This window comes from Talpa europaea (genome assembly GCF_964194135.1).
Source record: "Talpa europaea genome assembly, chromosome: 15".
NCBI lineage: Eukaryota > Metazoa > Chordata > Mammalia > Eulipotyphla > Talpidae > Talpa > Talpa europaea.
Window position 1 is genome coordinate 30,894,023 of NC_140083.1, and position 72,089 is coordinate 30,966,111.

The 72,089-nt window shown below is 39.6% G+C and overlaps 2 protein-coding genes across 2 annotated transcripts; one reads left to right on the top strand and one right to left on the bottom strand.

Moving 5' to 3' along the window:
* Positions 1–525: 525 nt before the first annotated feature.
* LOC311185336 (GLIPR1-like protein 1) lies at positions 526–5,184 on the bottom strand (the record flags this gene model as incomplete). Its single annotated transcript, XM_084255975.1, has 3 exons — positions 526–863; positions 4,868–4,989; positions 5,076–5,184. The coding sequence occupies 3 exons, from the start codon at positions 5,182–5,184 to the stop codon at positions 606–608; spliced, it is 489 nt and encodes a 162-aa protein (XP_084112101.1). The 3' UTR covers positions 526–605.
* A 191-nt stretch (positions 5,185–5,375) lies between these two features.
* Positions 5,376–24,519, top strand: LOC311185337 (calcyphosin-2-like; the record flags this gene model as incomplete). Its single annotated transcript, XM_084255976.1, has 5 exons — positions 5,376–5,479; positions 12,775–12,931; positions 16,400–16,513; positions 21,786–21,882; positions 24,347–24,519. 5 exons carry the CDS (start codon positions 5,376–5,378, stop codon positions 24,517–24,519), a joined length of 645 nt encoding a protein of 214 aa, XP_084112102.1.
* Between the last annotated feature and the right edge of the window lie 47,570 nt (positions 24,520–72,089).

Sequence of the window (72,089 nt, forward strand, 5' to 3'; positions counted from 1 at the left end):
TAATATAAATGCTAGAGTTAGCAGGGAAAACAAAATCATTATTACAACTGTATATCATATGCTTTACCAGATAGATGAAAGATTAAACATACTAGATATAGTTATTGACAATATAAAAAAGACAAAAACCAAAATTTTAGAGATACAAACTTCAACATGGAAAAAAAAATAGTCATTTTCAGTAAATTAAAATTACCGAAGAAAAGGTTAGTGAACTTTAAGATAAAGACACCGAAAAGGGGCCTCCCTGGAGGTGCAGGGGTTAAAGACAGTGCTATCAAGCTGTTGCCATTGCCACTGTCACCACTGCAGCATGAGTTCCATCCCCTGGGAATTCCATCCTTTGCCCTGCCAGGGAGCAACCCACTTGAAGCAGCAGACCTCTCCTGCCTTGCCCGCTGCTCCCCTCAGCAGTGTATTTCCGTAGATCTGTCTGTTCTGCTCCCCACTCTGTCTCTGGTGGATCCTCTCACCTACATCATATCTGCAGCCCGTACCCCAGTTCTTGTATGCATAAATAAATAAATCTTAAAAAAAAAGTTCAAAGGAAATGCTAATAACATTGTAACTGAAATGTGCATAAGTAAGAACTAATTAATAAAATGTCAAATATTCACCTGTGTATAATGGCCACAAACTGAGGAGCATGATAGCATATCAAAATTATAAACTGCATTTTCACTATACCAAGATTCTATAGCAAATTTTGGTGAAAATGTTCTCAATCCACCTAACCAGATATTTTCTCCAATATGTTGAAACATTGCATGGCATCCATATGGTTTTGATAAACAGCTGTTGTGTTCAAATTTGCACCTGTCTGCCCATGCTTTGGCAACCTTCGCTAAGCCGGCTTCCCAAGTCTGAAAGATAAAAATAATTTAAAATTGTGAGTGTTTATTTTGGATTAATGATACTTGTAGTCAATTAAATTTTATTTTAACAAGAATTTTTCTTTGACAGTATATTCATAGTTGGTAATTTCTTTTTGTCTGTGCTTCAGAAATAGTTATTTAGTACTCTACATATGAGAGTTCCTTTTTGTATTTGCAGAACTTAATCTAATAAAATTATCTTAAATATTTATTCTACATACATTAAGAACCATTTATGACAATGTTACAATTTTTGCTTTAGCTGTCAAATGTAACTTGGTATATATAAAAGAAGTATGATTTATTATATTTAGCCATATTTTTACTCTTTTCTCTGTTCCTTCTTCATTCCTGTTGTTGCTGCATTGTCTTACTGACTGAAGAACCTTCCTTAGCTATTCTTTTAGAGAAATTTGGCTCATGATAAGTTGTCTTAGTTCTGATATTGGCTATGTCTTAGTTTCACCTGAGTAGAATTAGTTGTCTTAGTTTCTCTGGATAGAATTCTTAGTTCACACTTTGAAAATGAAGTTGAAATTTTATATGTTGTGCCACTTTGTTCTGGTTTCCATAGAGTTGGATGAGAAATTTGATGACATTGAAATTGTTTCTCTCCTATAGGTAATTATTATTTCTCTCCATCTGTTCTTACAGATTTTTTTTTTGTCTTAAAGTTGTTGAAGTTTGATTATGACGTACTTTGGCATGAATTTCTTTGTTTATGTCTTTACCCAAAATTTGGAAGTTCAGCCAGAATGCCACAATCAAGGTAATAAATATAAAAAGACCTTTCAAGAGTTTCCTTATGTCTCTTTGGTTTTGTTCATTTTTGTGTAAGTATATAAATTTTGAAGTAAACCATTACTAATATAGTAAACTATATTGCACTACGCTATATGGAAGATCTCTAGAAATTATTTATTGAACATAACTGAAACTATATAATTGAATATAACTGAAATTGAATTGAACAACAGTGTCCCAATTCCCCCACCCCTGCCCCCTAACCCCTGGCAATCAGCACTTTATTCTTTGCTTCTGAGTCTGACTATTTTAGATACTTCAGATAGGTGAAATCATGTTGTACTTGTTGTTCTGTGACTGCCTTATTTCACTTACAATGTTCAGCATGCTTTTCCATGCTGTTACAAATGGCAAGATCTTCCTTCTCATGGCTGAATAATATTCCATTGTTTGTATATATGTATATATACATATATACCTGTAGGTGACCTTTCTTTCTATATATGTATACATATGTATACAAATGTATACAATGTAATTATATGTGTGTGTGTATATATAATGTGTGTGTATAACATTTTCTTTATCCATTCATTTGTTGATGGATATTTGGGTTGAGTTGTTTCTCTAGCATGCCTGTAGTGAACAGTGCAATGAATATGAAGGTGTAGATATCGCTTTAAGATTCTCTCTTCAAGATCCTTATTTCAATGATTTTTGGATATATCCCAAAAGTGAGATTCTGGATCACATGATAATTATATTTTTTAATTTCTTGAATCATTGGCAGGCCATTTTCCATAGTTGCAGCACAATTAACATTCTCACAAACAGTGCACTATTGTTCTAATTCCCTACAACCTTGTGAACATTTACCTTAAAATTTATTTGTATTATTTTAAATCACTTCTGGCAAAACAAATATTTGCAATTAAGAACAGCAATTTCTTAATAAAATTTCTAATATAAAAGTAATATTCAATGATATGTGGTGAAGAGATGACAAGAAAAGGACAGAAACTATCTTAGAATAGCAAGAAATTCATTAGATACCCTCTTATGCTTCATATTGGGAGCCCTTGTTATTGCCTATCAATGAACCTGCTAGGGATAGGAAGCCCCCCTTGTCTCAGAAGAATTGATTCCTAATCACCTTCTGTACAGCTGGCACAAATAAGAAATTAAACTTTGTTTTGCTAAGCTACTGACATTTCAAGGTTTATTTCATACTATTGCTTAGACTGACATCTTATAAAACTTAGTGCTGGAAGAGGGGAACAGCATAATAAAAATATGAACTCATGTTCCCCTGAGACCTAGGCAGGAGGGATTCTAGCCTTTATAAGATATCACATCTCTCTTTCTCTCTGTAACAACAACCCACTTGCCCCCACCAAACACCACACACAATTTATTATTAAAAGTTTCTCAGCACAGGTTCAGAGTGACCCACAACGCTGGACATTTACATCTTTTGCCATGTGTTCTTAAACCAAAAGGCATCTTTAACTGAATGGTAAATAGATCTATGAATATTGTTGTTGATATTATATAGGAATACTCTTCGGAGTCAAGAGAAATATGAACTGTGCAAACTTTGAAGAAAATCCCCTCTGCAATCCTCTAGTCTTAAAGTTGACTCTGAAGAACATGAGTTGGTGTGATGGAACCAGGATATAATCAGGGAAGGCATTGCATGGGGAAGAGGTAATATGGAGAATAGTGTAGCTGGTATTAGACTTTGTGAGAGTGAAATAGTAAACCTGTTTTAAGTGAAACAAACACTAAGTGAGACAAATAGTGTATGATTTCATTTAAATGTGAAATCTAAAAAATAAGCCTGAACTAACAGGAACAGGCAACAGATTGGTGGCTGTTGGAGGTGGAGCTTGGGGGGGAGATAGATAAAATGGGTGAAGGTGGTCAAAAGTTACAGCTTTTAGTTATAAGATAAATAAGTTTGAGGAATGTAAACTACAGCATATCCTTTCAGATGTAAAGTATGATTATAGTTAGCGATATTGTGCTGTATATTTGAAAGTTGAAAAAATTCACAAATTTGAAAAAATTCTCCCCACAAGAAGAATAAATGTATCTGTGTGTGGTGTGTGGGGGGAGATATTAACTAAACTTATGGTGATAATCATTTCACAGTATAGGCATATAGCAGACTGTTATGTTGTACACTGTAATACAATGCTGTATGTCAATCAAAAAAGAAAAATATTTTAGGGTTTGTTTGTTAACACAACATAGTCTATACTGGCATGTAGAAATTGTTATGAGGAATGAAGTGCCTAGTTTTTCTGGATGATTCAGTCGTGGAAGATAGGAGAAACTCCTGTTGAAGAGTTAGCCAGCATTTGGCATTTCAGCTCTGGCCAAGATGGAGTAACAGGAGTAGGTTTATCTTAGCATTTGAAGAAACAAGACTAATGGTATGGACACTTACGATTTCTTGGTATCAAATGTACATGAAAGAAAACATTATAATGCAAGGGAAATTCCCAGCAATAAATTCCTAGTCAAGAATTTGTTAAGTTTGTAAATTTTATGAATGATATTAATTATCCAATGTTTTATCTGCTCACTTCAATAGACAAATATTCTTTTGCCTTACTGTCTGTGTGATGGAGGCCTATAAAAGACCAAATGAGTTCAATGTTTCTTGGAGTTAAACTTCACATATTTATTATTTCTCATGAAAAGGAAAGTCTGATATTTTTCTAGTGCTGATTTCATTATTTACATCCTTGTAGAACATTTTTTCCCCAAATGAATACTACACAAGAGTGTTATTTCAACTGCAAGTTCATAGGATTTAAAAATAAGAAAGAACAAGAGAATCTTCATCCCTGTGCTACTTATTTAATGTGTAGTATATTGGTTGTGTGCTTGGGAAGTGCTAGCCAAAATGTGAGGGAGAGGAATTTATAAGAATTACACAGGAGCCTTAGGGATGCAGACCAAACAACTTCCACTCCTGCCATCACCCAACTCTTCTCCCCTCCCCCAAAACTCCCCCCTTCCCCCCTCATCTCTCTCCCTGCCCTATCAAAAGGTAGCTGGGTGTAGGCAAGGAACAACTTCAAGTTTTCCTTTCTTATCCACTCCCTGGAGACATCCAAGGTGTGATTTTGACAGCATGCTGAATATGCAGGCCAAATTCATGAATAAGTCCGGGTAATTTACCACCCAGATACCTTAGATGTAACCACAGGTGTAAGACCTCAGCCGGGTTCTCTCACCATGTATTTCATGTCGGCTGCTGGGGGTGAGACTTTGCCACGCAATTCATTGTGGGTCCTGACACACTGGTTTATAAATTTCTTGTCTGTGATGGATGGTATCTTGGGGGAAGAGTCGCTGACTACCGGAAAGAGAATTACGGTCCATAAACAACTCAATTTTCCCGTCAGAACCATGGTGGGATGCTGAGACAGCACAACCAGTAACGGCTGTGTGAGTCAGTCTTCGGGCCCTTGGGGACCGCGCTCTGGCTGGCTTCATCCTCCTGCACCCGGCAGTGCGCGCGGCAGCATAGACCCCCGTAAAGCACCTTCATATCAAATTATTTAACATTTAAGCATGTGTTCATTTTTTTTTTCTTCCTCCAGATTTCAGCCTGGGAACGGAATACCCGACAACGCTCTATAAAATATGCTACACGGAATTCATTTAAATGAAGAATAAACACCCCCCACCCCCCCACCCCCGGGCCAGGCTTTGGCTGTCTTCAGCTCAGGATAATCCGCGATGAGTGAGTTCGTTCCAGATCCTCGCCGGGATTTGGAGGCGCTGCAGAGCTGGTGTGCAAAGTCTCAGGCGGCTGCACCTGTACCTTCACCTGCGGCTGTGGGGTGAGTAATCCCGCTGTGGCGGTGGGACTGGCGCCTCAAATTTAGGAGTCGGGAGCTGGCGTGGACGGAGGGAGAGACTAAGGCCAAAGACCTGCTGGTTGAGGGGCTTTAAAGGCCCTGAGCGGAGGCTTTTTTTTTTTTCTTTTCCTGGTGGTTGAGAGGCTTTAGAGGACTTGCGCGGACTCTTGTTGCTAGGCAACCTGAGGACGCCTGTCTGGATTAGTGGAGCATTTGCCTGTTGCTATCCCCTTCCAGTTTGTGTTGTGTGAAGCTGTCCGAAGAGTGTTCTTGGTAGTGTAACTCTCGCTTATGCTTTTCCTAGCTCTGCCATTCTGGTTCTGGGTTTACCCAGCTGGTTGGGCCTAGTCACCCGGACTATCCTTCTGTCCCACCTAGATGATGAATCCCAGATAGGGGGAGGGTCGAGCGTTCATTCTGGTGCGTTTGCAGATGCCCTGAAGTTTGATCACAATTTTGGGGTGATATGGGGGTAATTACTCTGCTTTGTTTGAAATTAGAAGTGTACTCCTAAATAACTGTACTCCAAAATAGGCTTGTCACCCCCCCCATGCTTTAATACTAAAGTATATCACAAATCGCTTTTTCCCTGTCTTTGATTGTGGGTTAGATTTGGTCAATTTATTGTTTGCTTTGATTTCATGTAAGCAGAATTAGAGCTACTGATACTACTCACCGAAAGAGAGAGAGAGAGAGAGAGAGAGAGAGAGAGAGAGAGAGAGAGAGAGAGAGAGAGAGAGAGGTGGTCCTTGGAATTGGAAATAACCTTCCTTTAAAATGGGCATTAGTTCAGTTACTTTTGGTTGTACCAAAAACATGGTAAGAGTTGGATCTGTTAGTAAACAGCGTTCATCATATGCTAGAAGTAATGTCTAGTAACTTGCCGCCCGCCATTGAGTTGGAGACAGAATGATTTGTATTTAGGTGTAGTTCTGAAATAACATTATCAGGACTAGTGGAATTTGCTTATTTAAGAAATATTTATTAAGGGCCTCCCCGGTGGCGCAGCGGTTGAGCGCTGGGTTGCGAAGCTGCACACGGCCTCTGCGGCGCCGGTTCGATCCCCGGCTGCTCCCCGGCCACCGGAGGAGGGTCCCACATGGCGTGCAGACCTCTCCTGCCGCCCGCTGCTCCCCTCAGCAGTGTACCTCAGTCCTTCTGCCTGCTCTGCTCCCCGCTCTGGCTCTGGTGAATTCTCTCACCCTCCCGCGCTTCTGACTGTACCCAGTGCATGTATAAACAAAAACAAACAAACAAACCAGCAAACAAATAAAGCATGCCTCTATTTAAAAAAAAAAAAAGAAATATTTATTAAGTTCCTATTGTTTTCTAGGCTTTCTTCTAAGTGCTGAGAGATTGGACAAGCAAAGCCAGTGGTGGTTGCCTTTATGAGGCATCTAGAGTAGTGGAGAATAATAACCACTGAGTATCATTCTTGCTTTAAATGCTTTCACTAGTTGTTTGAAGACAAAATTTAAATGTGATCATGTCATTCTTGGGTGTAGAGAAATGAAACTAATCAGAATATGTTTAAAATGTGTACAGGTATTCAACTTATTTATTGAATAAATAAATATTAAGTATCTGGTATAGAAAGGAGATGAGATGCCAATTTTCATTGGCTGTTAGAATGTTGAAAAAAGTGGTGTTGGCTATCATGCCGGTGGAAGTGCAAGAACTGATAGGACTTGGACATTTGAATATTTAAATTTTGCTGTTTTTATGATTTGCACATAAATTATATGATTTTAAGTGATGGATAGTGGTTTGAAATAGTTACTGAAGCATAAATAATTAATTGTGTGGCTGATGTGTGGCGTTCACTTCGCTGATGACTCAGCATCCGTCTCTTGGTCTCTCCAGCTTGTGTTTACTTGCTGACCTCTCATCATCACGGTGAGTACAGCACTTCTTGTATGTGATAAATCCCTCTCCCTACACCGAACCAATAAGAACTGTAAAAAGTTCCTTGTTTGTGAACGATATCTCTGAAAAGAAGCCATCTGCTAGAACTGTAGGAGTATTTTCAAATCTAGTAAATTGCGATGACTTTAAAATGTGTCTGTTATTGGCTGATAAGTCTTCCTGAATACTCTCCTAGAAGAATTCCAGGCTTAGGGTATGGGATTTCTCGGGGCTGGGGCTATGAAAATGGGGTGAAGGGAGCCATTTAGATAAGCTAGTAAGAAATTGGGACTCTTTCAGGTAAGAGGATTTCATTGTGCTTTTTAATAATAATAATAATAATGATGATGATGGCTACATGTATTGCTTAACCATTTTCCACGTGATATGAGAGGATGAAAAAGGTGTTAGCATTAAACTAATTTTACATATAAAAATATTAACTCAGAAAGATTCAATTTTTTTTTTTTTATTTTTTGTGGGACCCTCGCCGGTGGCCGGGGATATGAACTGGCATTGGAGCGGCTGCAGGCAGCCTTGCAACTCAGCACTCAACCGCTGTGCCGCCAGGGGAGGCCCAGAAAGATTCAATTCTTAACCAGCAAAGCATACCTTATGGGAAAGCACCAAAAGTGAGGATTTTAACTCAGTCTGTGTGATTCCAAGCTTGCACTAACTAGCGCATGCTATCTTTATATAAAAACAAAACAAAAATATTTTACTATTAGAATAATTGCAAGTCTATAATAGAAAAATGAAATGTGAGTGAAATATAAAAATGTATCCTTGGTTACATCAGATTGAACTATAAGATATATAAAATTTGGATGACAGAGATAATCATCTGATTTTTATTTTATATGTGCTTGCAAGTTAGTTCAACATCCACTTGCAAACATTTTACCCATCATCCATAATTACTAATCAGAACATTCACTCCATTTTATTCTTTGCATATATAAAGAATACTGTTTATTAAAAATATTTTCATCGCCTCTTCTGGCAAAATCAAAACTCATAAAGGTTTAGGAAGAGTAAAGAAAATAAATATACATTACTTTGTGTGAGGAAAGAGGTACTTGCATTAGTTTCCTGTTGCTGCTATAAAATATTACCACATATATGCTGCCTTAAATGAAAATTGATTATTTTACTGTTTTGGAGGTAGGAAATATAAAACCACCCCTAGAAGGCTAGAATCTAGATGTCAGTAGGGCTGGCTCTTTCTCAGGGCTCTGGAGGAGAATCCATTCCTTGTTTCTTCTAGACATTTCTGGAGATTGCTCATGGCTTCTACATCCATATTCAAAGCTAGCTGAGTAACGTCTTTACTCCTTTCTGACCTATGAATCCATTCTTGTGTCTTTTCTTTTTCAGTCTGACCATCTGTCTCCTTTTTATAACCCCTACATATTAAAATCCATACTTTAACCATATGCAAAATGTCCTTTTTGTCATATTCACAGAGTCTAGGGGATTGGGTCATGGAAATCCTTGGGGAATCATTATCCATATTTGTATTTGCCCCATAAATATTATCCCACATAATGCCACTGCCCTGCAAAAAGTTGATTTGGTGAAAGATGAGTAAACCATGTTTTCTTTCATGTGCTTTTATTATATCATTTGTATGATATTTAAAAGTAGTAAGAATTATTTCATATGTATTTTACCTTTTTTCAAAGTATACTGCATAAAAATACATGAATTTGAATGGATTTAGAGGTTAAAGGAGTTGCTGCTTCTCCTACAAGTCAAACACAGCCTTTCTCTGGAAAAAAGAAGCCATTACATGTATGTATGCTATATAATTTTCCTTTTCTATGCAATCCATTAATTGATTTCTTTTTTCATGACCACTTATGCTCACAAATATTTATGATCATTATTTCCTAGAGTTGAAAAATCGAACCACCAAAACTAAAAATAACTATTTAAAATTGACCACTGCTTCAGGTGGTTTTCTTTTTCAAAATTAAGCTTAAATTATTATTGTTTTCTTATCTAAAAAAATCTTCAGAAAATATAAAAAATAAAAAGCACAGTAGAAACTATCAATATATATTTTGTTTTAGCTAGATAGGGAAAGAATAGGAGCTTTTGTTGTTAGGACTTTTATTCTCAATGCTCATAACATCATTGTTGAATCATGACTTAGTTAAGTGTGAGTTTAAAACTTCTTTGTCCTGTTACCTGCCACATATTGAATAAATACAAAACTTAGATTAGAAATTCATTTAAGTGATGTGTATTTCCTTGTTGTTTTATTCCAAATGTTGAATACCTACTGCTATTTAACAATCACGTTTCTATAATTTTTATCGTTTAATTCTTACAACAGACCTTTGTAGCGGGCATTAACCTGCTTTTAGGTATGGAACAAATGAAATGAAGCTTCTAGAGATTAAGTGACTTTGACAGGGTTTTGAACTCATCTGACTTCAAGATCTGTGCTTTTTACTCTGTTTTCAGCTGACTCCCAATATGAATAAGATAGTGCTTTGGGACTCTTATGGTTCATAATATTATGGGTTAAATTTGAATTATTTGATAATTTGAATCAAACCAACCCTTCCTTTCAGTCAAAACAATAAGTACAGTATTCTATCTTCTCTCATGGATAGTTTGGTTACCATATTATGGAGCCTTCAACTTCAACAGATACGTTAGTTTTTTCAACTAGCATTGATTCATTGCTTTCTTTTAATGTGTAAATAAAGGGTTTATTCCTACTGATTCTTATTTTTTTAAACTTTATTTTAAGGAAGGATGGAATTCCAAGTCACGGTTATTCCACGATCCTTGTCTACCTGTGTAAGTCACATTACTTCACATTAAAACAGTTTAATAGTCAAATATTTATAATACATTGACAAGGAAAAAAATGAAGATTATCTTTCTCTCAGTCAACATATATATTAGTGCAATATATAATCTTTAGAATATAGATAATAGTGAAGTACAGTAAAATTACATGTATGTGTGTATGTACATACATTAACATACATATATGTGTATGTGTGTATAGTGAGAGAGAGAGAGAAAGTGAGCACACAAGCGTGCCCATGCACTATCCTTGTGAACTATGGAAAAATTTGTATGCATGTGAATGACCTGAAGATTTTTACATCAAAATTAAAGTAGCTCTTATGGTAGGATGGTAAAATTAAAGTTAATACTTCTCATTTCATATTTTCTTTAATATTATTTCTATGTTTTATTGAAAAATATTGCTTTATTTATAAAATTCAGCTAAATGCATTTACTAAAGAGGTAGAATTTTTCCTTTTATAACGGGGATAGTTAAAATGAATTTAATGGTAAGTATATCTATGCTTGAATCTTGAATATCCCATTTTTTTCAATATTAGTATAATGCTTTTATTTATTTATATGTTTGTTTGTTTATTTATTTATTTTAAAGATTTATTTACTTATACAAAGCACTGGGGTACAGGCCAGAGGTGCGGGAGGGTGAGAGAATTCAACAGAGACAGAGCAGGGAGCAGAACAGGACCCAAGTATACCGCTGAGGGGAGCAGCAGGTGAGACAGGAGAGGTTTGCCTGGCATGTGAACCCGTGTGCAGAGGTGTGTGCAGAGGCTGCAGACAGCCTCACAGAGCAGCGCTCAACCCGCTGCGCCACTGGGGATGCCCTAGTGCTTTTATTCTTAGGCTAGAAGATATTATGTTTTATACTTAACATTTTTACATTTTAAAATTTGGAAGGATTTTTTTTATAGTCTTTCAAGTGTTTTACACTGCAAGGCTTCTTGGGAAATAGTGATTTGCTGGTCTGAGCCAATTGACATTTTTGTAAATTAAGAATGGGCAAATAGTCGCCATTTCTTGTCAGTCTACATAATAGCTATATTTATACTTGCTTAGACATAGAGTTAGATGCAAGTGCTAGATACAAAATACTGGCTGTAAGACAGTCTGTTTTATACTGATAAATGTTTAATACCTGGTTTTCTGAAAGTGCACTATAAATTTTACTTGTTATTATAAATAAAGCTAAGTATATTTTAAGTTGATTATAAACTTTACTGATATAAAGATATGTGGCAAGAAGTTTACAAATACTGATAAAATGTTTTATACTTCACTCTTAATTGTAAATTTCATATAGCTAATAGATACTTACAGGATGGTTTCTTTATTTTAGCTAAACTTTTCCATCTGTAGCCAACCTATGATTGCAATTGATAAACCAGTATAGTTCCAAAAGGAATGTTGGTTGACATTTACATTTATTGCAGAGCAATGTGAGTGATTTCTTTGCTGAATCAAATAATAATTTTGAACACCTATGTATTTCTTTATCTCCAAAATGGGCATAGCAATCTTTTCTCTAACTTTTGAAAGATTTTATTGGTAGACCTTAAACAATAAAATAGTAAAACATTCAAGAAATTTTTTTTCTGGCATGCAGTCTTATAACCACAACAGCGTACAAGACTCAAATAGACAATTCCTCTGCTGAATCTCATAGTTTAGAAAGGAGAAAGGCATTAAACAAGTTACAGAAATCAACATGCTATTTATGAATTTTGATAATCCTGATTTATTGTTTAAAGGTGATAAGGGAGTAAGAAGGCTAAAACATTTAAAAGTTGGCTGGGGTTAGCATTTGAACTCTCAGATATTCCTGATGCTGTCCTTAGTCAATTGCTGTCTCTATCATGGCTTGTACAATATTATATTTGGTTACATTTTTCTGTCCTCCAATGTACTATATTTAAATATTTCCTTAAGATGGCACAAATTGCATTAAGTAAAAGCACTAACTTACAAAGAAAATACTTAAGGTCTGGAGATTAGATTTCCTGGAGGAAAGATTTACTTTAAACATGTAAGTGTAGAGAGCACTCCAGAATTCAGATGGCATTTAATATGTAAGTTACAATTTGAAAATTTCAAACTTTTAGGCATTTGGAAATGATGACATTTGAGAGACTTACCTGGCATCAGTTTTATAGCCCAGTTGGGAACAGTAAAGAGGGTTGAAAGAGATTAAAAATGTAGGATCATTAAATGAAGCCTAGAAAAGAAAACTACAATTTTATTTGTAACATTTAGGTTATTTTCATATCGATAAAGTGAGACATCATTTCCCTATATTTAAAATACAACACTTCCACCACATAGTGGCGCTGTAGTTCTAGGGTATTTACATGTGGCTTTATCCATAAACCTCTTTCTAAAGCATTCTGTTTTCTAAAGGTTTTTGCTGGTCATGTAAATGATTTGGTTGAATAGTCACATTCCTTATATCACTTTCATCAATTTTAATTTTCTTATAAGTGAGACAATCTCAGTGTGATCCATTTGTGCATAGGAGCTCTTAGTTTCATCTTCTCTTCTTAAAGAGATGTGCTAAAAGAACAGCTACATAAAAGAGGCGTTCATATTTTGACTGGATTGGGAAAATACCTGCAACAGTTGGACAAAGAAGGAAATGGACTTTTAGATAAGGCAGATTTTAAGCAAGCTCTAAAAAGTTTTCACTTAGAAGTGTCTGAAAAGGTATGTACTGCAGATCACTCTGTGGAGTGGATAATATGTCGTTCTTAGGGCATGTTTTTCATTTTTCTGAAAGGCAGGCATTGTTCTAAGCTCTGAGAAGATCTACTCTGGACTCTCAAGGTCTTCATAATCAGAGAAAAGAAGATAAATGATTATAAATATATGGTACATTTTAAATAGAGAATGCTTTCAGAACTCACAGGATAAATTCCAAGCTAGATATGGGAAAAGATCATGGATGAATTCCTGCAGAAAGATATAACTGAGCTGAGTTTCAAAGGATGAAGAGTGTGGATTGGATCATGTATACTTCAGGGAAAGGGAAAATGTGGAGGCTTGGAGGGGAGAGGGTGTGGCCTGTCATCCCTCCTGTCTCCCTGCCCTGAGCTCTCCCACGCCATCCCCTCTGCTGTGAATAATCTTCCACCAGACCTTTGCATGTCTGGATTTTTCCATCAGGCATGTTTTCTGTACTGAGAGCCCCAGCCTGACGCCCTCTGTCACAAGGAACATCCCTGTCTGATCCCCAGTCTTCTGTATACCATTTACCCATTTTATTTTATTTTATTTTCTCCACGCCACACTCAGTGTTGTCTGATCCTGCCTGTAAATAGAATGTAAGTCCTGTCAGTGCAGGGACCAGTTGCTTTTGGTTTCTTGCTCTATTTCTAGCACTTCAAATAGAACCTGGCGTACAATACAGCAAGTGCTGAATAAACAGACACTACATTAGCTTAAATGGAAGGAAAGAAAAGAGAGAACTGGAGAGAAATAAGCCTGGCAGGGCCCATTATGTCAAAACCTTGCATGGCTGTGCTAAGAAGTTTGGATTTTATTCTGAAAGTATATGAATTTGAAGCACATCTACCTCAAGGGTTTCAGATAAGGGATTTTTTTGCTTCAAATGGTTTTGCCACAGTATATTTTGTGGAAGGAAGACTAGAAATTGAATTGATGAGATGTAGGTTCAAATTCTCACCTCACTACTTCAACTGAAATCATGAAATCTTTGAACTTTTCTGATTGACAGGTCCTCCCTGCACAATCCCAAGATAATACCTACTCAGAGTTGCTTTGAAGCTTACGTGAGACAATTATCTGAAAATATGCCTTAACTCTAAAATTCTTCTTTTAAAAAGATTTATTTATTTATGCATACAAGAACTGGGGTACAAGCAGAGATGAGGGAGGGTGAAAAGATTCACCAGAGACAGAGTGGGGAGCAGAACAGATGGACTGACTGAAATACACTGCTGAGGGGAGCAGTGGTTGAGGCAGGAGAGGTCTGCTGTGCCATGTGGCTCAGCTCCCTGGCCGGGATCGAACTCATGCTGCAGTGGCTGAGATTGCTTCATAGTGCTGATGCTTAACCTCTTGTGCCACCAGGGAGGCCCCCTCAACTCTAAAATTATGTGCCAAAGTGAGGTTGCTTATAGTTGTGACATACCTGTTTTTTGGGTTTTTACACAGTTAGCCTTGTGACCCACCTACTGACACACACTGAAGGTTCAGGATCATCTCACTTCACTGCTTCCTTTCATAAATTAAAAACAAGAAAGCAATAGGAAATTAAAATCCTCAGTGTCTTTCTCTTCACCATTAGGCAATTAATAACTAAGCAGAGTTAGACCCAGATAATCTGGGCTAGTCTAGTATACTCTTTTTGCTTAACTGCAATACTTCTCTTTTTGATTGACATGCTAAACTTTTATGATTGGATTCAGTAATGAAAACTAAAATAATTATGGAAGAAATCTAACATAGGATATGTATTATGAAATTGGAATAAGCTTCTACTTTTTCTCATTTAAAAAGTAATATTGCCTTTTTTTTGCCCTGTAATGTCACTGGAGACTTCCCAGCCAATGAGAAGCAAAAAAGTACACAATCCCCGACCTGGGTCTAATTGTGGGACTAGTTTGCAGGAAGGCATAGTCATTGCCCCTGATTTTGAAATTAAAAAAAATTGATATGCAACCTTAATAGTCTAATTTGCATAGAGATACTATCAATGAATTTACTGCAGGTCTTTTTTTAAAAACTGAATTAGCATATTCCATTCTGTGCTCTGTCTTAGGAAGTTAAATAATTTTTTTCTGTTTTTTCAATTCTTGAATATTATTTTTTTCAACTTTCAAATAATATCTTTTTATTCTAGCCCTCCATTATTTGGTACTACACTTGATCTTAGCCAAAAGGCCGAGAAGCGATAGTCCTCCATTATTTGGATGAGCAAATTCATCTTCTGTCTGTGCTACTTATGCTTATAAAGGTCAAGTTCATTTTCGTACTTCAAGCTTATTTACAGACACTTAAGGTCTGTATCATGTACAGGCATCATGACAGACAAAAAAAAAAATGGTATCAGTTATTTAGATTTAGGGGGAAGTAGGGCATTTTAGGATTTAGATTTTGGGGCCTCCCTGGTGGTGCAAGGAGTTAAGTCTCAGCACTATCAAGCTGTCTCCAGCCACTGCAGCATAAGTGCCTTGCCAGGGAGCTACCCACATGGCAAAGCAGTCCTCTCCTGTCTTGCCCGCTGCTCCCCTCAGCAGTGTATTTCAGTAGATCTGCCTGTTCTGCTACCCACTCTGTCTCTGGTGAATCCTCTCACCCTCTGCATCGCTGGCCCACACCCCAGTCTTGTATGCATAAATTAAAAAAAAAAAACTAAAAAAAAAATTTAGTTTTTCTTATTAAAGCTTTATTTTAAAAAACTAAAAGGAAGTAGAAGAGAATATTTTTTTGAGTACCCATTACTTGTCAGTCACCTTGGTAGACATTTTATTTACATTCTCATTTATAGCTAGCAGTGACTGAGTCACTGAAAATGTAATTACCTGAATTTAAGAAAATGCCAGGCTGTAATTTCTTTATGGTTAGGAACTTTTGAATTGAGTATTCCATTAAAAAGGGATTTGTCAAAGAAGTAAATGGTAATGGTAAAATGAACAAACTGGCATAAGGGATTTAATGAAAATAAACCTTTCAGTGTAAATTAATGGAATAATAGAGGGTCATTCAAATTTCCTATACTTTCAAGGGTGAAGAGTAGCAAATATACAATTTGTGATCCCAATGCTATTGGAGGTATTCCAAACCTGAAGTGACTTTTTAATGGTCACCGATATATTATACATTAAAAATAATTAAATGTTCAAGTCTAAATAAGTGATAAACATTTTTTGGGGGCCATAGTAAGGAACTGAACTTAAAAATATTTATTCATGACTTATTGCCATTTTTACATGATTATTAACTTTACAGAACTTTCCAGCAGAGTTCCTTGAATAGCTTTCTTAGTGCTTTTGCATTTATATATAACTTTTTGGGGATTTTCTTATTTAGTCTGCTACTTTGTCTAGGGTAAAAAATAAAAAGAGGTACCAAAACACAATTATGGTGATTGTTGTTGAGGCCATGTAGAACTTAGAGGTATAACAGTGGTCTCTATGTGATTATTTCCAGGATTTTGAATCTCTATGGCTAATTCTAAATGGCAATGGCAAGGTTGATTATGGAGAATTCAAACGTGCCATTATTGGTGAAATGAATGAATATAGGAAATCATTTGTTCGAAAGGTAACTTTGTTAGGTAATATTTCAAATAAATAATAACTTTTAAACAGTTGCTAGTTTCGTTACTTAAACACTTTAATGAATTATGATTGAAAATACTTTTAAATCCCTTTATCTGTAATATTTTGGTTTAGTAAATCACAGAGAATTATATATACATACAAATCTTCCCAGATAAAGTAAAATATGTATATTTTAGGGAAATAAAATCTGAAATAAATTTTGATTCAAAAATTACTTATTCTGGCTCCATAGCTCAGGGGTTAGAGCACTGGTCTTGTAAAAATTACTTATTCCATAAATTTCTGTCTCCATAAATTACTAGCTTTATATAAAACTATTTGTGTTTTTAAATATCTCTGAGTTTCAGTTTATTATAGAGTTTGTATAAGGATTGAATAAAATAATGCATGTGAACGCTTGGCTTTGTGTCTGACTCAGGGTGAAGGCTCATTATGTATTATTTTAGTATGGTGACTAAAAGGTGTTCCTCTGATTTTTACAATAAATGTGGCAAATATTATGGTGAAGATTATAATGACCACATTGTTAGAATTTAAACAGTTTGCTTTGATTTTTAAATTTTTTTTTATTTTTATATTCCTCACACAGTTGCAACCCCGATTTTGACCCCAATCCCTCTTTTCCCCCCACCCCCCTAAAAAGTGTCTCTGGTTCATAGTTGTTTGTTGATTTTGATTTTTTTCTTTCTTATAGTTATTTTTTTTCCTGGTCCATATTTAGGTTTTCTAGATTTCTGTTATGAGTGAGACCATCCGGTATTTTTCTTTTTCTTTCTGGCTTATTTTGCTGAGCATGATCCCGTCCAGCTCCATCCATGTTGCTGCAAATGGCATGTGTTTATCAAATGTTCACCGTCATTTGCAATCAGGGAAATGCAAATCAAAACTACAATGAGATCCCATCTCATACCAGTGAGAATGGTACATATTTAAAAAAGTAGCAACAACAAATGTTGGTAAGGATGTGGAGAGAAAAGAACTCTCCTGCACTGCTGGTGGGAGTGCAAACTGGTCCAACCACTATGGAAAGCTGTGTGGAGATTCCTCAACCTACTAAAGATAGAGCTTCCATATGATCCAGCAATTCCACTCCTAGGTATTTACCCAAAGGACACAGAAACATCAATTCCAAAGAGCACCTGCATCCCTATGTTTATAGCAGCACAATTTACAATAGCTAAGCTTTGGAAACAACCCAAATGCCCAAAAATAGATGACTGGATCAAGAAGATGTGGTACATATACACAGTGGAATATTACTAAGCATTCAAAAAAGATAGCTTTGATTTTTTATAGGAAGCTCCAAAATACTCAGGTTCTAGTAGTTATTTTATTTTTTCTCTCAAATTTTATTGCATTGCAATTCAATTAAATAAATACATAATTTGCAATCTTGGAAGTACAACTTTGTACCTCCGCGTGTGTTCATGCCTCACCCTCTGTCAGGTCTCCAGTGCCACAGCCCTATCACTTACACTCCCCACTCTTTTCCCCTCCCCCCAACCTGCTCTGGTAAACAGTACATTTTTCACAGTCTAAGAATTATTCTTGTTGCTTTCCCAGTTTGATGGTTTGATTTTGGTGATTTATATTCTGCAAATGACTAAAACAATCTAATAACTATATTTTAATTGATTTCACTTAGCATAATTACCTCAAGATCCATCCATTTTGTCCGTAAAGGTACAATTTAATCTTTTCCAGTAATTGAGTAGTATTCCATTGGCTATAGATTCATTAATTCTTTTATCCAGTTGTCTGTCATGGGCATTTAGGTTGGTTTCATGACTTGGTTATTGTGAATAATGCTGTGAACACAGGATTGCATAAATCATTTTGCATCAGTGTTTTCACATTCTTTGGGTAAATACTTAGAAGTCGGGCCTCCCTAGTGGCACAGCGGGTTGAGCGCAGTGCTTTGAAGCTGTCTGCAGCCTCTGCAGTGTGGGTTCAATCCCAGCCGGCCGGTGAGAATCCCACATGGCACGGCAGACCTCTCCTGTCTCGCCTGCTGCTCCCCTCAGCAGTGTATTTCTTCGGTCTGCCTGTTCTGTTCCCCGCTCTGGCTCTGGTGGATTCTCTTTTAGTCTTTTAGTCTTTTTTGTCTTTTTTTAGTCTTTTTTTGATACAGGTCATTCTTATAGGGGTCAGGTTTTCATTTGTATTTCCTTTATAATAAGTGATGTTGTCTATTTTTCATGTGCTGTAGGCCATTTTTATGTCTTCTTTGGAAAAGCATTTATTTAGATACTTTGCCCTTTTTTTATTGCATTATTTATTTATTTATTTATTTTTTGGTTATTGATTTGTCTAAGTTCTTTATATGTCTTGGGTTAACCCCTTGACAGACGAGGGATTTGCAAATATCTTCTTCCAGTTCTTATGCAGTCTTTTTCTTTTTGTGGTGGTTTCCTCTGAGGTATAAAAACTTTTTAGTTGTTATAGTCCCAATTTGTTTATTTTTGCTCTGTTTCTCTTGCATTGTAATTGTGTCCCCAAATACATCTCCGCAGTTGATCTCCAAGAATATGTCACCAGTTTCTTTTATGTAACTTACAGTTTTAGATCTTATATCCAAGTATTTAATCCATTTTGAATTAATTTTTGTATATGGGGTTAAGTAAGGATCTAGTTTCATATTTTTGCCTATGGCCACCTAGGTTCCCAGCACTTTTTTTTTTTAATATGTATATATATATTTTAAAGATTTTATTTATTTATTTATACAAGCACTGGGTACAGTCAGGAGCGCAGGAGGGTGAGAGAATTCAACAGAGCCAGAGCCGGAAGCAGAGCAGGCAGAAGGACCGAAGTACACTGCTGAGGGGAGCAGTGGGCGGCAGGAGAGATCTGCGCGCCATGTGGGACCCTCGCCAGCGGCTAGGGATCAAACCAGCACTGCAGAGGCTGCAGGCAGCTTCGCAGCCCAGCACTCAACTGCTGCACCACAAGGGGAGGCCCTCCCAGCACTTTTTTTTAAGAGGCTCTTTTTTCTCATTGTATGGTCATAGCCCCTTGGTCAAAAACTAACTGTTCATGTTTGTGCGGCTCTATTTCTAGACTTTCTATTTTATCCCACTGGTTTGTGTTTATGTTTTGTTCTAATATCATACTCTTCTTCTTTCAATGTTTTGTTGTTGTCTCACATTATTGTTTATACTTCTTATTTTATGTTCCTATTTATCAACTTACTCAAGGTTTTGTGTTGTTCTGGTTTGCATTTAATTTTTTTTTCTTCATATTGAAAAACTCGTCAGCATTTCTTGTATGGAAGGTCTAGTGATGGAAAACTACACTTTTGTCTGTCTGGAAAAGCCTTTATTGGATAATGCATTTGCAGGATAGAATTTTCTTGGGTGACAGCTCTTTTCTTTTAAAACTGTGACTGTGTCATTCTATTTTCTTCTAGACTTGAATGTATCTGCTGAGAAAGCTGATAAAAATATGACTGAAGTGCCTCTTTATGTTACATTCTTCTCTTCCTCCTGCAGTCTTAATTTTTTTCTTTATCATTAACTTTTTTTTTTTTAATAGAGGCATGCTTTATTTATTTAGTTTGTTTGTTTGTTTGTTTATACATGCACTGGGTACAGTCAGAAGCGCGGGAGGGTGAGAGAATTCACCAGAGCCAGAGCAGGGAGCAGAACAGGCAGAAGGACCGAAGTACACTGCTGAGGGGAGCAGTGGGCGGCAGGAGAGGTCTGCGCGCCATGTGGGACCCTCCTCCGGTGGCCGGGGAGCAGCCGGGGATCGAACCGGCGCCGCAGAGGCCGCAGGCAGCTTCGCAACGCAGCGGTCAACCGCTGCGCCACGGGGATGGCCCTTTATCATTAACTTTTGATAATTTAACAGTGATGTGTCTTGATGAAGGCCATTTTGTATTTTGAAATTTTGGTGTTCTTTTGGCTTCCTCGGTATTTATTTTCAATTCGTTTCTTAGGTTTGGGAAGTTCTCAGTCATTATTTCTTTGAAAAGGGTCTCCATGCCCTTCACTTCTTACATTCTGGAATACCCAATATCTCTGTGTTTCCTCTTCTAATGAAGTCTGCTGTTTCTTGTAGAGATTCTTCATTTTTCCTAAATTTCCATTTTCCTAAATTTTCATTTTTCCTAAATTTCCATTTTTCCACTTGGGTCATTTATATCTTCAATTTCTGACATTTTTCTTCCTGCATAATTCTACTGAAAATATTATCTATATTTTTCCTCATTATATTCAGTCTCTCTCTCTCTCTCTCTCTCTCTCTTAAATATCCTCAATTTCTTTCCTGGTGAGTTCTTTCTATTCCCGGGTCTCTTTTCTAAGACCCTCACATGTCTTTCTTTGAGCTGCTAGGATAATGTTGATAGTTTTTTCCCAAGAAAATATTTTGTGATATTCAGCGTTGTCTTGAATTAGAGAAGCATTACAATAACTGTATTTCAAAATATGGTATTCAAAGTAAGGAAATAGAATAATAAAGCTCAATTTAAAAATGTTTTGTGGGCCTCCCCGATGGCGCAGCAGTTGAGGGCTGGGTTGCGAAACTGCCCGCAGCCTCTCTGGCACCAGTTCGATCCTCGGCTGCTCCCCTTCCACTGGAGGGGGGTCCCACATGGCACGCAGACCTCTCCTGCCGCCCACTGCTCCCCTCAGCAGTGTACTTCGGTCCTTCTGCCTGCTCTGCTCCCGACTCTGGGTCTGGTGAATTCTCTCACCCTCCTGCGCTTCTGACTGTATCCAGTGCTTGTATAAACAAACAAACAAACAAACAAATAAATAAATCTTTAAAAAATGTTTTGTTTTCTTACTGTGATGGAATATTTGCAAGCTCATTTTTTATGAATTATTTCATTTTATATAATTCTTACATAATTTTTCATTTTGCATAATGTGTGCATTTTCATTTTGGTTATATTCCCCATGCAAGCTCATTTTTTGAATCAAAATTATTTACCTGACAGTTTGTCTTGGCCATTTTTCAGTTTCATGTGAATTCTGAGCTAGATGTTACTTGAGAGGTCTTTTACCCAACCCTGTACTGTGTAGCTGAGCAAAACCAAACACAGGTTTGGTTACTTTCTCAAGGAGAGAGTGCTGGAAAGTGGTAATACTTGAGTGCAGGTCTATCTTGCTCCAGTGTCTTTCTCCCTGTATTCGTAATGTGTCCTGTATATACCAATTTAGTGCTTTTATACTGCCTTGTTTAGAGGTCAGATTAGGTTCTCATGTCTAATGTTTTCATAGAAAAAAATAACACTTCTTTTGTAGGCCTTTATGAAACTGGATTTCAACAAAACTGGCAGCGTGCCTATTATAGAAATTAGAAAATGTTACTGTGCAAAGACGCATCCTCAAGTAATTTCAGGTAATTAGTATGAGTGAAAATGCTTTATATTTCTAAAATTTTAGTTAATAAATAAAGATATTTAAATTATATTAATTGATAGCATGGACTTTAGACCATAAGGGAAGAAATAAAAATTATTTTTTAAACCAGAAAAATGAGAGCTGCTTGCCCCTCTTCATGTAAAAACTCTCAGGTGTGTCATCTATACTTACCTTTTTTTGAGTGAATTTTTATTTCCTGTGAGATGTGATGAATTTGAGTTAGAAAGAATCGAATAGATTTAGAGAATAGATCATAGCATATGCAAGTTCACCAACTTAGCTTTACTGTATCTGCTTATACTTGAAGACTTAAGGCAGAATAAGGGAGTGTCTTTCTCTAGAGTGGATTTATACATATAACAAACACATGTCTATACAAATTTGATGATGTAATAAATATTGCAAAATAATTCTAAAGATTCATTTTCTACTATATTTCTGAAGACTTTAATTTTTATACAATTGATTTATAAATGAATTAGTGTTACAAAGACAGCATTTGATTACAGTAACTCCTTTCCATTACATTTCCCTTTGTATGATTATTGTTATTTAGTATATATATTTATTTATAGTTAATTCCTTGGAATTTTTATAGCTTTGTATTTACTATAAATATCTAATTTTTTGAAGGTATTTTTAACACCATAAACACATTGCTATGTAGTTTGCTGTTCATACTCAGCAATGTGTTGGAGCTCTTTCCATGTTAATCCATACTGAGACACCTTATTTTATTTTTTTAAATCACTTTTCCAGAGTTTACCTAGTTATTCTTCTGTTTTAGACTTTTAAATTTCTACTCATTGATGTGTAACCAAAGAAGCCATGGGTACAGTTGTGACTCCTTAGGTCTATTGCCTATTGTTTCTTGACAGTAAGTCCTATAACTCCCATGAATGCTACATTTTAAATTTTAATTGATACTTTTAAATTACATGATATGATTGCTCTATCATATTACACTGCCATTATTTGGAGAATTCATTTTCCTTATCTCCTGGCCAACTCCTTAGTTTTTGCCAGTCTGATAGATGAAAAAATTTTTTTTTCATTTCCCTGGTTACTATGGAGGTTAAAACATATTTTGTCTATTGACCACATGTAAATTATATTTTATGATAGTTTCTAACTAGTTTTGATTATATAGTATTAGATACAGTGGAATACTATTACTTAAGAATTTTATTCTTAAATATTAAAAGTGATACACCATTGTTGACTTCTTATCATCATTACAAATGGTTTATTATTATTGTTTAGTTTAAAAAAACAGATATTGTAATAGAAATAAGGCTTATCTACACTGGCTTTCCAAATTTCAAATTCTGTATTTCAAGACCAAGTAATGTAAGTTGCTTATCGGTGACTTAAATAAACTGTAATTGCTGTAAGAGATTTCTATTATTATTTAATTATTTTTAGTATATCTTTTCCCTTTAAATCCATGCCACTCATTTTCTTTTAACTAGCCATAATAAATATGTGAACATGAAAGTTCACTTATTTCAAACTCAGGTGATAGCCATGCCATGTTTTTTTCTTTTTGTCTTTCCCTTTCTTCTAATAGTTGCTTAATTAGCTTCAGTTTTACTATATTGTCCTTGTTTTTATTATTGTTGGATAAGCCTTTGCTAATCCAAGAAATTCCTTGCTTCCCAAAGAAATGATATTTAAAATAAGATAGTTCCTTCCCTTTAAATGGTCATGGTAAAATCAAAGCCACTTATTTTAATATGTTATTATTCTTTTACTGAATTAAAATAATCAAATGAATTTTAGAAAGAAAATGGATCAGATATTTTGTTTTCTCTTTAAATTGCAATGTTTTATACAGATGTGATTGTCACTTGCATCTTCCTATACAAAAAATATATATGACACAGTGGAACTAGCCAACTTAATGTCAGAGATTTAAATGGAATGATTTAATAGTGTGAAAGTTCTTCCAGCAAAGATTTTCATAGACCTCTGAATCCTGTGTTTTTAGTAATATTTTCTTTGTGTTGTCTGGGTAGGTGATGCCTATAAAAACTAATGCTTGAATATAGGCATGCCTGTGAAAGGCATGGCATTACTGTATTGATATCCTATAAATCTTTGAAAGTATTTGATTTCTTTGCTCATATCTAATGGAAATGAAGCCAAGTCCTTCAAAACACTAAGAAATACAAGAATACCTGTAGCAGTGACTATAAGTGACTTATTTTGCCTATATGTATAAGATAGACCCTATCAGAAACTAAAAAGATTTCCTCAAATGTGTATTCAAACCATTTCCATCAAATTCTATTTGATGCAAGAAAATGTTTAAATATGAAAGGTAGTTGGACATAGGATTTCATATTGTTGAAAAGATTTCATTAAGTAATTAAGTATTATCGTCAATCATTTCACTAATCTATTAAAGATATTCTTTCATAGTCAGTACTATTTTACAGGCCATTCTACAGAAGAAGAAATTAAATCCTTTCTAGAGACATTAAAAGACGCTTGCAGCAAGTCTGATGAAGTGTCATATGGTGAATTTGAAGATTACTATGAAGGCCTAAGTTTAGGGATAGTAGATGATAAAGATTTTGTTAATATTTTACGTACTCCTTGGGGGATTTAGTTTTTAAAAATGTTAAGTTATAAACATTTTAAAGGAGAGATTAATTGAAGGTAAACTTTGATCCAACATTGCAATATATTTTTCCAGGACTCCAGATATAGAGGTATGTGTATGTTCTTACACATGTATGAGTGTTTGCTTATCTATACGTTTATAAAGATCTTTTTGATTTGTTACTTATCTTGAGCATGTTTTATTTGAATATATTTTAGAAGATTCTTTAAATTAACCTTCATAGGAAAGTTACTTCTATATCAAGCTCTGCGAGACCATCTGTATAATAAACAAATTTCTTTTCCTTTGGTTTTTGCCATCAATCCCTCAAATGTAATTGACACTGCTACCATTTTCAACTTGATAAATGGAAATTGCGCCCAAAGCCTATGAAATGGAAATAATTCAGCCTGTTTTAAACATGAAAATGTTAAAGAAATTGAGGTATATGCAAGAGAATTTTCCAAACAGTGTGATTATAGATATTTTCTATAACATAAATATTTAGAATATCAATGGCCAACCCCTAAAATGTGTAAGCACTAACTTGTCTTTATAAATTCTTGCTTTCTATATTGTGTGCTATTGTTTGTGCAGTAGAGCTGTGCCCTAAAATTAATGTATGTTATTCTAGACATCATTTTGGTATATTAAATGACTGAGACATTTTCTTCTAAATAGATATTATTTAATGTTTAGATGTGCATAATCATTCTTTGTAATTTTTTCTGTTTCTTGCTTCTTTGTAATACAAGAGAAGAGAAAAAAAGATTTAGAATTGTTTTCAACTTCATAATTTTAATTTTGTGTTAAGATGCCATATTTGAAAAAAAGTAGCATTAAGAAAATAAGAAATGGTTTAAAATGAAAATATGCACTTTGTAGAATATGACTTTGGCATATAATGTTATTCATTTATAGCCTTGTCAAAATTATCAGAAATGTGTAAACACAATAAATTAAAAGTATTTGAGTAAATAAGAAAATGCACTGTTAAAATATCAGACAGAAAATATAAACAAATATTTTAGTGATGTGATGTTTCCATTAGCTAAGTTCATTATTTCTTGGATATTTTCCTGAATTAGTTATTGAAATTAAAGGCTGGAAGATGTTTTGGCAGAAATACGTCTAAACTATTATTTCTGAGTCACACCCTTTTTCTTGAAAAATTTCGTACAACTGTAGTCATCTGAAATCCTAAAAATTGCTCTCATGTTCAAATGATTAATATTGTGTGTACTGAGTATGCACATTAGTATTTTTCATTGATAAATTTTTATTAGGTCTCATAACAGTTTATTCTTAATTTTCTGATGAATAGCATCAGAACATGTATCAGTTATCATTGTAAAAAAGGGGGAGGAAAGTTCTTCCAGAATGTGACATATTAATATGATGGCATGATTTTATTTTAATTTTTTTTAATAGAGGCATGTTTTTATTTATTTATTTGTTTGTTTGTTTTTGTTTATACATGCACTGGGTACAGTCAGAAGCGCGGGAGGGTGAGAGAATTCACCAGAGCCAGAGCGGGGAGCAGAGCAGGCAGAAGGACTGAAGTACACTGCTGAGGGGAGCAGCCAGCGGCAGGAGAGGTCTGCGCCTGCGCGCCATGTGGGACCCTCCTCCGGTGGCCGGGGAGCAGCCGGGGATCGAACCGGCGCAGCAGAGGCCGCGGGCAGCTTCGCAACCCAGCGCTCAACCGCTGTGCCACCGGGGAGGCCCTGATGGCATGATTTTAAACCTCTGCCTCCTAAATATTCATATGGTTTTTATTAGAAAGTATCTGTTTATGAAATGTAACTTTTAAAGTTAGTTTTCTATTGTTTTGCATCATTGTATCTATGTAGAGTTAGAAAATATATATTCAATATGAGGGTATTTCAGGTGTATTTTGTTAAAATATAATGGGTGGCACAATAAATCATTCTTTTGAGTTTGCCTCACTGTCTGCATTCTCCTTTCAATTTGATGAAATGGAATCTATTATTTTGTCTTCAATTTAATAGAATAGCATTTAATAAATATGACATTTTCAAATATCTACAGTGTAATAATTGGCTTTTGAAATTCTATTCAAGATTTTGAAATATCTCTTGATTAATTTAAAAAATATTAAGTTATATGTTGTAATGATGTAACATGAGTTTTATAATTATGCATATTTCATGAGTCTAAATTTTTGAAAATTTTAGGTAATGATACTGTTTATTGGATTCTATATGTTGATTTTACTATTTCTATTATTACAGAGTTTTATAGACTTTTCAGGAAAAAGGCTCATTAGAAAACTAGACATATATTTAGGAATATATTTAGCTTTGTATTAATTAGGCAAGAATATGCATTTGCATGATAGAGTAATGAGTAAAATATAGCTAAAATATATGTTCCTGATTCTTGTATGCTGTTGGTGGGAATGTAGACTGATCCAACACCTATGTAAGACAGCATTGCTCTTCCTCAAAATATTAAAAATACATGACCAAACAATTCCACTGCTAGGTATCTACCTGAAAAATGCTAACACACTAATTCAAAGGAATACATGTACTCCTATGTTCATTGCAATTCTATTTACAAGAACTAATTTACAATGTGCCAATCAGAGATGTCAGAAATTTGCCTAAAGTGTTTACAAATGTAAAGTTATTCTTCCACATGTATCATCTTGGTATTAAATTCAGGACAAGACACTTTGTTATTCATTATTTTTAACTTGTCACTTTGCTACATGTTTTGAAGGAAAAGAGAGGCTAACCTTAATACATGATTTTATTTATTTCCTTTATGGGTTCTGAAAAAGGAAGAGAATTAAAAACCAGATATTTATTAGTTGTAGAAGGAAATGCTTCCCATTAAAATATATGTCTTTAGAAGAATGCCTCTGATGATTGCCATTTGAGATTAATCAGGAAAAAGTAAGCAAAGCTTTTCATTTATTTCCAGCAAGAAAACAAAGGATATAAATGCACAATGAGTACATTTTCTGTAAAGCTGTATGACATGCTACATATAGATTAAGTATTACATCTATATCTCTAAACATATCCTTATCTATATCTATATTCAATCTTCATTGTAATCTTCAGATGAAGTTAGAGACTCAGTGCTATTAAGTAGCTTCTCAAGCTCATAGAACTAAATTCTAGGAGAGTTCAAGTTTGAAATCAGTATTCAGTGACTTCAAAGCTTGTGCTCTTTCAACATCATTTATATTAAAATATTACTCTAAGGACATACTCTTACTTGATGGAATAGTAATTGAATACTTCCTCAAAATTACTTTTCCTTGACAACATATATTTTGTTAAAAGTTCTGTAAAAATCTCTCCAGCTACTATATACATGTGTGACTTTCTAAGTGGCATATAGTGCTCTCCTTGAATTTTAGTTATTTGCTTCATACTGGCCTTCTTATTACCTGAAAATCCCAGGGAAATTGACATACAGTTGAGCTGCAAAGATGAGAATCTTTTCATTTACATCTGAATTCGTTCAGCCATAACTCAGATATCGCATTCTAACTATTAAAAAAAAAAAGAAAACCTTTTCTTTTTGCTTTCTTGCATAAAATTCGTCAACCAGATAGGTATTTTTTTAATTTAAATTCTTCCAAATAACTTTACCTTGTTTGGATACCCCAAAATTATACAAATCGGCCTCAAGGCTCATTAATGAAAATGTGTATCCATTACTTTTCTACAATCTATCCAGGTTTTTTGCTGTTTCATCTTAAATGGACAGATCAATCACCAATCTTAATTATACCTTAATAAATCATATTTTCAGAGTGGTGAGTTACTTCTCCCCTGGAATGACGTAGGTAGTCCTTCCATGTACCAATGAACCCAGTTTCCAGAAGAGATGGTTCTTGAGGTAGTATTAGAAAACAGGCATGAGTTAATAATTTCGCCAAGTGGAGGAAATAAATTTAGACAAATGTAGCAGAGCAATTCTGAAGTCATGGAAGTTTGAAACCTTACAATCATTTTAAAAACTAGTTCATAATGCACAAGGAACATGGAGAATGATCTGAGTACAGGAAGTGTTTTATCAGTCATGGACTAGGGGTGATTGAATTTATAACTATAAGTGTAGACACTTTGCCACGTGTTTTGGGGCTCTATGATGCCTACTGCAGTCGCGGAAAGAAACTAATTCCTTAGTTACTGTGAACTGGCAACTAAATTAGAAGTAGTAAATTGTAATAATTTCTTTATGGTAGTTATCTGTGACCTCCCCCTTAAAGTCTCTGAGGTATTTGAGAATTACCTAATCCTCCTAACCTCACTCTAAGTTATAATTGAAACAAGTTTCAGACCAAATTCTGCCAAGCAGACATTAAGGAAGTACATCTTTAGCAAGGAGGCACAAGGAAGCTACAAAGCTATTATGTAAACTTTGAAATTCCAGCAGTTTGTCCCATTGGGAGCTCCAATTACCACTGTGGATGAAATGCTAACACAGGAAGCAGCATTTATAGTCCAGGGGCAAAATCTGCTGACCTCATTGTTACAGTTGGGTAAACAAAAGTTATTCTAATCTATAAGTGATCTGAGACCTAATAGGGCTCTAACAAGACTATTTTCATGAATATAAAACCCATTATGTTTACAAGGCTAATTAGCTAGGCACCAGATGTTAACTGAATTCCAGATAACAAGTGTGTATAGTAACACCTGAGCAGGAAAGCTTTGTTGATAAAGTGCTAACTGAACCTTCTCCAATCTGTGCTTTCTTTACTAGGGAAACTGTCTCTCCATAGCTGAAATTTACACTAAATAGCACATTCACATTTGTGCTATTTATATGGTCTATCCTAAAGTGTTTTAATGGAAAAGTGTTTAAATGCAAGAACAAGCATAACAGTTGCTGCTTCATCTCAAATTTATCTAGTCAGTAAGTACTGATTTAACTTCTACAATATGTCACAACATTAGACACCAGAGTCAAAGTTAAATAATATGGTTCCTGTCCTCAAGGAGCTAACAGTCTGGTGGGAAAAACAGGATTTAGTGATTCTATATTTACTATACCATAAAATGATAAATGCTGAATTGAGGGCACACCCATGGTGCCAATGTGATCCAAAAAAAAAGGGCAGCTATTGATAGACTGAAGTTTCTTTTATTTAGTGTTTCAGAAGAGATGGTTCTTGAGGTAGCATTAGAAAACTGGAATGGTTTAATCATTTAGGTAGGCCAGGTGGAGGAAATAACTGTAGGCAAAAGTAGCAGAGGGTAGTACCAGCAAGGCATTGAGCAGTTTCTCTATGATCCAGGCAGACCAGTAAAGGAGGAGTCCTAGAGCCCTTGGTGGCTTTTTTCAGGCTTTTATTGAGCTTTTAACATCATTAGTAGTGTGGCAACCAGGTACTCGGAGGGGTAGGGGAGCTGCAGGTGGGGGTGGGGGGTTTGAAGGAGGCTGACAGGCCACTGGCCCCAGGCAAATCTTCACTTTTTGGGGGTCCTCTGGCTATGTCTGGTTGCCTCTGCTCTCTCTGCTGTCGCTGGTGTCCCTGTGATGCCACCCTTTTATGCTCAGCCTCTCAGCTCAGGTGTGCCCACCTATGCATGCCCATACCCTACTCCAGTGTCTGCCATCAAGCACACATGTAGAGTCTTAGACAAGCACACATGTGGGTCTTAGACACCAATGGTGGGAGGGCGGAAAATCCTGAAAATTTCCACTTACCCTATACAGAGCAACTCTGAAGGCAGGGAAATTAGAAATCTTACAATCCATTTTAAAAACTGAAGCAGGAGGAACATAGAGAATGAGCTGAGCAGAGGGAGACAATGTTAGGGAGACCAGATCACTTAGGTTGTAGGTGCTAAACAAAGAATCTGGACTTTTCTGAAAGATATGAGAATTTTATGAAAGAATTCTAATCATGGAAGTAATGTATATTTTAGATGATTCCAGCAGTAATATTGATCTTGTCTATATATAAATTTCAAATTTTGTCATAAACATTTTTGCATTAATTTAAATTTTTAAAGCATTACACAAATTGAAAGTTATCTCAATCAATGACATTTTGATATTTATTACATTTTGGTCATCTGTATTACTCTACCCTACCCTAGCCTGACCTGCCAATTCAGTAGATGGGGACTCAAAACAGGCTGCATGTGATTCAGAGAAATAAAAAAAGTGAGCATTTTACAAATATAAGAGGAACATAACCTGTAGTTCAGAATTTGATTCTTAAGACCCTTGAATTTAGTCCCTCAAATCCTATCACCAATTTTTATTTTCCATTGAAAATTCTGTGGTTAGGAAGTTTTCAGAGTATGATTTCTAACACTTCATTAGAAATGTTTTCTGTATGTACTTTAGTGATTGGTCTACCACAGAATATCAAAAGAGGTCAAGTGTATTATTTAGAAGGTAATGGTTGGTCAGGCACAGTAATAAACCTTAGATCTCTATTGTTAAGAAGTGTTTTTCCTTAAGATCTAAGGGGATGAATTTAGAGTTAGTATAAAGTTCCTGGAGAATAGTGGATGCCCAAAAGATGGTAATTTTATGTTTTGGGTTGAATTGTGATGCTGAAAATTCCTATGTTGAAAATGTAATCTCTTGGGCTTCCAAATAGGACCCTTATTTGAAGAAAGGGAAATTATGAGAGAATAAAATTAAAATAGTTATCAGAACAGGTCCTAATTCAGTGTGACTGGGGTCCTTATAAGACGGGAAAATTTGGGCACAGACAAGTACAGAAAGAGGAAAATTTGAAGATATAGGAAAATGCAATGTGAACTTGAAGATGCTCATCTCTAAGCCAAGGAAACAGATCTAAGAAGGAACCAAACCTGTTAAAACTTTAATTTTAGACTTCTGGCCTCCAGAAATGAGAAAATATATTTCTGTTGTTAGTTTCCCATTTTATGGTACTTTGTTAAAGCTGTCCTAACAATCTAATTTCCAACTCCCAGTCTTTCCCCTTCTTAAGACTTCTGATATGAAGGTCAACTCATCAGAAAGATTAGAAACATTACTTGTTAACTCACATGTCTTGCCTTTGTAGTTATTTTCTCGAGTATGTTTAACATTGTCTATTACTGCATAATACATTTTTTTATCTCGTATGTAGCGTTTAAGAAGAGAAGGAATGTGGTACCAAGAGCGTTACTGATGTGGATAGGGGAGAGAAAAGTATGCTTGAAGTTTCAGAATTTGAAACACTTGTATAGTTTCTTTCCACATATGCACACCATTATGATCTTAAGCTTTTTAATTCTGTGCAGAGTTTACATATGTTGATAGGCATATACATATACATTATTATGATTTTAATTTTGTTGCTAGCTTTTAAAGTTATTTTGTTTTAAATTTTGTCATGCTCCCTTGTTAATTCATTTGTTGAGCATATATCGAGAGCTGATGATACATTGAGAACAACAGCTATGAACCATTGTTATGAACAAATCCATGAAAAAAAAAAACCTAAATTTCCTGGACTTTATATTCTAATGGGTTGGTGGTAAATATATGTGTGAATAACAAACATATAAATAAATAACATACTATGTTGGATGATTAATTTAAAAACATGGTAATTAGAAGTGAGGATGAGCATAATTTTATTATTTAACTATGCTTCCACAACTTTTTCTTAAGACTTTTTGGGTTGTTTTCAGCATCAGTGCACAGACATTTCAATCTGTGCACAATTCTTTATGTTCTGAAATCTAAAAAAAAAAAAAAATCATGTAGTTGTAGTTCTTTCCTAAACAATTTTTCCAATGACTTTCCAGCTTAAAATGTGAAGGCAAATTTTCCTTAATTGGATTCCAAGTATCAATATCTTCAAATGTTGATAGCTGTTACTTTGGAAATTCCACTACATCATAATTTAGTATCATATACTCTATACACAACAGTCTTTCAGAGCAACTGTTTTCCCAAATTGCCATTTAAATGCCTTAATGCAGTAGTGAGTCCTAGGGCAAGTGAGGGTTAACTAGGCAGCTTCAGGGACAGTGCAGGCAGGAACTTTGGGAGAGTTAAAAAAGCTTCTGAGGGCCTCCTTGGTGGCGCAAGGGGTTAAGACGCAACCTTTGAAGCTATCCCCTTCCACTGCAGCATGAGTTCGATCCCTGGCAGGGAGTTACCCACATGGTGCAGCAGACCTCTCCTGACTTGCCCGCTGTACCCCTCAGCAGTGTATTTGTGTCAGTCTGCCTGTTCTGTTCCCCGCTCTGTCTCTGGTGAATCCTCTCACCCCCGCCCCCGCACCTCTGGCCTGTACCCCAGTTCTTTTATGCATAAATAAATCTTTAAAAATAAAAGCTTCTGAGATAAGGACAGAGAAATCCAGGAGGGCTAATGAGGGTGATGAGTGTTGTGCCCAAGATCAGCAGACTCAGCGAGCATAGCCTCCAAGAACCCAAAGACAGCTGATGCAAACACAAAAGGGAGTTTATTACAGACTCGAGTCCGGGTTCACGGCACCTGCCAATGCAGCGGCTGATATCGAGAGCCCCACACAAAGGAAGCAGGGGTATTTTATAGGGTTAAATCATGCTGACAGTTACTCATTGGCTACAAGGATGCGTTCTCCAATTTTGCCCAGCTATAATTCTAAGCTGACTGGCCCGGCTGAGATGCAGCTCCAATTACGGCAAGTTCGCCCACATTGGTGACCTGAGGGCAAGGGTGGAGTGAGGGTTGAAACTGTTGAAACTATCTTTGGAATGCAGTCATCATTCCCGGGACAGCAAAACCTAAAATTCTAAAATGGCAGTTACACACGAAATGACAAGGCAATGGTTAAGTATACTTATGCTTGGTTCCACAATGAGAAAATATATTATTGAGCAAATGAATATAATAAAGATTCCAGCAGAACTTCCAGCCCAGGTGCAATGACCATTCCAATGCAGGCATAATCAACAAGTTTGCTTACTTACAGCTCCTTCCCCTTCAAGATTCATGGCCAGGGAGGGCCTCAGCACTCTTATCTACAAGGTCAGGCAGCCAGCCAAGCTGGTCTCTCTCTCCAAGGCCATCCATGAATGCCTGCATCTTTCCCCCCTTGCCTTGCCCCTCTTGTCCCGGGTCTTTGCTGCAAATGGTTGTGCCTGCTGAAAAACGATGTTATCAATGTAACAGATATGGAGACAATTGTGTATAAAAGAACCCTTGGTCTTTAAATGGGTGCTCAGACCTTATGGGGCTACCCAGGTCTGGGACCTCATGCATGTGTAATAAAGCTTCTCCTGACCTCACCATTCCTGAAGTACCAAGTACCACTTGTTCTTCCTCTGCCTGGGCAAAAGTCTAGAATTCATTTCCACAACAAGGGCAGTACATTTTCAGGCTAATAAGACGGGTAAATTTTAAAAAGAGAACTTGACAGGAGCAGTGAAAAAAGACTAAGATAAGAGCTGTAAAGCTGGACACAGCTGCCCAGGGAAATACAGCCACTGAGAGAGCCAATGTCAAGGAGGATAATGAAATTTTAATTTTTTTTATTTTTTAAATTTTTTTTTTATAGAGACATGTTTTATTTATTTATTTATTTATTTATTTATTTGTTTGTTTGTTTGTTTATACATGCACTGGGTACAGTCAGAAGCGCGGGAGGGTGAGAGAATTCACCAGAGCCAGAGTGGGGAGCAGAGCAGGCAGAAGGACCGAAGTACACTGCTGAGGGGAGCAGCGGGCGGCAGGAGAGGTCTGCGCGCCACGTGGGATCCTCCTCCGGTGGCCGGGGAGCAGCCGGGGATTGATCTGGCGCCGCAGAGGCCGCGGGCAGCTTTGCAACCCAGCGCTCAACCGCTGCGCCACCGGGGAGGCCCGATAATGAAAATTTTAAAATAGAGAAAAAAGGTTTAAATATGCCCTAGACACAGGCCCATTCAGCATCTTTTGCTCCTCCTTGGCATCGCTGCCTGGGAGTCCTTGTTTTCGTTCTTTTTCCTCTCAATAAAATTTGCTTTCTAGAACAAAGTTTGTTTCTCTCTGCTTATCTAAAAAGTCTGCAAATTCCTTTTTATGGCTTTGTGGGACAAGAACTCGTGGTGGTTTAAGGGTTACTGGGGTGAGCAGCAGCAGCAGCAATCACAGTAACAGCGCACACCAGCTTGAGTAGGAAATAAAAACTGTCCCACCTATGGAATGTTAAGCAGACACCCAGGACAAGCAAAACCTCCCTATTGACTATCCCAGTGTTTTGTGGTTTCACAAAAAAAAAAAAAAAAAAAAGCAAATGCTTTCACCTCTTAAAAAAAAAAAGCATTTACACTTTAAAAAATGGATGAGGTGGGTTTCCCTCCTCCTTAAAAATGTTTCTAGAGCTACTAAAAACTTGGCATTTGCAAAAAGAGTTGATAAAAATATTCCACAGCGTTGTACAGAAGCTCTGGGAGGGAGGGAGGCAGGGAGCTCTGGGAGGACGTGGCACATACATCAGACTTGACTACTTTCTCCTGTGGCATCAAAAGTTGTGTTAGAGGGCAGCCCCGATACAAAACGGGGTACCTGACTGGGGGTCCTCACCCGCGCACTTAAAAGGACTTATCAATGCTCTACTGCAGGCACACGCGAAAGGTTAATAAAAGGTTTATTTACAAGGGAAGGGGAAATGAGGAAATGTACAGCTCAGGGAGAAAAGTGGGAGACAAAGTTTTAAATGCGTCCTACCCGATCCGCAGATCTGGAATCCCCAGTGGCACTCTGAGAGCTGGCCGGGAGCCAGGAGCCGTGAGGCGAGCAAGAGAGTGAGCCCCCCAGGGCCCATGTGTTTGGTTTTTATACCCAACCTGGCTGCTTAACTCCACCCTCAGGTCCCAGCCACCTTCCCTTTGGTGGTGATGGGATTTGTCTTTCCCAGTTTCCTGATGGCTTTGGTCTGGAGTGGGGGTGGGGTCCACAAAGCCTGCATGGGATTAGCTCAGGACATCATTTCCCCCTAACAGTTGGACTCTCCTGATTTTCTGTCTCTCCATTCCCTGCAAATAAATCTTTAGTTTCTTACTTAGCCACTTTGACCTGCCATCCCCTCACTCCCCCTTTCCTTGCACTTTTGTCTGAAGGTTTATCCTTTCCTGAAGTTTTTTTTAGAGTTTCATTTTTGCTTTTGCAGGAGCAGGTTGATCTGACCTCACCGATCTCCTCTTACGCTCCTGCTTGGCCACCAGGTTGGTGGAACTGTCTTAGTTATAGAGCATCTCTGTTACAGGGCAGCCCCGATCTAAAACGGGTTGCCTGACTGTGGGTCCTCACCCACACGCTTCAAAGGACTTATTAATACTCAGCTGCAGGCACATACAAAAGGTCAATAAAAGGTTTATTTACAAGGGAAGGGGAAATGAGGAAATGTACATCTCAGGGAGAAAAGAGGGAAATAAAGCCTTAAATGCATCCTACCCTTTCTGCTGATCTGGAATCCCAAATGGCACTCTTGAGGGCTGGCCGCGAGCCCCCAGCCGTGAAGCCGAGGCAAGAGCCAGACCCCAAGGCCCACGTATCTGGTTTTTATGACAAACCTGGCTGCTTAACCCCACCCTCAGGTGCCAGCAACCTCCCCTTTGGTGGTGATGGGATTTGTCTTTCCCAGTGTCTTGATGGCTTTGGTCTGGAGTGGGGGTGGAGTCCACAAAGCCTGCATGGAATTAGCTCAGGACATCCTTTGCCCCTAACATCTCCACAAAAAGCGAGAAAATGGTAGCCATTTGTAAGGACAGGAATGGGACACTGAGCAGGTTTTCTATGATCCAGCAGACCGGGTAAAGGAGGAGTCAGAGTCCTCAGTGGTTTTGTAGGTTTTTATTGGGATTACCAGGTACCTGGCAGGCAGGGGCACTGGGGGGGCCGGTAGGCTGGCAGGCCTCCCAGCCCCCAGCAGGTCTTCACTCTGGGATCTTTGGCCTTCTCTCAGCTTCTGCTTCTCTTGCTTCTCTCTCGGCTTCTGCTGGCATCCCCATGATGCCGCCCTTAAAAAAAAAAAGCACAGTCTTAGCCCAGGTGAATCCCATCTACCTATGCCCACAGCCTACTCCAGGTGCCCACCATCAGGCATGCATTCAGGACCGCAGGGTTCCCTCATCTATCCTGATGGCAGGAGGGCAGAAAAGCCTGATACCTTTTACCTTACCTTTTACCCTACACCATTATCTTATTTCTATGTTTGCGTCTCTCCATCTCTCCTTCTGTCCCAGACTTACTTGCCCCCTTTTGGCCCCTTCTGGTGCTTCCCCACCACAGGATACCTTAGACTTGTGGCAGACTTTTGGGCCTCAGTGGCCCTGCTTTGTGCTGACCCTGCTTGGCTGGGCATTTGCCCACGAGGGGTGAGGTAATTCTGGGTGTTTAATTAGAACACTCCTATCCTCTTTTCTCTTCCCTCTCTATGCACACTAATTCTATTAAAGATAGATGACATTAAGTCTGTTACCCATCCCTTTGATGGAGTTTTGTAGAGTGCGGGGTCCTTGGGTTCACTCTGGGAAAGGTTTCACCAGAGCTCCCGTTTCAGCGACATCTTGGCGAGTTCCCCAGGTGCATTTCTCCATGAGACAGAGACATTAGTTATATTTAAAGAGCAGGTTTATTAGGGAAAGGGACAGGTTTTGCTAAGAGAGGCCTGCATGGCTGCAGGTGGGCGGCCTTGAGGAGAGCGGCCTCCATTAAGGGAGGTCAGTGAAGGGAAGTCCCGGTATGGTACAGATCATGGACAGGCAGGAGGCTGCTGCCCTGCAGAGGAGAGAGTTGGTGAAAAGAAGCACCAGCATCGTCACAGGTGGGCAGTGGGAGTGCTGCCCCGAACCTGTGCAGAGACTGTACTGATACAGTCCTCTTCTCTTTGGCAGGTGTCACTCGTTGGTGGAGTGGCCTTTTTATTGCTGATTTGGGATAACTAGGCAAAACCAGGAAGGGACCAGAGATTCCAGGGTGGGCCCAATCTCCATATCTTTTTTTTTTTTTAAATGATTTGCCAATTTTCCAGCTTGAAACTTTTATTTATTAATTTTTTACAGATTTATTTATTTATTTATACAAGCACTGGGTACAGTCAGAAGCGCGGGAGGGTGAGAGAATTCACCAGAGCCAGAGCGGGGAGCAGAGCAGGCAGAAGGACCGAAGTACACTGCTGAGGGGAGCAGCGGGCGGCAGGAGAGGTCTGCGCGCCATGTGGGACCCTCCTCCGGTGGCCGGCGAGCGGCCGGGGATCGAACTGGCGCTGCAGAGGCTGCGGGCAGCTTCGCAACCCAGCGCTCAACCGCTGCGCCACCGGGGAGGCCCCAATCTCCATATCTTTACCCTCAGGTCTGTGCTCCACTCCCTGTAGCATCTGATCCTGCTTGAGTCTCAAGCCTTTTGGTAAGGCACTGGTGCCTAAGGGTCATGACCTCTACAGCTGGGTTAATGTTCATGTTATTCCCCTTGACCCCCACCTCCTTGTGTGAATCAGGTTTTAGTCCTGTGAGGCCTCCTCTCCAGTTTTTCTATTCTTGTCCTCCATCACCTTCATGAGTAAATGCCCTGCCAGACACAATTGGTCCAAGGCAGGCAGCTGAGGCCGGAAAACCTGGCCGAAAAGCCTGTCTAAGACACCTTCAGGTGGGGGCCCGAAGAAAATGATACTGGAATTGCAGGTTTTCAGGCCTCGTCTCCCAGGCAGGAATGGATCCCAGGCTGCAGTGGCAGCTCTAAGTCCAGGTCACTAGACCACCACGGGTTGGTGTCTCACAAAGCCACAGCATGAACTTTGCAGATGCTCAGGCAAGCAAGCGAGAAGAGGCGAATTTGTTTAGAGAAAGAAAAAGTTTATTGAGGAGAAAAGGAACAGAAATAAAGTGGGACTCCCAGGCCACTGGAACCAGGTCAGGGAGGGGCAAGAAAGTAGATGTGGAGTCGTGCCTCAGGGAATATTTACCTTCTTTCCCTAATTATTCTAAAGCTCCACCAGTCTCTTGGTGATTGGTTAGTTCTCTGTGGTCTCACTCACTGCCTAATTGTTTCTGTACCCAGAACTAAGTCTCTGTGTCCCAGTACTTATCTTTTTTTTTTAATGTCCTTGATTTGGAATTTCCTGTTGACCTTAGTCCTGGGGTGTTTGATTAGCCCCCTTTGGAATTTGTTGCATTAATCTCTGGTGCCTTCCTTAACTCTCCTGAAGTCCCTGCACTGTCCTTGAGGCTGCCTAATTATCCCTACCTTGCCCTAGGACTCAAAAAGGGGCAGAAGGGGCCAGACAAGTATGGGATGAATAGAGCAAAATATAATTCAAGATAAATGTTGCCATGATTAACCTCCCCCGGGTTCCTCTCACCCACATACATTTCAAGTGTCTTTTTCCATGCCCTCCAAGTCCCTGGTAGTCTTGATGGCTTTGGTCTGGAGTGGGGGTGGAGTCCACAAAGCCTGCAGGTTTGCGGGGTTTGGGCTGACCCTCTCCCTGTCCTATAACACATGGAATTAGCTCAGGACATCCTTTCCCCCTAACAGTAGCAGCCCTTGTGTAACAGGGTGGTCCCCAGGAAAGGGGGAGGTTCCCTGGAGGGTACCAGGCCAAGGCAGAGAAGCAAGTGCAGCTTTTTCACATGTCTTTCTGGTACATGTGCCTCCTCCGACGCTTCTTTTTTTTTTTAATGTATTTTTGTTTAAAGATCTATTTATTTATGCACACAAGAGCTGGGGTACAGGCCAGAGATGTAGGGGGTGAGAGGATTCACTGGAGACAAGAGTGGGGAACAGAACAGGCAGACTGAAGAAATATACTGCTGAAGGGAGCAGCGGGCGAGACAGGAGAGGTCTGCTGCGCCATGTGGGTTGCTCCCTGGCCGGCCGGGGATCGAACTTGTGCTGCAGAGGCTGTGGATTGCTTCATAGTACGGTACCCAACCCTCTGTGCCAGGGAGGCCCTCCTCTGTCTCTTCTTGATCTCCTTCCTTCCTAATTACCATCTCTAGTTCCCCAGCTCCACCTTTCCTTAGGTGGGGCAGGGAACCTAAAACTTCCCCTTCCCTGGAGGTTACCCAGTTAAAAAAGGATTATTTCATAGAAAGAACTCTGAAGGCTGGTTAAGTTTGCTCTTTTGTAAAAGGCTTGCAAAGGAAAATCTCCCTTTGTCTGGGTGTCCCTCCCTCACCCTATTGGGAAGATCTAATCTCTTTAATTATCAGTGGGGAGGGCAGCAACTTAAATCTGCATATAAAGGTCTTGCCCTAGGTGCTCTGCCTTTCCTGGAGACCTCCCTTAACTGACTTTTCCTCAACCCCCAACCCCCTTTGTTCAAGCTGAAGATAATTAAAGTGGCAGCTGAAGTCATTTTGAGTTACTCATTTTCATTCACATGTATATTCGCATGTCAATCTGTCTGAGATTTATGTGATTATTTGCCCAGCTAGAAGAATCCAGAGCCGTATGGGAAGGTTGTCCCCTGTGTCCCTATTTTGTATACAGTACATAGTAAAATAAAACATGCTCTCTATCCTTGAGAAGACTTATGGGTCTTGGAGATTGCAAGTCAAGAAGTCATTGACTGTAAAATGTAATAGGTGATTGGCCGCGTGGACAGATAGAGAAATAATACTCCAGGTGAGTACCTGTGTGCATGCATAAGTGTTTTGAAAATGATAAAAGAAACAGGGAAGGTGATGCTTGAATATTTTTTTTGTTTTATTATTTTTTAAAGATTTATTTATTTATGCATGCAAGAGCTGGGGTACAGGCTAGAGATGCAGGGGGTGAGAGTGTTAGGGGGAAAAGGATGTCCTAAAGCTAATTCCATACAGGCTTTGTGGACTCCACCCCCACCCCAGGCCAAAGCCAAAGACACTGGGAACTCCAAATCCCATCCCCACCAAAGGGAAGGTGGCTGGGACCTGAGGGTGGGGTTAAGCAGCCAGGTTGGTATAAAGCCAGACACGTGGGCTTTGGAGGGGTCCCCCATTTTGGCTCTTTGCCAGCTCGCAGTGCCCGGCCAGCTCTGAGAGTGCCTTTGGGTTTCCAGGTTGGCAGATCGGGTAGAATGCATTAAAGACTTTATTTCCCTATTTTCTCCCTGAGTTGTACATTTTCCTTATTTCCTTTTCCCTTGTAAATAAACCTTTTATTAACCTTTTGTGTGTGCCTGTAGTGGAGTATTAATAAGTCCCTTTTAAGCGCGTGGGTGTGGACCCACAGCCAGGCAACCTGTTCAATATCGTGGCTGCCCTATAACAAGAGGACTTACCAGAGACAGTGGGAAGCAGAGCAGGCAGACTGATTGAAATACACTGCTGAGGGGAGCAGCAGGCAAGGCAGGAGAGGTCTGCTGTACCATGTGAGTCACCTCCCTGACTGGGGATTGAACTTGTGCTGCAGTGGCTGGGGTTAGTTCATAGTGCTGTGATTAACCCCTTGTGCCACTGGGGAGTCCCCGCTTGAGTAAATTTTAAAGGAATTACCTGAAACAATGGAGGGCTGAAGGCAGAGGGAGGATTGTGATATATTGCCGATTTTTCTTTTGTATTTCAGGATCATTCAAAAAGTATTGCATTTATGAAATTTCTTGTAAATAATTTAAAACATATTTTTAGGTTTCATCTGTAAAGCCAGAAACATTAGGATTCTATTGAGTCCTGGGGCAAATTAGGGATAATTATGCAGCTTCAGGGGCAGTGTGCATAGGCAGGGACTGCAGGAAAGTAAAGGAGATCTCCAGAGATAAGAATCCAATAAATTCCAAAGGGGACTAATCAAACACCCCAAGAGTAGGGGCAACAACAGGACATTTTGCAACAAGGATGACTGAGTGAGACCACTGAAAACTAACCAATCACAAAGAGACTGGTTAAACTAACCAATCACAAAGAGCTTTAGAATAACTAGGGAAATAAGGTACATATCCTCTGAGGCATGACTCCACTTCTGCTTCCTTACCCCTCCTCTGGCCTGGTTCCAAAGGCCTGGGAGTCCCACTTTATTTCTGTTCTTTTTCTCATTAACTTTTTTTTCTTTCTCTAAGCAAATCTGCTTCTTTTTTGCTTGCTTGCTTGAGCATCAGCCATATTCCTTCTGTGTCTTCCTGAGACACCAACCGGTGGTGGTCTAGTGGCTGCAACTCAATGCTGCTGCTGCTGCTGCTGCTGCTGATGCAGGCTGTGATCTGTTCCTGGCTGGGAGACTAGACCTGAAAACCTTAAATTGTTACGGAGCAGCCCTGATATAAAACTTGTTGCCTGGCTTGTGGGTCCTCACCCAAGCACTTAAAGGGACTTATTAATACTCCACTACAGGCACACACAAAAGGTTAATAAAAGGTTTATTTACAAGGGATAGGGAATTGAGAAAATGTACAACTCAGGGAGAAAATAGGGAAATAAAGTCTTTAATGCGTCCTACCCGATCCGCCTACCTGGAAACCCAAAGGCACTCTTCAGTGCTGGCTGAGCTGTAAGGTGGTGGAGAGCCAAAAAGGGAATCCCCCCCCAAAGCCCAAGTGTCTGGTTTTATACCAAACCTGGCTGCTTAACCCCACCCTCAGGTCCCAGCAACTTTCCCTTGGTGGTGATGGGATTTGTCTCTCCCAATGTCTTTTGGCTTTGGTCTGGAGTGGGGGTGGAGTCCGCAAAGCCTGTATGGAATTAGCTTTAGGACATCCTTTCCCCCTAACAAAATTATGGCATCATCATCATCATTATATACCCTCCATAGCATGGCCGATCCTTTGTATTACTTCGCCACTTGCTTTTGCTTATATCAAATATTATCTTCCTTAAGAGGGCAGTTGGCCACATTTTATTGTTCATTATTATATTGTCATTGCTTTGTGCAGCTCCTGGTTTTGTGTCTGGCATATAAATATGCAATAAATATTTGTTGATTGACGTAATACATGAAATTGTCTCAACAATTCTAATACTTTGGATTATTTTCATACCAGGTACTTTATGTTTTTTATCTTTTCTGTTTCAGTCCTATCAAATTCTTTGACTTTTGTATAAAAAACTGACATGTCTTAAAGCACAATTTTCTTCAAAAAGTTATTGAAAATCCATTCCACTTTCTTGTCCTTTGGGTGTTTTTATTTTACCTTTTTTAAGCACCATTTTTTTACTTTTCTCCTTATCATTTTTATGTAACTAAAGCAAGTAGTTAGTTTACAAGACATGAAGATTTACATGGTTTGAGTGTTCCTGTAATCCCTTATTTATGGATATTCTAAGTATCATACTCTTCTCTGAAGAAAAATTAGCAAGTGGCATCAGTGCCGGAGGGACAGCTTGAGAGGACAGTGGTGACACTCTTCTCTTTCTGGCTTTTGAAGATGTCACTTTGTTACAGGGCAACCCCCATATGAAATGGGTTGCCTGTCTGTGGGTCTATACCCGTGTGCTTAAAAGGGACACCGGTGCACTTAAACGCAACTTATAATAGTACTCAATTGCAATCACACACAAAAAGTTTAATAAAGGATTTAATTACAAAAGAAGGGGAAATGAAGAAATAAATAACTCAGGGAGAAGGAGATGGAGATAAATTTGTGAATGCATCTTGCCAGTTCCGCTGAGCTGGAATCCCCAATAGCAAGCTGAGAGCTGGCAGAAAACCAAGAGACGCCCCTCAAGGCCCACATGTCTGGTTTTATACCAAACCTGGCTGCTTAATTCCACCCTGAAGTCCCAGCAATCCTCCCTTTGGTGATGATGACATTATGGGATTTGTAGTTCTTAGTATCTTGGATCTCTGATCTGGAGTGGGGGTGGGGTCCACAAAACCTATTTCTGGAGTTTGTTCAGGACATGATTTCCCCCTATCAACTTCACTATCTTGGGCAGTCTGAAGCTCAGAAATTTGGTTTCCTCATAGTGACACTTAAGCTTTTGAGGTTTGGAGAATTCATATTTTTCTTGAACTTTAAGGCTTTTATTAGAACATATCACAATATTGACATTGGTTTGTTCAGCTGATACCAGATATATTTTCCATTTCTCATCCATTTCATATAATGTTGATTATCGATTTTTCTCAAATAATCAGGCATTTTCTTAATATATCTTAAGGTGAGATTTCAATGGGGGGTAGTATCCACAATATATTCTTCTATAGTCTCCGTATCTTGAGTATCTTCTCCTTTATACATGACATCTGTTTATGAGTCATTTATGTCTTTTTCTTGTTTTAAAGATCTCTCCTTCATAGTGAACTTAGATTAATGTTTCACTGTCTGCTTTTGTCACCTTGCAAGTTCCATTCTTCTGTCCTTACCTTAGGAGTTACCAGTTGCATCTTGTGGACTCATTTTTCCTCAGAACTGAGGGAGGCAGGGGCAAGGCAGTGAGAAAAAGAAAGTGAATTTAACATATGCCAGGCACTAACTAGAAGGATACAAACTTGAACTAGTCCAATTAGGAGGGTGGAAACCTAGAGAAATTAATTGGCAAGAACAGGTCCTGGAGAGCCTTATATACTATATAAAGGAACTTGGATTTTGTGCTGACGTTGAGGTAGTTTTAATCTTTGATAAAATTCTCTTTTACAATCTGTTGACAGCTTTGGATCCACTCCAGAACAACAGGGGAGAGACATGAACATGTTTGTAGTTTAAAGGTCTTTCCACTCAAGATGGTTCCTATCCTTTTCTCCAAATGCAAACAAATGACAAAACATTACATTAATGACTGATTATAAGAAGTTAATTGTGTGTCTGTCAGGGTGGCCTGGGCACTGACTGCAAGCAGAGTTCTTGGGGTGCAGGTAGGGAAATTCTTGCTACTACCAACAAGCAGATGCCAGGGGATCCCTGGGACTGGGGAAGGGGCGGTATGGGGGTGGAGTTGCCAGCAGGCAGCATGCAGGGACAGCAGGCTGGAAATTGGCAGCAGCTGCTGCTGCTTTTACTGCCACCACCTATACCTGCTGGGGCAACTCAGTTTCCAGGATCCGCTGCTTATTAGAGCGTTGGGTGCAAATTCTGACATGCTCTGTGGCTTGTTCTGTGGGGATCCTGTTCTACTGTAACATCAATTTCCATGCAAAGTAAATAATTTACTACATCTAAGATTAATACCAATTCAGCTGTATTTTGGAGTAGGATGCAAAATTTATGTGCATATTAATGACAAAACCGCAAATATCAAAGAAAATTTACACTGAAATGTTGCTTTGAGCTAGTTGGGAAATTACAGATAACAAAAAAAAAGAGAAGTCTAGAGTAATCCATGCAGTAATGAGTTAGAGTGGGAGCTCTTGGTATGAAATCATGTTTAGCTTAATATAGTACAGATGACTACATATAGACATATTTATAGATCGCGTATAAAAATGAGTTAATGTGCGTACATCGACGTCCTTGTTCTGTCACCTGAGGAAGCCTAGAAGCAATGACACCCACATAACAATGAGCATCTTCAGATTTAGTTTAAAATTCATTCTCTATTAGAAGAAACCAGGTTTCCTTGGGGGAAATGACATTGCAGGACGAGGGTAGGAAATATTCAAGATGAACCTGCAGCATCTTGTAGTGCTAGAAAGTGAGGAGTGCTGGAAAAAAAATATCAAACCTAAAAAACCAATGACAATACAGCCACAATGATGGGGGAATGCCTAGTGGCCAAAACTATTAGAACAATTTGAGCAACAGAATAAATAAAAACTATTTCCCTAGTTATGAAATAAATATCTAAGAGTCTATGTGAATATAAGTAAGTGAATATAACAGTCTAAGTGGGAGGGGGCGAAGCAACATGGCGGCGAGGAGACGCTGCGAGTAAGATCTCCCATTAAAAAAAGTTAATAGGGAGGAAAAGCGGCAGGTCCCAGTGAGAACTGGGACACGGAAGATAAACGGACGACTCCAGCAAACTGCCCAAAGAAGAAAGTTGCCATAAAAGAGGACCAGAAGGGAGGGAAGCGCAGAACCCTGCTCCCCTCCCCCGCCCACAGAGGCGGCACTCTCCGACCCGCAGAGAGGAGAAAAACAACAAACCAAAACGGCCAACAAGAACAAACGACGCAGCAAGCGTGACTGTGAGTGGAAAGGAACTATTGCAGCCACCACATCCCGTGAACGGGAGCTGAGGCGAACCCTGCAGGATTCGCCGCGGCGGTGAGCGAACGGCTCTGGGCGCCATTAGAGAAGAACAAAGACCCCGGAGACGCGCACACAGCCCGGGCTGCCAGTAAGCTTGCGCAGAAAAGCAGCGAGCTCGGTGCGCTTGAAAAGCAAGTGCAGACCGGGATTGCAGCTGCCCAGGTCCCCGCGCCTGCGACCTAGGCTTGTGGGGAGACGACCTAGGCTTGCGGGGAGACGGGCAGAGGTCCTCACTGACGTGAAGGTCCCTCCCTGAGTAAGCAGGAACCAGGCACCCAGGCACGGGAGCGGTGCAAAAGGCGCCATTCCCGCGCCACTGAACTGGGCTACAGCCCGCGTCCTGGACCTGAGGGCTTTGAACTGAGACCCGGGGGACGAAAATTCGGGGCGTGGGTTCTCCACGACGGTGGGGCACAAGGCAGACACAGCACCCCAAAGCTGTTGAGGTGTACCCTACCATTCCCGCTCTGTTCCCTGTCCCACGGGGTGGGGGGAGGCGAAAAACAGCCCCCCAAGGACAATAGGAGAGATCTCTGGCGCCACCTAGCGACCAGGAAAAAAAAAGTCACTAACACCCCATAGAACAGGAAATTTCTTAAGAGTGCTTGAAAAGGGCAGAAGGCTTCTGGAGGACCCAGTGGCCAGCTGGGAAGTTATTCCACGCCAGGCCCCTTCCGACCAGCAGTCTGAGCCCACAGAGGGAGCAGGCACCCACGTCCGGGGCAGACCGGGTGCGCAAAAGAGTGTGCCTGAAACCGGAGGCGCAGGGACTGCATCCCGCTTCGCCATTTGAGAACAGGGACATTTCTTCAGTAAAAACTGCCTAAAACCAGCAGAAAGCTCCCCCAGAAGACAGAGATGGCTCCTGGAAGAGCCAGAGGGGAGCGGAGAAGTTCGCCCAAGATGTCAGTCAGTCCGAGCAACACAGTGTCCCAACGCATACGACAAATTAGAAAACAGACAGTAGGGAGTAGAAGAACCACACGCAACCTAACAACTCCTCAGGAAAGAAGCACACCACAAAAAGAAAACCACTCCCCAGATTGCAACGACACTAACTTGGAAGAACTTCTGAGCCTTACAGAAAGAGAATTTAAAATTGCCATGATTTAAAAAGTGATAGATCAGAAGAAGGAAATTGAGTCCCTAAAGAGGGAAAACAATGGTCAGAAGAATGAAATTGAGTCCCTAAAGAGGGAAGTAAAAGAAATGCAGGAGATCAAAGAATTAATGGAGGAACTAAAGAACTCCGGGAAAAGCAAGGAAAGCAGAATAGATGAAATGGAAGAACGAATAAGTTCTCTTGAAGACACAGAAATAAAAAGAACCAAAACAGAAAAGGAAAGAGAAGTACGAAGGAAAAAGAATGAAGAAAGACTTCGGGAACTATCTGACTCCATGAGGAAAGGAAATATAAGAGTTATAGGAATTCCAGAAGGAGAGGAGAGAGATGTAGGAACAGAGAAAATATTCCAGGAGATAATTGAAGAGAACTTCCCAAATGTGAAGAAGGAGCTGAAAATTGATATACAAGAAGCAAGAAGAACACCAAACTTCCACGACGAAAGGAAAAACACAGCAAGACACATAATAGTAAAGCTCCCAAGAATCCAGGACAAGGAAAAAATAATGAAGCTGACAAGAGGGAAGAAACAGATAACATTCAATGGAAAACCAATCAGGCTGACATCAGACTTCTCTGAAGAAACACTACGGGCAAGGAGAGAATGGAGGGACATAGTCAACAGACTCCAAGAAAACAGATGCCAACCAAGAATACTCTATCCCGCAAAGCTCTCTTTCCTCCATGAAGAAAGAATATGGACCTTCCCAGACAAAGAGAAACTCCGGAATTTCATTACGAATAAACCCCCACTCCAAAAAATACTACAAGGAATCCTAAAGCCAGAACCTCAGAGGGACGAATAACAACGAAAGAAGACCAAAAAAAAAAAAAGTTATTAAAAGAATAAATAAAAATCAAAGGAAAGACAAACATAATGGCAAATACAGATGCTAACATATCAATATTAACTCTAAATGTAAATGGACTAAACTCTTCAATAAAAAGACACAGAGTTGCAGCCTGGATTAAGAAACAAAACCCAACCTTTTGCTGTCTCCAGGAAACACATTTAGCTACAAAAGATAAAAATAGGCTCAAAGTCAAAGGATGGAAAACAATCGTACAAGCAAATGGGCCAAAAAAGAAAGCAGGAACAGCTATACTTATATCAGATAAAACAGACTTCAAACTCAAAAAAATAAAAAGAGACCCCAATGGTCACTACATTATGATTAAGGGGACAATAATTCAAGAAGAAATAACACTCATTAACATATACTCACCAAACGAACGAGCACCAAAATATATCAGACAACTGTTGTCCTCTCTGAAAACAGACATCAGAGAAAACACATACGTAGTGGGAGACTTCAACACACCACTATCAACAATGGATAGATCAACAAGACAAAAAATAAGTAAAGAAACTAAAGCTCTAAATAAGGACCTAGAGCATTTGGGCTTAACAGACATCTATAGAACACTAAACCCCAAAAAAACGGAGTATACATTTTTCTCAAGCGCACACGGATCATTCTCCAGGATCGATCACATACTGGGGCACAAGACAAACATCAACCGATACACCAAGATTGAAATCATACCAACCATCTTTTCTGACCACGAAGGCATCAAACTAGAAATAAATCATAAAAAGAAGGCAAGGAACTATCCTACCTCATGGAGATTAAAAGCCACACTACTGGAAGACCACTGGACTAACTAGGAGATCAAAGAAGAAATTAAAAAATTCTTTGGAGGGGGGGGCGGAGCAACATGGCGGCGAGGAGACGCTGCGAGTAAGATCTCCCATTAAAAAAAGTTAATAGGGAGGAAAAGCGGCAGGTCCCAGTGAGAACTGGGACACGGAAGATAAACGGACGACTCCAGCAAACTGCCCGAAGAAGAAAGTTGCCATAAAAGAGGACGAGAAGGGAGGGAAGCGCAGAACCCTGCTCCCCTCCCCCGCCCACAGTGGCGGCACTCTCCCACCGGCAGAGACGAGGGAAACAACAAACCAAAACACCCAACAAGAAAAACGGATGCAGCAAGCGGGACTGTGAGTGGAAAGGAACTATTTCAGCCACCACACCCCGTGAACGGGAGCTGAGGCGAACCCTGCAGGATCCACCGCGGAGGTGAGCTCCAGGCGCCATTAAAGAGAGCCCCGCCCACCAGGAGGAGACCAGCACCAGCACACAGCCCCGCCGCCCGGTAAGCTTGCGCGAAAGCGGTGCTCGGATTGCAGCTGCCCAGGTCCCCGCGCCTGCGACCTAGGCTTGCGGGGAGACGGCGGAGGCCCTCCCTGAGTGAGCAGGAACAAGGCGCCCAGGCAGGGGAGCGGGATTCAAAAGGCGCCATTCCCGCGCCACTGATCTGGGCTACAGCCCGCGTCCTGGAACTGAGGGCTTTGGAACTGAGACCCGGGGCACGAAATTAAGGGCGTGGGTTCCCCACGACGGTGGGGCACAAGGCAGACACAGCACCCCAAAGCCGTTGAGGTGTACCCTACCATCCCCGCTCTGCTCCCTGTCCCACGGGGTGGAAAATCAGCTCCCCAAGGGCTCTAGGAGAGATCTCTGGTGCCACCTAGCGACTTGACCCCAGCACAGGCTACTGAAGGAGCTAGTGGCCAGCTGGGGAGTTAGCCCACACCGGGCCCCTTCTGAACAAGTAGTCTGAGCCCACAGGGAGAGCGAGCACCCACAGCCGGGGCAGACCAGGCGCGCAGAAGAGTGTGCCTGAGACCAGAAGCGCAGGGAGTGTGTCCCACATCACAATTTTAGAACAGGGACATTTCTTCAGTAAAGACTACCTGCAGAAGGCTTCCTCAGGAGCCAGAGGTGAGCGGGGGAAGTTCGCCCACGCCAGACCCCCTCTGGCCTGCAGTCCAAGCCCAGAGGGGAGCAGGAACCCACCGCCGGGGCAGACCAGGCGCACAGGGGAGTGTGTCCCCACATCGGCATTTTAGAACAGGGACCTTTCTCCAGTAAAGGCTGCTTGAAACTGACAGATGACTCCTGGAAGAACCAGAGGGGAACAGAGAAGCCCACCCAAGATGCCGGCAAGTCCCAACAACACAGTGTCCCAACGCATACGGCAAATTAGAAAACAGACAGTAGGGAGGAGAAGAACCACACTCAACCTAGCAACTCTCAAGAGAAAAAGCACACCACAAAAAGAAAGCCAGCCCCCAGATTGCAACGACAATAACTTGGAAGAATTTCTGAGCCTTCCAGAAAGAGAATTTAAAATTGCCGTGATTAAAAAACTGACAGAAGTCATAAAGGAAAACAATGATAAGGGAAAAATAATCAACGATCAGAAGAATGCAATTGAGTCCCTAGAGAGGGAAAACAATGGTCAGAAGAAAGAAATTGAGTCCCTAAAGAGGGAAGTAAAAGAAATGCAGGAGATCAAAGAATTAATGGAAGAACTAAAGAATTCTGGGAAAAGCAATGAAAGCAGAATAGATGAAATGGAAGAACGAATAAGTAATCTTGAAGACACAGAAATAAAAAGAACCAAAACAGAAAAGGAAAGAGAAGTACGAAGGAAAAAGAACGAAGAAAGACTTCGGGAACTATCTGACTCCATGAGGAAAGGAAATATAAGAGTTATAGGAATACCAGAAGGAGAGGAGAGAGATGTAGGAACAGAGAAAATATTCCAGGAGATAATTGAAGAGAACTTCCCAAATGTGAAAAAGGAGCTGAAAATTGATATACAAGAAGCAAGAAGAACACCAAACTTCCACGACGAAAGGAAAAATACAGCAAGACACATAATAGTAAAGCTCCCAAGAATCCAGGACAAGGAAAAAATAATGAAGCTGGCAAGAGGGAAGAAACAGATAACATTCAAAGGAAAACCAATCAGGCTGACATCAGACTTCTCCGAAGAAACACTACGGGCAAGGAGAGAGTGGAGGGACATAGTCAACAGACTCCAAGAAAACAGATGCCAACCAAGAATAGTCTATCCTGCAAAGCTCTCCTTCCTCTTTGAAGAAAGAATATGGACCTTCCCAGACAAACAGAAACTCCGGAATTTCATTGCAACTAAACCCCCACTCCAAAAAATACTACAAGGAGTCCTAAAGCCAGAACCTCAGAGCGACGAATAACAATGAAAGAAGGCCAAAAAAAAAAAAGTTATTAAAAGAATAAATAAATAAAATCAAAGGAAAGACAAACACAATGGCAAATACAGATGTTAACATATCAATATTAACTGTAAATGTAAATGGACTAAACTCTTCAATAAAAAGACACAGAGTTGCAGCCTGGATTAAGAAACAAAACCCAACCTTTTGCTGTCTCCAGGAAACACATTTAGCTACAAAAGATAAAAATAGGCTCAAAGTTAAAGGATGGAAAACAATCCTACAAGCAAATGGACCAAAAAAGAAAGCAGGAACAGCTATACTTATATCAGATAAAACAGATTTCAAACTCAAAAAGATAAAAAGAGACCCCAATGGTCACTACATTATGATCAAGGGGACAATACTTCAAGAAGAAATAACACTCATTAACATATACTCACCAAACGAAGGAGCACCAAAATATATCAGACAACTGTTGTCCTCTCTGAAAACAGACATCAGAGAAAACACATACGTAGTGGGAGACTTCAACACACCACTATCAACAATGGATAGATCAACAAGACAAAAAATAAGTAAAGAAACCAAAGCTCTAAATAAAGACCTAGAGCAATTGGGCTTAACAGACATCTATAGAACACTAAACCCCAAAAAAACGGAGTATACATTTTTCTCAAGCGCACACGGATCATTCTCCAGGATCGATCACATACTGGGGCACAAGACAAACATCAACAGATACACCAAGATTGAAATCATATCAACCATCTTTTCTGACCATGAAGGCATCAAACTAGAAATAAACCATAAAAAGAAGGCAAGGAACTTTCCTACCTCATGGAGATTAAAAACCACACTACTGGAAGACCATTGGACTAATGAGGAGATCAAAGAAGAAATTAAAAAATTTTTTGAATTGAACGACAAGGAGGACACCAATATCCTAAATGTATGGGATGCAGCAAAAGCAGTAATAAGAGGAAAATATATAGCAATAGAAGCTCACATCAAGAAACAAGAAAGAACGCAAAGAAACAACCTAATCTCGAAGCTCAAAGATCTAGAAAAAGAACAACAAAAAAACCCCAAAACCAGTAGAAGAAAAGAAATAATAAAAACCAAAGCAGAAATAAATGAAATTGAAACTAAAAAAACAATCCAAAAGATCAATGAAACCAAGAGCTGGTTCTTTGAAAAAATCAATAAAATAGACAAACCCCTAGCCAGGCTCACAAAGGAAAAAAGGGAGAAAGCACAAATAAACAGGATCATCAATGAAAGAGGAGAAATCACAACGGACACAGCAGAAATCAAAAGAATAATCAGTAACTACTATGAACAGTTATATGGAAACAAGTTTAACAATCTAGAGGAGATGGACAAATTCCTACAACTCTACAATCACCCAAAGCTAGATAAAGAAGAAATAGAACACCTAAACAGACCAATTACAATTAGCGAAATTGAAATGGTAATCAAAAACCTCCCCAAAAACAAAAGCCCAGGACCTGATGGATTTACAAATGAATTCTACCAAACATTCAGAGATGAATTAGTGCCTATCCTTCACAAACTCTTCCAAAAAATTGAGAAGGAAGGGACAATACCAAACACGTTCTATGAAGCCAACATTACACTAATACCAAAACCGAACAAGGACAACACAAAAAAGGAAAACTACAGGCCAATCTCCCTAATGAACACTGATGCAAAAATCCTCAATAAAATTTTAGCTATCAGAATCCAACAATGTATCCATAAGATAATTCACCACGACCAAGTAGGATTCATTCCAGGGACAAAAGGATGGTTTAACATCCGAAAATCAATCAACGTTATCCAACACATCAACAAAAAGAAATATAAAAACCATATGATAATATCAATAGATGCTGAGAAAGCTTTCGACAAAGTGCAACACCCATTCATGATAAAAGCCCTTGAAATTCTTGGGATACAAGGAACATACCTCAACATCATAAAGGCCATCTATGACAAGCCAACAGCCAGTATCATTCTCAATGGTGAAAAGCTGAAAGCAATTCCATTAAGATCTGGAACAAGACAAGGATGTCCACTCTCACCATTGCTTTTCAATATAATACTGGAAGTCCTAGCCAGGGCAATAAGACAAGAGAAAGACATCCAAGGAATCCAAATAGGAAAAGAAGAAGTCAAACTATCACTATTTGCAGACGATATGATATTATACATAGAGAACCCCAAAAACTCCACAGAAAAGCTAATTCAACTCATCAATCAGTTCAGTAAAGTGGCAGGATACAAAATCAACACGCAAAAGTCAGTAGCCTTCCTATACACAAACAATAAATCTGAAGAAGAAGAAATCAAAAAGACCATCCCTTTTGTTATTGAAACAAAAAAAATCAAATATTTGGGAATAAATCTAACAAAGAGGTAAAGGACCTATACAAAGAAAACTATAAAACACTGTTAAAAGAAATAGAAGAAGATACAAAGAAATGGAGAGACATCCCCTGCTCATGGATTGGAAGAATAAACATTATTAAAATGGCCATCCTTCCAAAAGCAATATACAGATTCAATGCTATTCCAATCAAAATTTCAATGTCATTCTTCAAAGAAATAGAACAATTATTGATGAAATTCATATGGAATCACAAAAAACCCCGAATAGCCAAAGCTCTCCTGAAAAAAAAAGAAGGGAATGGAGGCATCAGACTCCCAGACTTCAAACTATACTACAAAGCCATAATCATCAAAACTGCATGGTATTGGAACAAGAACAGACATACAGACCAATGGAATCGAATAGAAAATCCAGAAATAAACCCACAGATTTATGGTCAACTAATCTTTGACAAAGGAGCAAAGAATATGCATTGGAGCAAAGAAAGTTTGTTCAATAAATGGTGCTGGGAAAACTGGGTCGCTACATGCAAAAGAATGAAGCTTGACCACCACCTCACACCATACACAAAAATCAACTCAAAATGGATTAAAGAACTAGACATAAGACCTGAAACCATAAAATATATAGAAGGAAATATAGGTGAAACACTACGTGATTTGCACATCAAAGACATCTTTACAGACACATCACCCAAAGCAGTGATAGTGAAGGCAAAGATAAACAGCTGGGACTATATCAAATTAAAGAGCTTTTGCACAGCAAAAGAGACAATAACAAAAACAAAGAGAAACCCCACCAACTGGGAGAACATTTTTGCACCCAACACTAATGATAAAGGACTGATCACAAAAATCTGCAAAGAGCTGATGAGACTCAACAACAACAAAGAAAATAATCCAGTCAAAAAATGGGCAGAAGAGCTTAAAAGAAACTTCTCTGAAGAGGAAATGCAAATGGCCAACAGGCATATGAAAAAATGTTCAACATCACTTGTAATCAGGGAAATGCAAATCAAAACTACCATGAGATACCATCTTACAATAGTGAGAATGGCACATATTAAAAAAACTAGCAACAACAAATGTTGGCGAGGGTGTGGAGAAAAAGGAACTCTTCTGCACTGTTGGTGGGAGTGCAAACTGGTCCAACCACTGTGGAAAGCTGTGTGGAGATTTCTGGACCTACTAAACATAGAGCTTCCATATGACCCAGCAATTCCACTCCTAGGTATTTACCCAAAGGACACAGAAACATCAATTCCAAAGAACACCTGCACCCCTATGTTTATAGCAGCACTGTTTACAATAGCTAAGCTTTGGAAACAACCCAAATGCCCAAAAATAGATGACTGGATCAAGAAGATGTGGTACATATATACCATGGAATATTACTCAGCATTCAAAAAAGATAAACACATGCAATTTGCTGCAACATGGATGGCGCTGGAAGGGATCATGCTCAGCGAAATAAGCCAAAAAGAAAAAGAAAAATACCGGATGGTCTCACTCATAGCAGGAATCTAGAAAACTTAAATAAGGGACCAGGAAAATGAATAACTATAAGAAAGTGAAAATCAAAATCAACAAAAAACTATGAACCAGAGACACTTTTAGGGGGGCGGGGGCGGGAGGGGAGGGATTGGGGTCAGAATGGGGGGCTGCAATTGTATGGGGAATATAACAATAAAATTTATAAAAAAAAAAAATAAAAAAAAATTAAAAAAAAATAAATTCACATCTGAAAAAAAAAATAAAAATAAAAATCCCTTATTAAAAAAAAAAAATTCTTTGAATTGAATGACAAGGAGGACACCAATATCCTAAATGTATGGGACGCAGCAAATGCAGTAATAAGAGGAAAATATATAGCAATAGAAGCTCACATCAAGAAACAAGAAAGAACTCAAAGAAACAACCTAATCTCGAAGCTCAAAGGTCTAGAAAAAGAACAACAAAAAAACCCCAAAACCAGTAGAAGAAAAGAAATAATAAAAACCAAAGCAGAAATAAATGAAATTGAAACTAAAAAAACAATCCAAAAGATCAATGAAACCAAGAGCTGGTTCTTTGAAAAAATAAATAAAATAGACAACCCCCTAGCCAGGCTCACAAAGGAAAAAAGGGAGAAAGCACAAATACACAGGATCATAAATGAAAGAGGAGAAATCACAACGGACACAGCAGAAATCAAAAGAATAATCAGTAACTACTATGAACAGTTATATGGAAACAAGTTCAACAATCTAGAGGAGATGGACAAATTCCTACAACTCTGCAATCACCCAAAGCTAGATAAAGAAGAAATATTACACCTAAACAGACCAATTACAAGCAGCGAAATTAAAATGGTAATCAAAAACCTCCCCAAAAACAAAAGCCCAGGACCTGATGGATTTACAAATGAATTCTACCAAACATTCAGAGACGAATTAGTGCCTATCCTTCACAAATTCTTCCAAAAAATTGAGAAGGAAGGGACAATACCAAACACGTTCTATGAAGCCAATATTACACTAATACCAAAACCGAATAAGGACAACACAAAAAAGGAAAACTATAGGCCAATCTCCCTAATGAACACTGATGCAAAAATCCTCAATAAAATTTTAGCTATCAGAATCCAACAATGTATCCATAAGATAATTCACCACGACCAAGTTGGATTCATTCCAGGGGCACAAGGGTGGTTTAACATCCGAAAATCAATCAACGTTATCCAACACATCAACAAAAAGAAATATAAAAACCATATGATAATATCAATAGATTCTGAGAAAGCTTTCGACAAAGTGCAACACCCATTCATGATAAAAGCCCTTGAAATTCTTGGGATACAAGGAACATACCTCAACATCATAAAGGCCATCTATGACAAGCCAACAGCCAGTATCATTCTCAATGGTGAAAAGCTGAAAGCAATTCCATTAAGATCTGGAACAAGACAAGGATGTCCACTCTCACCACTGCTTTTCAATATAATACTGGAAGTCCTAGCCAGAGCAATAAGACAAGAGAAAGACATCCAAGGAATCCAAATAGGAAAAGAAGAAGTCAAACTGTCACTGTTTGCAGACGATATGATATTATACATAGAGAACCCCAAAAACTCCACAGAAAAGCTAATTCAACTCATCAATCAGTTCAGTAAAGTGGCAGGATACAAAATCAACACGCAAAAGTCAGCAGCCTTCCTATACATAAACAATAAATCTGAAGAAGAAGAAATCAAAAAAACCACCCCTTTTATTATCAAAACAAAAAAAATCAAATATTTGGGAATAAATCTAACAAAAGACGTAAAGGACCTATACAAAGAAAACTATAAAACACTGTTAAAAGAAATAGAAGAAGACACAAAGAAATGGAAAGACATCCCCTGCTCATGGATTGGAAGAATAAACATTATTAAAATGGCCATCCTACCAAAAGCAATATACAGATTCAATGCTATTCCAATCAAAATCTCAATGGCATTCTTCAAAGAAATAGAACAATTATTGATGAAATTCATATGGAATCACCAAAAACCCTGAATAGCCAAAGCTCTCCTGAAAAAAGAAGAAGGAAATGGAGGCATTACACTCCCAGATTTCAAACTATACTACAAAGCCATAATCATCAAAACTGCATGGTATTGGAACAAGAACAGACATACAGACCAATGGAATCGAATAGAAAATCCAGAAATAAACCCACAGATTTATGGTCAACTAATCTTTGACAAAGGAGCAAAGACTATGCATTGGAGCAAAGAAAGTTTGTTCAATAAACGGTGCTGGGAAAACTGGGTCGCTACATGCAAAAGAATGAAGCTTGACCACTACCTCACACCATACACAAAAATCAACTCAAAATGGATTAAAGAACTAGACATAAGACCTGAAACCATAAAATACATAGAAGGAAATATAGGCGAAACACTACGGGATTTGCACATCAAAGACATCTTTACAGACACATCACCCAAAGCAGTGATAGTGAAGACAAAGATAAACAGCGGGGACTACATCAAATTAAAGAGCTTCTGCACAGCAAAAGAGACAATAACAAAAACAAAGAGAAACCCCACCAACTGGGAGAACATTTTTGCACCCAACACTAATGATAAAGGACTGATCACAAAAATCTGCAAAGAGCTGATGAGACTCAGCAACAACAAAGAAAATAATCCAGTCAAAAAATGGGCAGAAGAGCTAAAAAGAAACTTCTCTGAAGAGGAAATGCAAATGGCCAACAGACATATGAAAAATGTTCAACATCACTTGTAATCAGGGAAATGCAAATCAAAACTACCATGAGATACCATCTTACAATAGTGAGAATGGCACATATTAAAAAAACTAGCAACAACAAATGTTGGCGAGGGTGTGGAGAAAAAGGAACTCTTCTGCACTGTTGGTGGGAGTGCAAACTGGTCCAACCACTATGGAGAGCTGTGTGGAGATTTCTGGACCTACTAAACATAGAGCTTCCATATGATCCAGCAATTCCACTCCTAGGTATTTACCGAAAGGACACAGAAACATCAATTCCAAAGAGCACCTGCACCCCTATGTTTATAGTAGCACTGTTTACAATAGCTAAGCTTTGGAAACAACCCAAATGCCCAAAAATAGATGACTGGATCAAGAAGATGTGGTACATATATACCATGGAATATTACTCAGCATTCAAAAAAGATAAACACATGCAATTTGCAGCAACATGGATGGCGCTGGAAGGGATCATGCTCAGCGAAATAAGCCAAAAAGAAAAAGAAAAATACCGAATGGTCTCACTCATAGCAGGAATCTAGAAAACTTAAATAAGGGACCAGGAAAATGAATATAAGAAAGTGAAAATCAAAATCAACAGAAAACTATGAACCAGAGACACTTTTTGGGGGGTGGGGGGCGGGAGGGGAAGGATTGGGGTCAGAATGGGACGTCTGCAATTGTATGGGGAATATAAAAATAAAATTTAATATTTAAAAAAAAAATTAGAAATGGGTCTGCCATACAATCCCACAATTCCACTCCTATGTATCTATAAGAACAATACAAAAATACTAATAAAATCTTGCCATTTGTAGCAAAAAAAAAAAAAAGAGTCTAAGTGAATGAATATAAGAGTCTAAGTGAATATAAGTCTATGGATATAAGTAAGTGATTGAATAAATAAACACATGGGGAGGCAAATCTTCCAAGCAGAATTCCAAGTAATTTATGTAGCTACTCTGCCTCAAAGAGTTGAGATTAATATCCATTTCTTTTCCTTTTTTTTTTTAAGATTTATTTATGCATTTAAGGGCTGGGGTAAAGGCCAGAGATGTGGGGAGTGAGAGGATTCACCAGAGACAGAGTGGGGAACAGAACAGGCAGACTGACTGAAATACACTGTTGAGGGGAGCAGCGGGCGAGTCAAGCGAGGTTTGCTGTGCCATGTGGGTTGATTGCTTCCTGGCTGGCTGGGGATTGAACTCCTGCTGCAGAGGCTGTGGATTACTTCATAGTGCGGTGCTTAACCCCTGTGCCACCAGGGAGGCCCTAATACCCATTTCTCAAGAGTGAGCTGCACATAGTGATTCCAAGGAACACAGTATGGAAGTGGGGAAAAAAAGAATAAATTTATGATGGAAAAATCTAACAAACTTTACTTCAGCCAAGCAATCAATGTAAACATTAATAATTCTAATAAGACATACCAGTGATAGGATGAAATGAGAATGTGACTGATTATCTCCAAGCCTAATCACTAGGGAAAAATCAGATAAATTCCAAATGAGGAACATTTGCAAAATATCTGACCAGTACTCCTCCAAATTGTCAAGGTCATCAAAAATCAGGGAAGTCCATGAAAATATGTTGAGAGGAATCTAAATATATATGACAAGTAAATATAATGAGGCATCCTACAACAGCAAAAAACATGTTATGTTAAAAAAACATGTTATGTTAAATGTTATGTTAAAATGTACTATATTATTGTAATAGTGGTAACTAGTGTTTATGTATGGACACTCTTCACTACCTTCTCAACTTTTCCTTATATCTAAAACTGTAACTAAAGCATTTATTAAAAAAAATCTGTCCAAGCATATATTTTTTATCTTTTTTTCCCACCACAGTAAAATGTTTTCTTTGATCTGTGATTCTATCTTGCATGTCATTTATATCGTAACCAAAAATAGAAAAGCCACCAAGTTGGACTCCTACTAATGTAACTTTGTAACTGAATATGCCTGAGAGAAAAAAAAAATCAATGGGAGAAAGACTTTCCTTGTGATATTGTAGTCAGAGACCCTGTAGAAAACCATACAATTTTTGGAAATACTCCCATAAGGAGGGTACAGAGAACCTCATGAAAGTGGATAGCAGGGTGTAGGGCTCTGAAATTTACTTTGGGGGGGCAAGTCTGAAGGTTATTCTTACATTAAACATAACTAATCACTATTTTATTATGTGATGTGACACTGGACACAATATATATTGTCTCTACATTCTCATTAATCTCTGTTCCTTGGATATATTCACTTAATCCAATATTGCTATTCAATCTAACTGAACCATGACCAGACCATATTTCTTCATTTTCTTTTTTAGAAGTTTCTATGAGGGACATTGCCTACACCAATGAGCTGCCCTACAAAGAATTATGGCCAATAAATTACCCTGATCTGGTTGCTTCGAGTATAGGGATGAAGAGGCCAGACATGCTCCTTATCCTGACAGAAGTGCCAGTCCTGTGAGAAAGACAAATAGTAAGCAAATAATTATCTATGCAAATAATTAGTTATAAAGGTAAAAAGAGGTATGAATGAAAGACTCCTATTATTATATAATAAGGGAATCTGTCCTTTATTTTTTTTCTGTGTCAAGGGGGATATCAGGAAGAATTCACAATCTGATACATGAATGATGAGTTAGCGGGATTAAAACTGTAAGGTTTAAGGAAGTGTCAAGAGAGTGAGAGGTTTACAGACAGAGGGAAGTGCATGCTCAGAGACTGGGAAATTTCACTAGAAAATATCAGAATTTGCGAATTGAGTAATCTATTCAACAAAAATTTGTTTTGTTTCTATAATGTGTCAGTTTTTTTGGATGACAGGTTGCTCTCTGTGGTTGGGGCAAAGAGAACAAGGAAAGAAGGAAAAATGTATTAGTTGAATCCCTTGTTTTAAATAGATGCATTAAATCCCCTGTTATTAGTAAACTTACTATTTACTGCTTATTATCGTTTAATTTCATGAGGGTCATAAATTTTTCCTTTATAATCTGTTCTAGAAGTGTTCTTTTGGTAAACGGTTTTTAGAAAATTTCATTTTGTCGTCTGCTTTTTGAATATAGGAAAAACATTGGATTTTTATAGACTTAGAGAGTTTGTGTATTTACCTGAACTTTACGAAGATTAAATCTATCATACGTCCATTAGAAAATTCATTTGGAAGTTATTTGATCCCTCTTGAGATGGCTCAAATGGTTCAAGAGAACTGGTCTCATTTGGAGATATTAATTTTGAGACACAGGGCAAGCTAGGAATTAGGCAGTTTTAGGGACACTGCAGCAGGGGACCTTGGAGAATTGAGGAAGGCTTCAGAGATAAGGGCAGCAAGAGGAGTGTAACCAATTCCACTAGGAAAAACAAACATCCCAGGACCAAGGACAACATTGTTAACGCTGGTCCTGGTTTCCTTCAGGTGGTAAAGGGAGGCAGAGATTGGAGAAATGGAGAGTGGTTTAATTTATGGACACATTAGAAGGGCAGCTGCTTAACTTCAATGCAGGGATGTCCATCCAGAGGACTGGGCCATAAAGACAAACCTGTTAGATAAGGAATGTGAAGATCCCCGACTCAGTAGCAAATTAAGTGAGACAGCTGAGAACTAACCAATCACAAAGAGACTGGTGGAGCTTTAGAATAATTAGGGAAAGAAGGTCTATATTCCCTGAGACACGACTCCACTTTGCCTACTCGCCCCTCCCAGGACTGGTTCCCTGGCCTGGGAGTCCCACTTTATTTCTGTTCTTTTTCTCCTCAATAAACTTTTTCTTTCTCTAAACAAACCTGCCTCTTCTCGCTTGCTTGCCTGAGCGTCTGTGAAGTTCCTGCTGCGGCTTCGTGAGACACCAACCCTTGGGGGTCTAGTGGCTGGGGCTCAGCGCTGCCCTGCAGCCTGGGATCCATTCCTGGCTGGGAGACTAGGCCTGACAATTCTGGTATCATTTTGGGGGCTCATCTGGGATCTCACAAGATTTAAGGTAAGTGAGCTGAGAGGCACAAATTGTTTCTACCTTCAGCTTGTCCTAAACTTCTCTTGCTAAACATTTTCTTTCTCCTGGAGCCATCAAAGAGGCCATAAAAAGGGCACAGGACAGTCAGTAAATGCCAAAGGGTGACTGCCTTAAAATCTCCTTTGGAAGGATAAACTGGTGACCAGACCAGGTAAGGGGACTAGCCCATCTGCCAGTCAAAGAATAAAAATCTGGTTGTCGTCGTATGAGGGACTCCGGTCTCCGAAGAGCTAGGCACATACGTCATGTATAGGCCGTCCGGGAGCTGCACATAAGGGGCTGATCTCCCAGCAGCTCGGGCCATCCTCCCTTGCCTTCAGCAGAGGGGGAGCTGCCGAGACCCAGTAGAGGATGAATGGTCCCAATGTGACAGTTGGGAAAGTCATTCCTCACTAAGCACCACACAGGATCTGACACAGAACCCTACCCTGGCCTCAGATCCCTGTTAGGATTATTTGGATGGCGCCATATCTTTCCTTGTGCGCGCATGCTCTCTCTATTTCTCTCTCTCTCTCTCTCTCTCTCTCTCTCTCTCTCTCTCCTCCCTATTCTTCCTTCTCTTGCAATACAACTGATTTTACTTCTCTGTTACCTGTGGGCTTCAGACAGGCAGTAGATATTTCACAAACTTTTTCTCTGTCCTTTATTTGATTGCAAAAAATTAATGGGCCCGGTAAATGCGACTAGCGTGAGGCCGCCATTCTTAAAGTCTCGGGTGAAAGGTTTCTCAGCTGGCAAGGCTTCCTGATCCCCCACTTGCTGAGTGGGAATGTCAGGATTCTCTTGTCACTGATTCCTACTTTCCTCTATCATCCGTGGACTCCGAGGGTGCTCAGAACGACCAAGCTGTGACCCTTGGAACCCTGGACACCCAGGAGATCAGACAAGACATTCTGCTAGGTCGGCACCTAGGCGAGAGTCACGGAGGCCTAACAGTCTACAAAAAGAAAAGGACTTCCACCTTCTTAATCCCTCCCCTATAGGACGGACTTCTTTCAGCTTCTATCAAGGCAACTTATAAACATAAGGTACAAAATGGTCTTATAAAAATCTTGGGGCACCCCTGGGTGGCTTTTTCCTGGTGTCTGTTTTAATCCTGCTGGTTGGCACAGGCAGGAGAGGCTGAGTTTCATATTATGACAGGAATGTATGTACAGTTTTGCCTCGAATCCTAGGTCCAGCTAATTAATTATACCTTTGGTATTATAAATTTGTCTCATGACAGTTTTCCAAAAGGGAGTTTAAGACAAGTAAATATCAGGTTCTGGGCTACTGCCGCTTCAAGGGCTATGACTTAAGAAAAAGAAATCAGTTTTGTTGTCTGGCAAATGGACATCATTAAAAGTTAGGTCGCAGGACTTGGTCTGTGGCTTGTGTTAAATCTCTACTGTTCAGGTGTGTTCAGGGTCTTTCATCAGATGAGGAGAATGGCTTACTATAAGCTCGCTAGAAGCTTGGAATAGATGCCCTTTGCACTTAAACTGGTTAGGGGTCGCCGGTAGGGTCCCACAAAGTCCGGCACCCCATACATGTCTGTTCGGTGGGAGACAGGCAGAGATACATCTGTCACACTGGAAAGGAGTGGTTAACTCCAGTGGACTTTTATGCGAGGAAACTGTTGATCACTCACAGTTAGAGCTCCAAGTTTAAATGGAGGGACGCCTCCGGTAAAAAGGCAAGGGAGAAGTGGATTAAGAATTGGGTTCAATTTGACCCTAAATCCACAATTTGACCTGTCTATAGGTTTTCTCCGCCTTTGGGGAAAAAAGCTGGTGTTGGACACCCGCTTTCATTCCTTTTTGCAGATGGGAGCCTCCTCGTCAGCCATGCAGAAGAGGCACGCATCTCTCCTGCATCTTAGAATTGAGACCAATTTTCAGAAGTAATTGTCTCCTATCTCACCTGTTACTTCTCTTAGTCACTTAGACCCAAGTCTCGACATCTCTCCTGCATCCTAGAGCTGAGAGCCAGTCAAGAGTCCATAATATATGGTCCTGGTCAGATGGGACGACCTCTGACTTAACTGTAGGAATGTCCCTGCTTTGTCTCTTGCTGCTATTGCGGGTACCTTTCTTTTATTGCTACAGAGACCATAAAATGCTGTATCTTAATTCCATGGGACATGCCCTTAAGCCACATTCTTAAAAACTAGCCCAATTTGGCCATAAATGGCATCTTCTCTAGCTAACCCTCCTTGGTCACAGTCAAGACAAAAAAAGACAAATTGCTGGGGACTAATTAAAGGGGTCCACTACAGCTGGCTGGTAAAAAATACTGCCTTTGCTCTCAATAAGCAGCTGCCTGGATTATTTTTTCTAGTGTTGAGATTATTGATATGTCTCTGCTGCCTTCCAGTTGTGGGGGAACTAAACTCTCCCTTTGTCCACCTGGAAAAACTGTTTTGGTTCATGCTAGGGAAAAAGTTCTATTTCCCTGTGTTTTTCTGATTTTAAAGTCTAGATTGTTAAAGGTAAAAACTGCTGAGTTACTTTGGACTTGCTAACGAGCCATAAAAGGTGATTTTTTTTGGTTAAGTGACAACTTCTAAACTGCTTATTGGACCTGTAAAAGTTTAGTTTCTTATTAAGACTAATTAATTTCTGATAAGAGTTTGAAAACAGGCAAACTGTAAAGGAAGATCTTATTCTTCCTCTTCTCCTGTCCTCCCCATACATGGTTCTGAAAAGAAAAAAATGTCTTTTGTCTTAAAAATGTGCTTGGTCTCAGTGTGACAAAACTAAAACAATGTAAAACCAATTGATAATACTTAAAAATACAAACTCAAAATGTTTTTCTTATCTAAGAAAGTTAGTACAAACTGCTTGACTTTAAAATTGTTGTGGTTTTGGTTGGACCCTAGGTTTTAAGTAAGGGTTAAAATTGGGTACTTGTTCTCTGTAAGAATTCTAACTTCTATGTCATTAAAAACCTGCTTGATATAAAAAGGATATTAAAAACTTGGTTAAATGGATGTGTCAAACTAAAAAATTGTTACTAAAGAAGGGGAGTTTACTAAACGGTAGTTTCTCAGTGTCTTTGCAAATATTGGTAAAAATAACTGTTTCTTAAAATTCATGCACATGGCCAAAAATTTTAAATGGAAATCAAGAGATCTCTTTGTTCTTGCTTTTTGCCTCCGGAGGATTAATTATACATGGCGCCTATAAAATATCCTAAATTTTGAGATCACAATCTAAAATTGTGGTAAAGAAAAACTAATTCAAAATTTAAGTTGTGTAGTCTAAAGAGATGATATGGTAACAGTTATGGTGTCTTACAATGCAGAAATTAAAAACTAAGGTGTGATAATTCTGAATACAAGTAAAGTAAGGTGTGTTTGTGTTTTAAAAGAAAGAAAAAAAAAACAAAGGGAAGTGTTAAAGGTCTGAGTGAGGGATTTTTGACAGAAAATTTTGTGTTCTCAAGTGACTTGCCATGAAATATTTTGGTTAACTTATATGTCAGTTGTGCACCTCTGTGGCACCAGGCTTTAGTTATTTTGATATATGAAATTGTTTCTTGTTGTGAAAACAAACTGAGTCAATCTGGATATATTATACCTCATAAAAAAAAAGTATTCTCATAGAATTGTTTCACCTTTTCAACATAAATGTATAACAAATAAAATTATTCCAAAACACATATGACTTCTTAAAACCTAATGAGCCAGTCATTTCAAGCTAAATTTACTGAGACTATAAAAAGATATACTAATCAAGACCCTAAAAAAAGGACAAATAATTTAACGGTGTCAGTCTCCATTAGTCAGCCTTACTCTGACATCAGGTGCAAACTCCAGAGACTAAATCAAGGGCCCAAAATCCTTTTAAAACTTTTGAACACGGCCTTCAAGGCCTACAGTAATATGGAGGGGACTAACTAGACTAAAAAAGAAAGGGAGGAAAGCAAGAGAAGGGCCAGTAAATGGCAGTTGCCATTGTTAGTACCCTGCTACCTCAGACTCACCCAAGGCCGCATGTGTCCTAGGGCATTTGGGACCTCAACCTCTTAATGGACTGCCAGCTTACTTCCACTGCCTGCAACCAGGACACCTCAGCTGCAAGAAGCTGTCCCCAGGGCCATGCCTTCTGTGCCATCACACAGGGCACTAAAAAAGGGGCTGTCCCACTCTCCAGAGAGGGAGGGGCCAGCCCAAAACACGGGTCAGGATGGGAGGACAGGCTTGACCGTCAGCTGCCTCTGACTATGAAGAACCCGGTACAGGAGAAGATCTTCTCTGAAGAAGCCCAGAGGTGAGAGAGATTCCCCTGTTTACTGTTTATATGGACAAGCCTCGGGTGACCCTAAAAGTGGCAGACATAAAAATCACCTTTTTGGTAATTAAGGGGCTACTTACTCTGCCTTACTCCAATTCTTTGGACTGACCTACTGGTCAATTGTCCCCCTCACTAGTACAATTGGCCAGCCTGAGCCAGGACACTTTACAGCACTGCTACCTTGCTCACTACAAGGCTACTTGTTTATACATTTTTAGTTTTGTTTTCCTAACTTCCTCTATTAGGATGGAGAAAATTGTAACTAAATTCCAAACTAGCAGCCTCCACAGCCACTATTGGCTCTCCTAGCTGCTGCTACTAAACATAAAAATGGTACTGAAGTCCTAGTTCTCACTGATTCTGTCATTTTGGCTACAGCACCTCCAGGTGTTTGGGGCACTAGCCCAACATTACTCCTTAAAATCCCTAGTCTCAGTGGTAATATAAAATCGCAGAACCCTAGACCTGCCGATGGCTAAAGTTAAAGGAGTTTGTGACCTCCTTACTCTCAAACCTTCTCACTCTTAACTTTTGTGGTTTTTTTTTCTATTTTTCTCTTGCTTGAGCTCTACATCCTCAATGCCTTCATCGGGGTCATCTCTCGCCTGAAGACCGTCAAATTATGAAGCCTCCACTGTCCTTCTTTCGAGGTCCCTTAAAGCGTCGCCCTGCTGTGGAGCCCTGACTGTCTCCCCACATTGCCCACTTTCAGCAGGAAGCAGTCATTGATCAGATCGACGTCCTTTGTCCTAACAGCAGTTAGGTGCTCCACTGTAGAGGGGGGAATGAGACACAGGGCAAGCTAGGAATTAGGCAGTTTTAGGGACACTGCAGCAGGGGACCTCAGAGAATTGAGGAAGGCTTCAGAGATAAGGGCAGCAAGAGGAGTGTAACCAATTCCACTAGGAAAAACAAACATCCCAGGATCAAGGACAACATTGTTAACGCTGGTCCTGGTTTCCTTCAGGTGGTAAAGGGAGGAAGAGATTGGAGAAATGGAGAGTGATTTAATTTATGGACACATTAGAAGGGCAGCTGTTTAACTTCAGTGCAGGGATGTCCATCCAGAGGACTGGGCCATAAAGACGCAACAAATGGGGAAAGACAAACCTGTTAGATAGGAATGTGAAGATCCCCGACTCAGTAGCAAATTAAGTGAGACAGCTGAGAACTAACCAATCACAAGGAGACTGGTGGAGCTTTAGAATAATTAGGGAAAGAAGGTCTATATTCCCTGAGACACGACTCCACTTTGGCTTCCTTGCCCCTCCCAGGCCTGGATCCCTGGCCTGGGAGTCCCACTTTATTTCTGTTCTTTTTCTCCTCAATAAACTTTTTCTTTCTCTAAACAAACCTGCCTCTTCTCGCTTGCTTGCCTGAGCGTCTGGGAAGTTCCTGCTGCAGCTTCATGAGACACCAACCCGTGGGGGTCTAGTCACTGGGGCTCAGCGCTGCCCCTGCAGCCTGGGATTCATTCCTGGCTGAGAGACTAGGCCTGACAATTCCGGTATCAATACCAAGACAGGTATTAAAACAAGACAACAATCCAAAATGAAGCCACCTGTGCCAAGCCCCAGGTTATGAATTGGACTCTTACTACCTAACTTAATCATTGATTCAGCCTCTCCCTGGAATGGAATCTTAAATCTGTCAGTCTGGATCACCTGGTGAGCCCTAGTGAGGTAGCCTGATAGACCCTTGTTGTCCCTAAAGAAAGGTGACCTTGCCACAATCAATACTCAGTGGAATTTTGATTTTTGAAAAACTGTTACAGGGCAGCCCCAATATAAAATGGGGTGCCTGACTGTGGGTCCTCACCCACGTGCTTAAAAGGACTTATTAATACTCTACTGCAGGCACACACAAAAGGTTAATAAAAGGTTCATTTACAAGGAAAGGGGAAATGAGGAAATGTACAGCTCAGGGAGAAAAGAGAAAAATAAAGTCTTAAATGTGTTCTACCCTTTCCGCTGCCCTGGAATCCCAATGGCACTCTGAGAGCTGGCCGCGAGCCACCACCAGCCGTGAAGCCAAGAGGAGAAAGCGACCCCAAGGCCTATGTGTCCGGTTTTTATACCAAACCTGGCTGCTTAACTCCACCCTCAGGTCCCAACATCCTCCCCTTTGGTGCTGATGGGATTGGTCTTTCCCAGTGACCTGATGGCTTTGGTCTGGATTGGGGGTGGGTTCCACAAAGCCTGTAGGGAATTAGCTCAGGACATCCTTTCCCCCTAACAAAACCACTGCATGTTGTATGTTGTTTATGGTCAGTCTCCAAATATTGCTTCAGGCAGGTAGGAAAACTGAGACCTGATTGCATGGAATTTAGAATCTAAATTTGTTTCATTCTAAGGAGAATATAAGAGATTAGGGAGAATTTTTAGATTCTGCCAGTGATTTGGATTTTGTAACAAGGATGATGGAAAGTTATAGGAGGGGTTTAATCTGTTGGCGGGGTATGATTTTTTTTTTTTTTTTAACTAACACCAGTGTTTTAGAAAAGTAGAGTTTTAGAAAATCAAGAGATACAGGGATCGGAATGGGGTGAGGATTCTAATTTCATATTTTGTGTAGGCTGCCTAATTTGTACTAGCATTCCTACCATTTTATTGACCCATTATCGTTGTAGAGTCTCCCCCGAGATACAGACCCGAGTCTAAATCAAATGTAGAAAAAACCTTTATTAGCTGGCCAGCGACCATCCCTCTCGTAGGGAGCAGCCCCAAGCAGGGGATGATAAGGTTTTTAAAGCCAAAAACCGCACCTGGGAGTTTGCAGTTGCCATAGCAAGTGGGGATACAGAAGCCAAACTGTGCAGTTACAAGCAGCTGAGCGATTCACCACATCCTGTGTTTCAGGTACAAAGGGTTCATAAATCCTTTTTTTTTTAATTAAGTTTCATTTCTTTTTTTTAGATTTATTTCTTTATTTATACAAGCACTGGGTACAGTCAGAATCGCAAGAGGGTGAGAGAATTCACCAGAGCCAGAGCGGGGAACAGAACAGGCAGACTGACGAAATACACTGCTGAGGGGAGCAGCGGCGTGACAAGAGAGGTCTGCGCACCACGTGGGACCCTCGCAGGTGGCTGGGGATCAAACCGGCGCTTCAGAATCTGCGGGCAGCTTCGCAGCCCAGTGCTCAACCTCTGTGCCTCAGGGGAGGCCCCATACATCTTATTTTTGACAGGAACCCGGTCTCTATTGTTTGGGCCTAGAATTTTCTTACAGCCCTTACTTGTCTTCCTGAACTAACTCAAACTTAGGCCTTGTATGATCTGCTACATTTCACATTGCCCCCATTTCACATTATGATACCATAATTTCAGGTTTTCAGGCCTAGTCTCCCAGCCAGGAATGGATTCCAAGCTGAAGTGGCAGCTCTGAGTCTCAGCCACTAGGCCACCACGGGTTGGTGACTCACGAAGCCGCAGCAGGAACTTCATTGATGCTCAGGCAAGTTAGCGAAAAGAGGCAGATTTGCTTAAAGAAAAAGTTTTTTGAGGAGAAAGGGAACAGAAATGAAGTGGAACTCCCAGACGGGTGGAAACAGGGAGAGCAGAAGTGGAGTTGTGCCTCAGGGAATATTTACCTTCTTTCCCTAATTATTCTAAAGCTTCACTAGTCTCTTTGTGATTGGTTAGTTCTCTGTGGCCTCACTCACTGCCCTAAAGTCTCTGTACCCAGAACTAAGTTTCCATTTCCCAGCCCTTAGCTTAGCATACTTTTTTTTTTCGTTATTGTTCCAGAATATCGTGTTGCCCCTAGTCCTGGGGTGTTTGATTAGTGCCCTTTGCTCTCGTGTGTGTGTGTGTGTGTGTGTGTGTGAGAGAGAGAGAGAGAGAGAGAGAGAGAGAGAGAGAGAGAGAGAGAGAGATTAATAGGCTTCAGTCTGCAGTTGGCTCTCAGAGAGTATTATTGTAGTTGTACAAACACTCAAACTCAAACGGGTAAGCCAACCCAATGTTCCCCAAGTACTTTTGACTGAAGACACTAGACACGATGTGTCCTAGTTGGATCTTCTACCTAAGTGAAAGTCTTCTGGCGGTGGAAGTCTCTAGGATTGCGGGTCCCGAGTTCGGATGTTCACGCAGGATGTCAAGCTGGTTTGCTGTGGGTCAACCTGGGGAGCGAGAGGAAGCTCAGTTTGGAGAGCAGTCTCAAGTCCAAACAGAGCACAAGCTAGACTCAGAATGAGTAGCCTACAGCAAGTCCTTGGAAGTTCTGGTCTCTTGGAACTGCTTTGAGTTTGCTTCAGAAATCTGCTCCTTTTATATACCCTCATCAGGCTCGGATTGGGACAACACCTGCTTTATCAGTCTTTGACACTCAGGATGTGGAAGCAACCACTTTATACAAGGTGCTCACAGGCACCTTAGTATTTTTTTAGTTTCACTTTAGGTCTATATGTTTATATTATTTGTAAGACTTTATATGTTCATTACACTTGCACTTATCTCTGGATCCCTCCTTATTCCTGCGAGGCTTTTCCTATTCTATTCTGACCCTATGAGCCACTTGCCCTATGACTCATTCCCCCCTCTATGGACAGAACCCCTAACCACTGCTAGGGCAAGGGGCATTGATCTGATCTATAACTGCTTCCTGCTGAACATGAGTATGGAAGGGGGAGCAGTCAGTGTTTCATCGCAGGATGATCTAAGGGAGCTCGGAAGAAGGACGGTGGAGGTCCTTCCATTTGAAGGACCTTTTGGAGTTTGATGGCCTCCAGATGATCTCAATGAGGGCATTGAGGATGCAGGGCCAAAGCAAGAGAAAAATGAAAAAAATTAGTAAGGGAACGATAAAGGGGAGCAGCCAGGACAGAAGTTGTTTTTTGAAGGCTATGAAGAGGCTAAGCCCTTGTCTGGCTTTGCTTTTAAGACTTACTTCCTTAGAATTGTTAATCCAAAACAGTTAAGTTTTATTAGGGAGGGCACAAAACTCATGAGCAAGTCCAGGACTCTATGGTATTACACAACCATGGTGACTAGGGAATTTAAGGAGCACTGTTGGACTTTGGCTTGAGGGATATTGTGTAACAGGGTGGTACCCAGGAAAATGGGAGGTTCCAGGTTCCCTGTCCCACCCAAAAGAGGTTGGAGCTGAGCAGGGAGGAGAAGAAGCTGCAGAGGAGACTGGGGAAGGAAGGTAGCAGGATGGGGAGCCAGAAGGAGACCTGGAGGAAGCACATGGAGCAGAGACACATGAAGAAATTGCACTTGCTTTTTGGCCCTGGACTGGTTGAAACAGACGTGGGTGAGAGATCTGTGGGGAGGATCACAATGGCAGCATTTATCTTGATTTTGGTTTGTTTCTTTTCCTGTCTGGGTGTTTCTGACCCTTTTCTGTGGGTCTCCACTAGAAGATGCTTTAGACTTATGGCAGGCTTTCGGGCCTTGCTCTGGGCCAATCCTTTTTAGGTGGACTTTTACCCATGAGGGTTTGGGTAACTTTGGGTACTTGATTTAGAAACGATATTCTTTGCCTTTCCTGTATTGTTTACTAATTGTATTAAAGTTCCTTTTCATTAAAGTCTTATATGTTTTGTGTTGATGCGGTGGATGGCAGAACCTATTTAGAGCAGGCAGGTTTGGGGGTTCTAAGGTAGCCCTCTTCCTGCCCTGTAACAGATTCATAGGAAGATATGAGGTTCTTTTAATTGCACCCTAATAGGGGAGGCAAAGATACCTCAGCTGGGAACTGTAGTGTCCCAAACACAGGGAGGTGCTATACCAAAATGACAGAATCAGTGAGAACTAGGGCTTCCATATGATTCCTTTTGTAGCAGCAGCTAAAAGAGCCCATAGTGGCTGGGGAGACTGCTAGTTTGGAATTTAGTACAATGTCCTGTCCTAATGGAAGAAGTTAGGGAAACAAGACTAAAAATATGTAAACACGTGGCCTTGTAGTGAGCAAGGTAGCAGGGCTATAAAGTGTCCTGGCTCAAGCTGGCCATCAGGACTAGTAAGGGGTGCAACCATCCAAAGAATTGAAGCAAGGCAGAGTAAGTGGCCCCTTCTTCACTGTGGGTCTGCTAATCCTAAGTGGCCTTTTTGGCCACCCTTTTCTTACCTGCAGTTCTGCATTCCTATACAAGGTCAGAACTGCCTGGTCGATCAGTCATAAGAGCCAAATCTAACAAGGTGCCTTTCAAAATCAACCAAGAGCTTAAAGCTTGATCACTCTGGGTAGGCTATCCATCACGAGGTATGACCAGGAACGCCCAGGGGCTGAGGACTGATGTATGAAAAGGGACCCCAGAAGCTGATCAGTGGAAAGCCTTGTTGATAAAGGCTTTTTATTGATAGAAGAATTATACAGCATCAGTGTTGAGGGGAAGGAGGACAAACAGAAAAACGTGGGGTGATACTAGAAAAAACCGTGCTCTGTCATCTCTGGTATCAGGGGTTGTGAGTCTGCCC